This window comes from Camellia sinensis, chromosome 10 (genome assembly GCF_055761805.1).
Source record: "Camellia sinensis isolate YWXY chromosome 10, ASM5576180v1, whole genome shotgun sequence".
Classification (NCBI taxonomy): domain Eukaryota; kingdom Viridiplantae; phylum Streptophyta; class Magnoliopsida; order Ericales; family Theaceae; genus Camellia; species Camellia sinensis.
In genome coordinates, this window is record NC_138970.1 from 40,353,783 (window position 1) to 40,425,871 (window position 72,089).

Sequence of the window (72,089 nt, forward strand, 5' to 3'; positions counted from 1 at the left end):
TTATTAAAACTCAACCCTTGGCCTCAATAAATTTATAGATTTTCTTTTTATACATATATCATGATGAAATGTATCATTCACTTCCTTTAATTCAAAAATTATTTTCGAACTTTGTAATAAAGATAGAGGTAAGGTAATTTCCATGGTAAGTATACTCACCTCCAAAAATAGCAAAAGTGTAGATTTGAAACTCTACAAATTAATTTCCAAGAGGTGGAGAGATGCCTTCCTCCAATCCTAACAATTAGTAAATAGGATCTCAAATTAGGAAAAGCTTTCAATGAAAATTACAACATCTACAAAAATGATCCTAAATAAAATTATGCTAAGGAATGGCAAGCTAAAGAACTCCTCCAACTTTAAATCACCCAAACAAATAACTTATCCAATCTCCATAACACCCATCCTTTGAACATCTTTGAGTTAGTAACTTTTTAAATATCCAATCAATTTATATGCACAATACCACCATCAATTTACTACAAAAGTCAAAAATCAACATTTTTGTATAAACTCAACAACTTAAGTAAAATCTCTTCAATCACTTATAAAATTCCTCCATAGAACATAGAGATACCCAATCCATCATTTATCAACTCAATTTCAACATATAAATTCCCTAACACCAAAATCCCCAATTTTTACATCACATTCAAACCCTAGATTAACCCAAAAATCTAAATCTCCAAATCAACCATCAAATTGACCATTTTTTTTTTTTTTTAAACATGTAAAACATTCATGGAAACTAATTGAGAGTATAAAATTCAACAAGCAAACCCCAAATCATAATAGATCTAAAACACAAAAATTTCATCATCTCTAACTCAAAATATGTAAAACCTTCAACTAAACTTTTAGAGAAAGATTCTTACCAAGTACAAGCCTCTAATCCATCAAGAAAATAAATCCCATGCTTTGATTCTTCAAAAGATTAAGAAAAATCTAGAGTTTGTGCTTCTATTGTGTTATTTTCGGATGGATTCAAGGAGTGCCGACCGGACCCATTTTCCGGCGAGATAAGGTGGCCGGAGGTGGTGGAGATGGTGGGTCAAGGTGGTGGTGTAAGGGTGGAGCAAAGGTGTGGTGTTTGGCCTCCAAGAAAGTAAAGGAAAATGAGAGAGAAAGTAGAGAGAAGTTAGAGAATGAAGAATGAAGAAAAAAAAATCTGCACTTCTAATTTTTTTTTTTGTGTTGAAATGGGGTGTTTGGTTACACCTACCATCAAGTTTGGAGTTGGGTTTAGATATCCTAAATGGAGTTTAACATAGGAGTGTGTTTGGCTCTAGATGAAAAGTTGGGAATATTATAATTCTACCCCCCTAAAGGAAAATTTCGTCCACGAAATTTATTCGTTTGTTTAGTCTAGTTCATACCTTGAAAAAGATGTGGATATCGAATTTTCATATTATCCTCCCGCTCCCAAGTAGCTTCCTCCAAAGCATGATTTTTCCACAATACCTTTACTAGTGGTATGGTCTTGGAACGTAGTACTTGATCCTTCATGTCCACAATCTCTATGGCTTCCTCTTCATAAGACAAATCATCCTTGAGTTGGATTGGTTGGAAATCTAACACGTGTGATGGGTCAGGCATGTACTTCTTCAATGTGGATACATGAAACACATTGTGAATGCGAGATAGACTAGGTGGTAAGGCCAAACGATAAGCAGTCTTGCCAATGCGCTCTAATATCTCAAATGGCCCAATATACCTTGGACTTAGTTTGCCTTTCTTACCAAATCGCATCACTCCCTTCCATGGCGAGATTCGTAAAAATACATGATCTCCCACTTGAAATTCCAAATCTCTCCTTCGATTATCTGCATAGCTCTTTTGTCTACTTTGAGCCGCCTTCAACCTTTCTCGAATAATATGCACTTTATTGGTAGTAATTTGAACAATCTCTGGCCCTAACAATTTTCTCTCTCCAACCTCATCCCAACATACTGGAGTTCTACATCTTCGCCCATATAAAGCTTCATAGGGAGCCATCCCAATACTTGATTGATAACTATTATTATATGCAAATTCTATTAAGGTCAAGTGTTCATCCCAACTACCTCGAAAATCTAGGACACAAGCTCTCAACACGTCTTCTAAAGTTTGAATTGTCCTCTCGGATTGCCCGTCGGTTTGGGGGTGAAAAGCTGTACTGAATCTCAGTTTAGTACCCAAGGCATTTTGAAGACTAGGCCAAAAGTGGGATGTGAAGCGCGAGTCTCTGTCTGAAACAATAGATACCGGCACACCATGCAATCTCACAATTTCATCCACATAAATTTTTGCTAATCGATCAAGTGAAAAGTTTTTCTTAGTAGCCAAAAAGTGTGCAGATTTGGTCAACCTATCCACAACAACCCAAATAGAGGCATGCCCCTTCTGTGTGCGAGGCAGGCCCGAAACAAAATCCATGGCAATATGCTCCCATTTCCATTCAGGTATAGGAAGAGGTTGAAGTAAACCAGCTGGGCGTTGATGCTCTGTTTTAATCTGCTGACATACCAAACACCTTGACACGAATTCTGCTATTTCTCTCTTCATATTTGGCCACCAATAACTTTCTCTTAAATTTCGATACATCTTTGTACTCCCCGGATGCATTGCATAAGGTGAATTATGGGCCTCATCTAATATCTCCCTTTTTATCTCGGGCTCATTTGGAACACATAACCGATTTTTAAACATCAACACACCATCTTCTTTAATAATAAAGTCTAACAGAGTACCATCTTTCACTCGAGCTCGGGTCTTCTCCAAAATTGAGTCTTTCCCTTGGGCTTCTCGAATGCGATCCACTAACAAAGGTCTCACTTTAATTGTAGCTAACAAGGATCCCGACTTCCCAACTGCTAGATCAACTCCAATAGATTTTATTTCATGTAAGAGACTAAATTGAATGCCTTGAATGTGAGTTAATTTCCCTGTAGATTTTCGGCTAAGAGCATCGGCCACCAAATTAGCTTTTCCTGGGTGATAATTAATGGTGCAGTCATAGTCCTTAATCAGTTCAACCCATCTCCTTTGCCTCAAATTTAAATCCCTCTGTGTGAATAAATATTTCAAACTCTTATGATCAGTATATATCTCACATTTTTCCCCGTATAAATAATGTCTCCACAACTTTAAAGCAAAAACAACCGCTGCGAGCTCTAAATCATGGGTGGGATAATTGCGTTCATGGTTCTTCAATTGTCTAGATGCATAGGCCACTACCTTTCCATGTTGCATCAACACACAACCGAGCCCTTGATGAGAGGCATCACTATAAACAATAAATCCTTCACCACTTAACGGAATAGTAAGCACTGGGGCAGAAGTTAATCGCTTCTTTAATTCTTGAAAACTCTTTTCACAATTCTCCGTCCACTCAAATTTGGTATTCTTACGGGTCAAATGTGTTAATGGTGCCGCAATCAATGAAAACCCCTCTACAAATCTACGGTAGTAGCCTGCCAACCCTAAAAAGCTCCTCACCTCGGTCACGTTAGTAGGACGATCCCAATTCACCACAGCCTCTATTTTCTTCGGATCCACAAAAATACCTTCACCCGAAATCACATGCCCCAAAAATACGACACGATCTAACCAAAACTCACATTTGCTAAACTTCGCATACAACTTCTTTTCTCGTAAGGTCTGCAATACCACCCGCAAGTGTTGTTGATGATCCTTTTGACTCCTGGAATAAACAAGTATGTCATCAATAAATACAATCACAAATTGGTCAAGGTATGGTTGGAACACTCTATTCATAAGGTCTATAAATGCGGCGGGGGCATTAGTTAGACCAAAAGACATAACAAGAAATTCATAATGGCCGTAGCGAGTTCGAAAAGCAGTTTTCGCTATGTCTTCTTCCTTAATCTTAAGTTGGTGATACCCTGATCTGAGATCGATTTTGGAGAACACACATGCTCCCTGAAGTTGATCAAACAAATCATCTATACGCGGCAAAGGATACTTATTACGCACCGTGACCTTATTCAACTGCCGATAGTCAATGCACAATCTCATGGTGCCATCTTTTTTCTTCACAAATAACACAGGTGATCCCCAAGGCGAGACACTTGGCCTAATGAAGCCTTTATCCAATAACTCTTGCAATTGTATCTTAAGCTCCTTAAGTTCCATTGTGGCCATACGGTAAGGTGCACTAGAAATTGGGGCAGTTCCAGGAATTAAGTCAATAGCAAACTCAATTTCTCGATCTGGGGGTAATCCAGGTAGTTCATCAGGAAAAACATCTATGAAGTCACACGCAATTGGTATATCCTCCAATCTTGGACCACTCAATTCGGAGTCAATCACATAGGCTAAGTATCCTTGGCACCCCTTCTTAAGCATTTTTCTAGCGGTAATAGCAGAAATAACATAAGATGGGGACGCACATCGATCTCCACAAAATCTAAATTCAGGTTCCCCAAAATTGGAAAATACTACCTCTTTCCTATAACAATCCACCGAAGCATGGTAAGAAGCCAACCAATCCATTCCCAAAATCAAATCAAAATCAAGCATCTCTAAAGGCAATAAATCCGCTACCATCTCCCTATCTCCCAACTGTAATACACAACCTCGATATACCTCCTCAATTATAACACAATCCCCAATAGGAGTAGTAATGGATAAGCAATAGCCTAGAGGTTCAATAGGTTTATCAGCATGCAAAGAAAATGATAGAGATACAAAAGAATGTGTAGAACCCGGATCAATAAGTACATGTGCCTCCCTACTGAACACATAAATAATACCTGTTACCACCTCCGGATTAGCCTGAGCATCCCGCTGAGTCAAAGCAAAAACTCTCCCCTGCGAGGTTTGTCTATCGGATTGAACACCTCCTTTATTCTGCTTGCCAAATCGAGTCCCAACCTGACCTCCTCCTCGGCTTCCCCCTCGGCCGGCACCTGAAATTTTATTACTACCAACTCCAGTACTAGCAGATAAAGCAGTTCGTGTGCAATCTCTAGCCAAATGTCCGGGTTGTCCGCAATTGAAGCAAGCTCGTGTATCTCCCAAATTAGTCATTTTAGGAACTGTGCAATCTTTCACCAAATGACCCTTCTGGCCACAACGAAAACACAAGTCGGTACCAGCATGACAAACACCTGTATGTGCCCGCCCACATTGCTTGCAAACACTTCGAGTAAACTGAGATGATGTCCCACTAGACTGTCCATGACGCTGATTAGAAATGCTTTGGGTTGGGGTGGGATGCTCTCTATTTTTTTGATATGCACTAGAGCTCTTGACTGAACCATAACCATGACCACCTCTTTTTGACGGTCTATTAAATGTGTTCTCATGATGGGATGAACTAAGGTGGCGCTTCTTCTGTTGTTCCGCTAACTTCATTTCTATGACATCTTCCTCAACTGTTAAGGCTTTATCAACCAAGGTTGAATAGTTAGTTATTCCCAATACTCGGATACGAGATTTGATGTCCAAATCCAACCCATCTGTAAAACGACGACATTTGACCTCCTCATCATCCACAAACGAAGGGGCAAAACGAGATAAAGAAATGAACTTAGCTTCATATTGAGCTACAGTCAAATCCCCTTGCTCTAGCCGAAAGAACTCTCTTTCTTTTTCATACCGATAGGTAGCTGGAAAGTACTTGTCATTGAAAACCTTAGTGAATTGGTTCCAGGTCAATCCTCCGGTGCCACTTGCCGTAAGTAGGCGTTGCGTGGCCTCCCACCAATATTCAGCCTCCTCCACCAGCATAAAACTAGCAAGTGCAACTCGCTGCTCGTCTGATACTTCCATCACAGAAAATATCTGCTCTACCCTCCTTAACCAGGCCTCTGCCTCCATAGGATTGGGCGATCCAGAAAATGATGGAGCCCCCAACTTCTTGAACCTCTCAATTGCGGTGAGGCGGTTCTCTGTAGGTTGCACAAATGGCCTTGACTGTGCTGCATTCTGTTGTTCAAGGATGTGAGTCTGCCTCTCCGCTAGGCTAGCCATTGACTCTAAAAGGCGCTGCACACTAGGGTCTAAAAATGCTGGAGCTGTGTCAACCCTTGGTGGTACGACTCTATCTGAATGTCCCACTTCTGGATTGGCACTTGACTCTTGAGTTTGCTCATTATGCGATTCATGTTCAATCTCTTCTTCCTGAACCCGAGGTGGAACTTCATTTCCAACACTAAGATGTGGCTCTCGCTCAGCCTCAAGTACTTCCATAAGGGGGCGACTCTTATGAACTCTTCGCCTTGCCATACGCGCCTGTATAACAAGACAATTAAAACTTAGAATACTAGATCGCTATTAAACATCATCACTAATCGAATTACTAACTACAATACCCTATCAACTTTAATTCTAAAATAACTAGTCTACAGATTCATAACCAAATGCTCTGATACCAAAAATGTAACGACCCAATCTTGGCAAGGCAAAACCCTGCCAAGAGGGTGCACCTCAAACGCTATAGCACCTTTCAATTGCCTAAAATATATGAGATGATCTATTGAAAGACAAAAAAATATTATCATGCTACAAGATAGTTCCCAAGCATTTCCTCCCAAAAAAAATATAATACATACTAATCACGAATCCATCAATACATCCAACTTCATAAGCAATTTTTACAATCAACCTCCTTCATAAAAAAAAAGGGTAAGCTTACATCCTAGAATGACCCTAAGCAAAACCTCAACCACAAGATGCCCACCTGTGATCCTTCAAAAAAAATTCTAGTCTTCCAAGTTGAGGCGAGCCACACAAAAGTCTATGAATCTGAAAAAAAATTATTTAAAAGAATGAGCTAAAGCCCAATGAGTATACCAATACCATGGAGTTATAAAACTTGCTCCTACCAATAGGGTTCAAAATAAAGATACTAAACATAAGAGCTTAATTGGACTTCAATTTATACAAAATAAAAATAAAAATGATGCAATACAATTTTCATAAAACGTTATCAAGATTTTTCCAAGGAATCTCATAAGGCAGAAAAAAAAACATACATTTGGATAATGAAAGTAAACAAAAATATAACTTTTCAATACATTAAGATTTCCTATCCATCATACAATCCACTACATAGCCTTAGGGTCGCGTTACCTCGCGACTTAGGTGGTGACGGTACCGTTACCCAGAACATAACCATAGGAGCATAGCTCATGTCATCGTAGCACTTCAATTCTTGTTTCAATGTTTCGGTCCCCAGGACCCCTTATACATACAACGACCCTTATGGTCCTTAAAACATTTCGGTCCCCAGGACCCCAAAGCATTTTGGCCCTTGTGGCCCCAAAGGCTATATTCGGTTATATGATCAATAAAATAAATACCCTCACATAACATTTCACTGTCATTCAATCATCATCATAAAATTTGAAAGACTCAACTTAAATAAATTCTCATAAAAAAATTAATGCTTCATTATACAAATGAAATCGTATCTTTATTAAAACTCAACCCTTGGCCTCAATAAATTTATAGATTTTCTTTTTATACATATATCATGATGAAATGTATCATTCACTTCCTTTAATTCAAAAATTATTTTCGAACTTTGTAATAAAGATAGAGGTAAGGTAATTTCCATGGTAAGTATACTCACCTCCAAAAATAGCAAAAGTGTAGATTTGAAACTCTACAAATTAATTTCCAAGAGGTGGAGAGATGCCTTCCTCCAATCCTAACAATTAGTAAATAGGATCTCAAATTAGGAAAAGCTTTCAATGAAAATTACAACATCTACAAAAATGATCCTAAATAAAATTATGCTAAGGAATGGCAAGCTAAAGAACTCCTCCAACTTTAAATCACCCAAACAAATAACTTATCCAATCTCCATAACACCCATCCTTTGAACATCTTTGAGTTAGTAACTTTTTAAATATCCAATCAATTTATATGCACAATACCACCATCAATTTACTACAAAAGTCAAAAATCAACATTTTTGTATAAACTCAACAACTTAAGTAAAATCTCTTCAATCACTTATAAAATTCCTCCATAGAACATAGAGATACCCAATCCATCATTTATCAACTCAATTTCAACATATAAATTCCCTAACACCAAAATCCCCAATTTTTACATCACATTCAAACCCTAGATTAACCCAAAAATCTAAATCTCCAAATCAACCATCAAATTGACCATTTTTTTTTTTTTTAAACATGTAAAACATTCATGGAAACTAATTGAGAGTATAAAATTCAACAAGCAAACCCCAAATCATAATAGATCTAAAACACAAAAATTTCATCATCTCTAACTCAAAATATATAAAACCTTCAACTAAACTTTTAGAGAAAGATTCTTACCAAGTACAAGCCTCTAATCCATCAAGAAAATAAATCCCATGCTTTGATTCTTCAAAAGATTAAGAAAAATCTAGAGTTTGTGCTTCTATTGTGTTATTTTCGGATGGATTCAAGGAGTGCCGACCGGACCCATTTTCCGGCGAGATAAGGTGGCCGGAGGTGGTGGAGATGGTGGGTCAAGGTGGTGGTGTAAGGGTGGAGCAAAGGTGTGGTGTTTGGCCTCCAAGAAAGTAAAGGAAAATGAGAGAGAAAGTAGAGAGAAGTTAGAGAATGAAGAATGAAGAAAAAAAAATCTGCACTTCTAATTTTTTTTTTTGTGTTGAAATGGGGTGTTTGGTTACACCTACCATCAAGTTTGGAGTTGGGTTTAGATATCCTAAATGGAGTTTAACATAGGAGTGTGTTTGGCTCTAGATGAAAAGTTGGGAATATTATAAATTCAGATTTGAGTTCAAAACAAAGTGATCAAAAGTGTAATAGGGCCCTTATATAAGCTCTCTCTCACATACACTATTTTAATATTAATTAATTGGGCACTAATTCATAATTTAATCCATTTAATTTGATCCAAATCAATTTTCAATTAAATTTCACCGTAGGCTCTAAAAATTATGCCAATCACAATGGATAGGGCCTTCAATTCAAATTCCAAAGCAGATAATCAAACAGATATTCCTACGGTGAACAGATAGAAATTCAAAACCACATATTTTCACATAAATGGCACACAAAATCATATCAAACACATAATCACATTCATAATAAGGACCAATTAACATAATACGGAACAGGGTTATCACAGTCTTCCCCCCTTTAGGAAGTTTGGTCCCTCAAACTTATTTTACCTTCGTCGGGAAACAAATGTGGGTAGCGTAGACGCATCTCCTTCTCTTTTTCCCATGTGACATTCATCCCATAATGTTCTTTCCATTCCACTTTCACCATTGGGATGGACTTGCTTCTCAATTGTTTCACTTGCCGGTCGATGATTCGTTTCGGCCATTCGGCGTACTCTATATTTTCATCACGAGCTACCCTGTGATAATCAATCACATGAAACGGGTCTCGAAGATAACCCCTCAACATCGACACATGAAACACATTATGGATTTGCTTGAATCCCGGTGGCAAAGCGACTCGATAAGCGACGGGGCCAAGCCTTTCCAGAATTTGAAACGGCCCAATGTAACGAGGCAACAACTTACCTTTCTTTCCAAACCTGACTTGGCCTTTCATCGGAGTCACACGGATAAACACATGGTCACCAACTTCATACTCAAGAGGTCTTCTTCGAACATCTGCATAATTCTTTTGTCGGTCCTAAGCTGTTTTGAGCCTCTGTTGGATCATTTTGATCTTCTCAGAAGTGTCTTGCACAATCTCAAGCCTAAGTAAAGCTCTATCCCGACTTCTGTCCAACAAATTGGTGATCTACACCTTCTACCATACAAAGCCTCGTATGGTGCCATACCGATGCTGGAGTGGAAGCTGTTATTGTATGCAAATTCTGCAAGTGGCAAATAGTCTTCCCAACTCCCCTAAAAATCCAAGGCACACATCCTTAGCATATCTTCTAACGTCTGTATGGTCCGTTCTGATTGCCCATCTATCTGCGGATGGAATGCAGTGCTAAATCTCAATTCTGTTCCCATAGCTTCCTGCAAACTCTTCCACAATCTAGATACAAATTTTGGATCTCTATCCGACACAATAGATACCGAAACTCCGTGTAAACGGACAATCTCATCAACATATATGGTAGCCAGTCTATAAGCATTAAATGTAGTTCTAACTGGTAGGAAATGTGCAGACTTAGTCAGTCTATCAACTACAACCCAAATAGAATCCATACCTCGAAGAGTCCAAGGTAGACCAACAATGAAATCCATAGTCACATGCTCCCACTTCCATTCAGGAATAGGGAGAGGTTGAAGCAGACCGCCTGGTTTCTGATGTTCAGCTTTAACTTGCTAGCATTGAAGACATTTGGACACATATTCTGCAATCTCTTTCTTCATTTTAGGCCACGAATAGCTTTGTTTCAGATCCCGATACATTTTATTGTTACCCGGATGCATAGCAAACACTGTTTATGGGCTTCATCTAAATCCCTTTTCTTTAGTTCCGGAATATCTGGGACACACATTCGGTTTCGAAATCTCAACACTTCGCCTTCAATGCTGAACTCTGCTTTCGGACTTGTCTCAAATTCATCAATCACTTTCTTGGGGAATTCATCCACTTTTTGTTTTTGCTTAATTTCATCAATGATTACTGGTTCGGCTGAAATAGTGGCTATTAATCCGCCCTGTTCACACAATACCACCTTAATTTCAGACTTCTCAAAATCTTGCAAGATCTCTTTCTGTTCGGTAAGCAACCAAGCCACACTCCCTTTTGATTTTCTGCTCAAGACATCAGCAACTGTATTAGCTTTCCCGAGGTGATACTAAATCTCAAGATCATAGTCTTTTATCAGTTCGAGCCATCTCCTCTATCGCATGTTCAACTCCTTCTGCGTAAAGAAGTATTTCAGACTTTTGCGATCCGTGTAGACTTTACACTTTGCCCCATACAAATAATGCCACCAGATTTTCAAAGCAAAAACAACTGCGGCCAATTCTAAATCATGTGTTGGGTAGTTCTTCTCATGTGGTCTCAACTGTCGAGAGGCGTAGGCAATTACCCTTCCGTTCTACATTAGCACACAACCCAAACCTTTATAAGATGCATCATTGAAAATTACAAAGCTTTTCGTACCTGTGGGCAATGCCAATACTGGTTCAGTGGTCAGTCTCATTTTCAGTACATGAAAGGCAGATTCTCTTTCGCCATTCTATTCAAACGATTGCCCCTTGCGTGTTAACTGGGTAAGAGGTACAGCTATTTTTGAGAAATCTTTCACAAACCTCCTATAGTACCCGGCTAAGCCCATGAAACTGTGGACTTCCATTACATTTGTCGGTGTAGGCCAATTCACAATTGCCTCTATTTTCTGTGGCTCCACTGAAATCCCCTCTTTGTTGATAACATGCCCTAAGAAAACAACTTCATCCAACCAAAACTCACATTTCTTTAGTTTAGCAAATAATTTCCTTTCCCTAAGTATTTCTAGGACAGTTCCCAAATGATGTTCATGTTCAAGTCTATTCTTGAAGTATATCAAAATGTCATCAATGAAAACCACAACAAATTCGTTAAGGTAGGTTTTAAAAATTTGGTTCATTAAGTCCATAAATGCTGCTGGAGCATTAGTCACTCCAAATGGCATAACAATAAATTTAAAATGACCATATCTCGTTTTGAATGCGGTTTTCTCAACATCTTCTGCATTTACTTTCAACTGGTGATACCCGGATCTCAAATCAATCTTGGAAAACACTTGTGATCCCTGCAACTGGTCAAAGGTCATCAATACAGGGTAGGGGATATTTATTCTTTATCGTTACCTTGTTCAGTTCTCGATAGTCGATGCACAAACGCAAAGTTCCATCTTTTTTCTTCACAAACAACACTGGTGCACCCCATGGTGAAGTGCTAGGCCGGATAAACCCTTTGTCTAGTAGGTCTTGCAACTGTTCTTTCAGTTCTTTCATTTCAGCAGTAGCCATTCTATAGGGAGTTTTGGAAATAGGCTGGGTGCCTGGCATAATCTCAATTGTAAACTCTATCTCCCTGTCCACTAATTCCCCTGGTAGTTCATTTGGAAACACATCTGGAAATTCTCTAACAATTGGGATACTATTCAATTCAACATTTACAGATTGTTCAGACAACACATAACACAAATAACCCTGGCACCCTTTCCTGATCAGTTTACATGCCTTCATTACAGATATTAAATAAGGTGGAGGCACTACCCCGTTACCCACAAACACAATTTCTTCCTATTCAGGTGGTCTAAACACAACCCGTTTTGTCACACAATCAATGGTGGCACAATATTTAGTTAACCAATCCATGCCCAAAATTACATAAAGTTCAAGGGCAACAAATCCACATATAGAATGGCATTCCCAACACACATGTCACAAAAACGATATACGGATTCACACAATACGAATTCTCCAGATGGAGCAGATACACATAGCAGATATGGCAATAATTCTAGAGGTCTACTTAGTCTAGATGCAAATGCACATGTCACAAAAGAGTGTGTTGATCCGGAGTCAATTAACACAAAAGCATCCTGATTACATATAGAAATAGTACCTGAGACAACTGCGTTAACATTCCGTGTATCGCCCGGAACAAGCGCAAAAACTCTCATTTGCCTCACAGTATCTCCGATGGCAGTAGATTTCATAGTATTTCCCGGTTTTGGGATCGATGCAGTGGAACTAGCAGCTATCTTTCCACTGTTATGGTTAAAATCTCTGGCCATATGCCCTTGTTTACCACATTTAAAACAAGCTCCCGACACACGGTAACAAACCCCATGATGCCTTTTACTACAAATATTGCACATGGGAGATGTATCTCGAGAAGAATTCGAAGTACTTGAGGAGCCCGTGTTTTGCTTTTTCAAAAATTTCTTCTTTGAGAAGAAACCTTGCCTTTTGTTGCCTTTCCAGTCAGTTATTGACTTAGTTTGTCTAGTTATATTAGCTTCTGATATTATGGCCCTGTCTAGCACCCCAATATAGGTTTTCAGCTTTAAGACATTCACCCTTTCTAAAATGTCGCTTCGAAGCCCACCTTCAAAAAGCCTTGCTTTCTTGTAATCAATGTCAATCACATGTGGTGCAAACCTGGCCAATTTAGTGAATTTGGCCTCATACTCAGCTACAGTCATACTATCTTGCCTAAGTTCCATGAACTATGATACTTTCCTGTCCCGAACACATTGCGGGAAGTACTTATCATAGAAAATTTCCAAAAATTTGGCCCAGTCAACATCCTTATGATTCTCACGCATTAACATCCACCATCTTCTCGCCTCATCATCTAGCATAAAGGTGGCTAGAAGTACTTTCTGTGTCTCCGAACAAGGGAACACTTCAAATAGCTTTTCGATGCCGAGGACCCATGCTTCGGCTTTCAACGGATCTAATCCCCCATGGAATTGAGGTGGTTTCATTTTCTTAAACTCTTTGGTGAGAGCTATTATTCGGTCATCATTTTGATTATCTGGCACGGGTGATGCCAGAGGTGGAGGTGGAGGATGTGGTTGCTGCCACTCTTGTTGTTGCCTCAATGTTTCTGCCATTTCCTGAATCAATATTTTCGTTCTATCCATTATGGCAGTAGAAGACTCCTCTATCTCATCACCTCTTATTCTCACCATCTGATTAAACTTGCATTATACTTTATAAAAAAGATTCACAAATATGTATATACTAAAGAGCATACATATTCAAATAATTTGCAATGCAAGCAAATCACAAACTTATAGCACATAATCGTTCATATTGAACATTTAAGTGTATTCTCGATGCTTTCAAATTCATACTTATCACATGAATGCATCCTAGATCTTTTCTAGATGCTTATTGCTCATTTGGATAAGTGCGTGAGTTATTAACTCGTGCTCTAATACCACTCTGTCATGACCCGAACCCGCCCCCATGGGTGCAGGACATAACCGGCCAGTAATCGCGAGATTGCCTATGGCCTCAAACCAAATAGGACATAACTTATCAGAGTAAAAGGGGCCAAACGGAAGCAGATTTAAAACTTTGTCCTTAGAGCTGTGCTTATATGGCACGTCATAACAAACCATACATATGCATGTTAATAACTCACAGCAAAATATGTACTGACACAAAGTTCTATAAATACAAGATCATTCAAGTCTAGGTCAGCCAATCAAAACTATATACAAACGTATCCAAAGTCCTCGCCAACATGACAAAATAAAACAAGATAGCAAAAGGGCGAAGACGAGTCTCGTGCATGAGACGTAAGGGCTGACTCTTCAAAACCTTGGTTGTTCCACACAAACTTCACTGAGGTTGGGTTTGGACCTCCCTTGGCTCACCTACAGACACATAAATGAGCGTGAGCGAAAGCCCAGTGAATAATATCAAATAAAGAAGATACACGAACGATACTTAGAATAACATGTGTCAAACCGCCTTGGGCCCAATTCATATTTCTATCTAGTATATATACATATATATCAGTCAAGTGACTGCGGTTCTAAACACATCGAACGGCCTCGGGCCCAATCCATTCATGTCAAATTGGCCTTTGACCCATTTATCTTTCATTCATGTCAAACTGGCCTTTGCCCATTTATCTTTCATTCATGTCAAACCGGCCTTCGGTCCAACCATTCTTCAAGTTATATGGCCTCTGGCCCATTCATTCATGTCATACGGCCTCTGACCCGTTCATTCTTGTCATACGGCCTCTGACCTATTCATTCATATCAGACTATCATTCAAGTAAGACGGCCTTCAGTCCATTTATTTATATCAGACGGCCTTAGGCCCAAACCATATGGCATAGCAAACATTGTCCACAATTCAAATTAACAAACTTATAAGACTTATAGAGAAATAAGTAGTTGGACAAATAACATATTTCAAAATATCTTTATTAAGATATTACTCACAGTGATCGGCTGGATGATTTGACCTGGAGCTCGACCCTACACATTCCATGAACACAATGGGTCACAAAAAATTCAATCCGTTCTTAATTCACATATTCCTCTTTAGGCTTTTTTCTTATTCTTTAATTTATTTGTAGTGCTTAATGCATGCCTAAGAGTACTTAGAAGTGAAAGAGAACAGAAAACGAAACACAGAACACATTTACAAAATTTTAGAAACAGGGGTCCCCGCTCGAGCGTGGACTTGCCCGCTCGAGTGGACCCATTAAGTCTGCAAAAGTACTGGTTGCCTCGTTTTTACGCTTGAACGTGAATTCAGGCGCTCGAGCTGAAAGCCATCCCACATAGCTCCCCGCTCGAGCATGAACTTCTCCGCTTGAGCGGACATCCATGTCTGCAAAAGTTCTGGGAGCTCGTATTTCACGCTCGAGCGGCGCTTTCCCCGCTCGAGCAGACATGCCAAATTCTGAAAAATCTAGAACTGTTCTTGAACTTCAAACTTACATTCAAACCAACATATCTTGCATATTATGGCTCAAACTTCACATATACATGTATCAACATGATCCATCACCAAATTTATTACATTATGAAGCTCAATTTTACAAATTAATCACATTCATGTCCCAATTTACACCAAACTCATTTCCAACATAACAAATTCATGCATTCAAAGCTCCTACTCTTATGAATTGTACATGCATGTGATATATAACCCTCATTCTCAACTTAGATGATGAAGAGATGGTCAAAAATATGAGCTTTAACTAAAATCCCACATGGATTATATATTTTGTGCTCAAACATTCAAATTCAAAGCAATTTCTCCCATGCATGTGCATATTGATTTCCAATTCAACAAAACCAACTCAATTTCATCATAATCAATTTAATTCATGTTCTTGATCATTATTCAACCTTGAATTCACAAAATTACAATTTAAAATCCATGAATTTACTTACCTAGAGGCTTTAATCTTCACAAATTCTAGTTGAATCTTGAGTCCAACCTGCCAATTTCTCAAACTTGAGCCAAACACACATTTCTCCTTCTTTCTCCCTCTCTAGAGCCGGCCCCTCCCTCTCACAAATGTGTAATTCAGATTTGAGTTCAAAACAAAGTGATCAAAAGCGTAATAGGGCCCTTATATAAGCTCTCTCTCACATACACTATTTTAATATTAATTAATTGGGCACTAATTCATAATTTAATCCATTTAATTTGATCCGAAACAATTTTCAATTAAATTTCACCGTAAACTCTAAAAATTACACCAATCACAATGACGTAGCCAATTTCGAGTTTTGCGGCCGATAGGGCCTCCAATTCAAATTTCAAAGCAGATAATCAAATAGATATTCCTACGATAAACAAATAGAAATTCAAAATCACATATTTTTACATAAATGGCGCACAAAATCATATCAAACACATAATTACATTCACAGTCACTCTGTCTCTGTCTCTCTCACTCTCACTCTCAGTGGTCTATCTCGCAGCCCCAACAGCACCCTTTCACTCTCGCTGTCACCAATTTTCTATTCCTCCCTCTCTCTCTCTCTCTCTCTCTCTCTCTAAAATGTCGACCGCGAACCCAAAATTTCAGTTTGGTTTGTTGGTGCTCTTTGCGTTTGCTGTTCTTACTGACCAATTAGAAATGAAAAGAAAACCCTAACTTTCATTCCCTTCAATTTGATCTCACTCTAACATTACATGTGCACATACATATACATGTCCCAGTCTTCTTTGTGAATTCCAGATCTGTACGTATTGAAGTTTGCTTTTTTGAAAGGTGGTTCGTGCTCTTACCTTTGGATCTCGAAGAACTGTTCTTGTTATTCAGATTTTTCACCGTCAATTTGGAATCAGGGGTACATAATAGGTATGTTGAATCAAATTTCGATTCTTTTCTCCACTAATTCGAGTTCGAAAAGGTTTGGGTGGTAGTTGATTGGTTTGAATTGGTTGTTTCCTTGTGTGATACGTTGGTTGGTGGCTGGGCTAGGGTTTTGTTGCTTGAATGATATAGAGGGTGCCACTTAATTGTAAATTTGTTCAAAGTCACCTTCAGGCTAGTTCAAATCCTAATTCAATCAGTGTGTATGTGTGTGTGTGTGTGTGTGTGTGTGTGTGCAATTTCAATCATATTTGGATTAGGGTTTTGTTACTTAGTTCGATTTGGCAATTTGAATGCTGTTGTGGAGGAGTCTGAAGTCTGGAACTGTTAATATCTTGTAGATTTGAAAAAAAATAAAGGTGGTGTGTTTGGATGGGGGAAGGGGAAGGTGAAATGGAAGTCTTTGTGGCAGTGTTAAACGGTGGAGGAATGGAAAATGAGAATTCATCGAGAATTGAATCGAAGCGCGGTCATGAATGGTTAGGGGACGTTACTGAAGTTGAGCCTTGTACAAAGAAGTAGGCAAAGGATGTTTTGAGTGATACTGAATTGGAGTCCTGTGCTAACAAGCATCAATTGGAGTCTAGTTGCACAAAGAAGCAGACAAAGGATGCTTTAAGTGATACTGAATTGGAGTCTTGTGCTATCAAGCAGGTTAAGGAAGCTTCAAATTATGAAATATTCTCAGAAGTTTCAAACCCAAATTTGTCTCCAAGAGATAATGCTTGCAGCATTCAAACTATTAGTAGTCAACTGGCCGAGTTGGTGAGCAATAATCAAGTTGTTTCTGGTGATAATTTGTCCACTTGTTCTGGGAATTCAAGTACCGAGGAGAGCCTGAATGAAGAGGAGAGTACAAATGATACGTCTGGAGCAGTGTCTACGTCCCTTTTTGTACGTGAGATTCCAAAAGATTTCAGCTCCACTGGTATTAGGAAAATTACCTTCAAATTCAGCAAGCATAAGGAGGACTGATAATCAGTTATCTGCAACAGCAGTGGAATCTGGGTCTGATGGATTTTCCCAGTGGAATCATTCAACATCAGATGATATGAATACAGAAATAAGTTCATATGGGAAGGTTGTTGATGAGAGCAGCAATACTTTTTTATGTCAGCCTAATATGGAACTGAAAATGTTTGAGAGGGTTCTGCCAAACATTATCCCACAACTGTTGAAAAGCTTTTATCTACTGGGATTTTAGAAGGAGCTCGGGTGCAGTATGTTACTACTTCACAGGAGGTATGTTGTAGTTCCATTTTTATTTTGGTAAAATTTCACTCAATCTTTAAAATATATGGAACTCCTATTCTGTTTCAAATGATTGTAGAGAGAGCTTCCTGGAATTGTAAAAGGTTGTGGATATTTGTGTGGCTGCTCATTATGCAATTTCTCCAAAGTAAGGTGTTTTATCTCAATGTTTTTATTTTTATTTATTTATTTATTTATTTATTTATTGTGGTCATTTGGCTGTTTTTTGCATTTTGTTTGTTTTACCATACAATTGAATGGTATAAGCAGATACTCAATGCCTATGAGTTTGAGTTGCATGCTGGTGGCAAAACTAGACACCCAAATAACCACATATACTTGGAGAGTGGGAAGCCAATATATAGTGTAATCCAAGAACTCAAGACTACACCACATACTGTACTAGATGAAGTGGTAAAGAATGTTGCTAGTTCATCTGTCAATGAAGAGTCTTTCCAGGCTTGGAAAGGTGATGCATATTCCAAGCTTTTAATTTACTTTTTAGTGCTTTAGGCATAAGCTGTTCATTTTGCAAAAGCTCTTCTTTTTAGTTATTGAATTGATTTTGACGTTCACTTTTACCAGCAGAAAGTCTCCGAGAAAACAGTCGTATGGTTAAAACTGAGAAGAGACGTCACATCAGTGTTCCTGGGATGCACTTTTCTGTTGTTTATCTAACACTATTTATTTATTGGCAGTATGTGTATCAGATTTTTACAACTTGTGATGATTAAAGAAGCAATTTTGTTACATTCTTGGTCAACCTGTAAGTCTTTTTTTTCTAACTTGTGCTATCCTCTCTCTCTCTCTCTTTGGAATCTTGTTATCCATTTTAATCTTTCTTTTGTTGTTTCATTTCCCAATATTATAATAGTGGTGGGTTCAAGATTTGTGGAACTCATATATTTCCTTAATGAATCATGTATCCATTTTGATTTCTTCTTGGCCGTCACTCTCAAGACTGCCTCTCCCATGAAAATACTATAAGCTACTAGTTTATTCATGGAAATGGTATCTTTCCTTGTTCTTAAATTTCAGCTTGATTGTTGTAGTATGAGGTGTTGTATAGACTCTAGTCATGTAATTTTTAATGTGCTTCATCTGTTAGACATGATATCTCAATATGGAGTCTTGTCCCTTGCTTTGAAATAATCTGTCATGCCATATTTTTTATGTTCTTTTTGGGTGGGATGTTGATGGTAAAGTTATTGTATAGATAGGGTGTGTTATACATGCCTATAAAAAAAATAAAAAAGGATAAGTTGTATGATACACACAAAATCTGTAAAGTTAGGTGCTTGGTTTGGAGCTAACATCTCACCTAAATCACAGTTAAAGTCATTACGGCAAGTAGAAAGGCAAATGTAAAGATAACAGATGCCTTATTAGAAGTTGGGCTTGCACTATTTACCCTTTTTGCATGACGTCTAGTTAATTTCGTTTTTGATTGAATGTAAATTGTTGTTTGCTCATTGAATTTCTTCAATACAGCGTATAACTTTTGTTCTCGATGAAGAGATGTTTGGAGATGATGAATGCAAGGAGACATTGCAAGGAATTACCAACAATGGCAAGTTAAGTGAAGGTTATCTTATGCTTGCTCGTGATATAGAGGTCATGGAGCCCAAATTTCCTGAGGATATTTATAAGGTTGAGATTTCTAAGATATCCATACTAGCTCTTGATATCACCTTTGATATTGATAGTTGAAGTAATTGTTGCATCTTTAAAAGGAATTGCGAAGCACATGTTATTCCCAAGTTGTTTTCTTCATTAAGCCTGGTATTATTTAACCAGGCACATTTGCTCCATGGCCGGGCTAGTGCTGGTTTAAGTGTTAATTCAGCCAACCAGAACTTGGCAGCTACATTTGTTAATGCATTCGTGAATGCTGGCTTTGGTCAGGTAAAAGTGTGGTTCATTTACATAGGAAATTTTAGAGCCAAATATTTAGGGGCAGGTTCATGTATCGTTTACTGGTTTTATTGTCATAGGACAAGTTAATGACAGTTCCATCTGAAACTTCAAGTGGTGGGTCTTTAAGAATAAAGCACATGGAAACGCCAGTGCTACAGCAAGTTTGGTATTGTGGTCTCTACTACCAGTCTATTTGTTGTTGCAAATTCTTTTATTGCAGGATTATCATTTTCACGCATTGAAGGGTATGATTCTGCTCTGGGATGTTGATTCTGGACTTGCCCAAATTGATAAGTATTTGCATAGTGATGACAAGAATGTCATTGCTGGTGCATTGTTGGGAGTTGGTATCTTGACTTGCGGTGTCGAGCATGAATGTGATCATGTGAGTTCTATGTCATGTTTTCTGCAAAAAAGACCTATGATTGTTATATGTAATTTGAAATCTAAGTTTTCTTTTTTCAGGCATTGCCACTTCTTGCTGATTATGTAGATAAAGAAGATTCTTCTATCAAAATTGGTGCAATAATGGGTCTGGGCCTTGCTTATGCTGGTGCCAATGTCCACAAGTGAGATTCCTTGCTTATTTTTCTTCTTTATTTCTTTCTCTCTTTTTTTTTCCGTTCTTTTTGGCGCTATTTGGAAGCCTATGAAAATAATACTATGTGCGATAGACATGAGTCACCTTTTTTCACCATTTATGATTCACGAGGCACATAACCAAACCAAACCAAGCCAAGCCTTAAGTCCCATCAAATGGATTCACGAGGCACATCAACGGAATTATTATATTTATTTTTCCATAAAATGATGATCTTAGGTTATGTAACTTTGAAACTATATATACATATATGACTCTGTGTGTGTGTGTGTGTGTGTGTGTGTGTGTGTGTGTGTGTGTGTGTGTGTGTGTGTGTGAGAGAGAGAGAGAGAGAGAGAGAGAGAGAGAGAGAGAAATTTGATGAGCATCTATTCATTTCCTTTTCTTTGTATGTTAAATTTGGTTAAAGTTATTTAATCTACTATTTCTCAGATCCATAGTAAGTGGTCTCCTATCCGTGGAATACAAAAACACCTCTTTACTTGTTTGTCCACTTTTTTTGTATGATATGTTTATTTTCAATTGAAGCTGACTAATTATACATTATTTGTCAGATCCATAGTTAATTGTCTCGTGTCCTTGAAGATAAGAAAATGCCTCTGGATGTGATTGTATTTACTGCAATTTCATTGGGTTTGGTGTATGTTGGTTCCTGTAATGAAGATGTTTCTCAGACAATTATATCTGCATTAAAACACCGAAGTGTGTCTGAATTGGGGCAGCCCTCACTCATCTTTTGCCTCTTGGACTCGGCCTTCTATATCTTGGGAAGCAGGTAACTTAAAATCACAAGCTATGAATGTTTTTAATTAATTTACTATAATTTTATTTGCAGTGTATCATAGTTTGTTCATTTTTAAATCAATGGAGTGCAAGTTAGAAACATGCACACACAACTGTCATTTGCACTCCATTGATTTGCAATTAGTTTCACCATTTCCCATTTATATGATATTTTTCCTTTTTATTTTGGTGTTGCCTACGAAATGTTATTATTTAGTAACAACAGATTGCACCTCATAGACTTGGGACTTAATTGTTATTTCTATCGTTCTTTTTTCTCTCTCTCTCTCTTTTTTTTTTTTTTTTCTTTTTTGAAATCCCATCCTGCTTTTTAACAGGAAAGTGTAGAGGCAACTGCAAAGATTTCAAAGACATTAAATACAAAAATTAGGAAACATTGTGACATGATCCTATTTTCCTGTGCTTATGCTAGGACTGGGGATGTGCTCAAGGTGTTTACTCTAAGCCTTTCAATTCAAATTGGAGTTCGCTCTGTTATGTTGGTGAAAGTAGCTGACCGTCCTTTTTTCACTAAAGTCCAATACCTTCTGGGTCAGTGTGCCCAACATCTTAAGAGGGGAGAAACTCACCAGGGACCGGCTGTACTTGGAATTGCTATGGTAGCAATGGCTGAAGAATTGGGTCTTGAAATGGCTATTTTCTCTTTAGAGCATCTTTTACAATATGGAGAGCAGAATATCCGAAAGGCAGTTCCTTTGGCTCTTGGTCTCCTCTGTATATCAAACCCTAAGGTAATCAATCCTTGGATATGTTTACGATAACAAAAAATTCCTTAGATATCTTTTTCCAAGCTGAGCACCTTGACAATGTTTCAATTGTGGTTGAGCAAGATTATATACTTACTTTCCATGGGTAATATTGCCAAATAATTTATGATTGGATGTTCTAACCCAGGTAAACATTATGGACACATTAAGCAGACTTAGTCACGATACAGATATAGAAGTAGCAATGGTATTTTCACTTTTATATAATATGATGATTATTCTTATTGTTATCATATTCAAGTTAGTTACAACCTAAATTTTGTCATGTTATTCTAGTTAGTTACAGCCGAAAGTTTGTCATGTTTGTCTGGTTTTTACAGGCCACCATCATCTACAAAGAAAAAAGGGGCGGCTAAGAAGTTCGCTCTCTCTCAATTTATTTTTTCTTATCTATATTAGTTAATTCATATTTCTGAAGCAGTCAAGATTCTTTTTCATTGAATTGATTACTAAAATGAAATTCATCATTCTCTCTGTCACTAATTTTGCAATCTTTTGTGCAGGCCAAGCTTCTACCATTCTAGTTTAGTTGTGAAATAGACAAAAACTGCGGAAGGTTGTACCAAGAAAATGTGAAACTTATTCTCTCTATTCTCTCTCTCCCTGGTCTAGTGTCTTCGTTTTCTTGGTACTTTTATAGAAGTCTGCTTCTAATTCTGGGATGTTTTGGGCTTGGCTTGAAGTCTTATGCTTATTGAAATTTTGCACATTGATTACAGGGAAAATGATCTGCATCGATTACTTTTCATGCCTAATGGACTTTTAGATGGCGCTGAATTGGCTTACTATTCCAAAGGACAGGTGGTTTTTTTGATGCACTGTCTTCTTTTGCTGATGTGTTTATATTCTTCTCAATTTCTTCATTTTATATATTTTATTTTTTATTGCAGAGAATACTTGGGGCCTACAAACAAGGAGATGAAATAGTTTGTAGTTGTTGTCACACTGAGGTAAATTGTTGGCACAACACTTATTGAATAAAGTGCTAGGATCCCTTTCTCTTTGCCCCCTTTCCCCCAAACATTTATAGGTCTTAGTTATGAGATTATTTTCTTTTGGGAGCATATTAGTCCTTCGCAGTTTGAGGCTCATGCTGGATGGTCTGCTAGACGCCAATCGTGAGTAGCCTTAAAAAACTTATCATTGGTTCGGTGATTGTGAGTACGCTATGTTGAATTAATATTTTCCATTGTTTACTCCAGTTACCAGAACATCTATACTTCTAGTGGACTGACGCTTTACCATATAGCTGTCATTGGCTAATGGACAAAAGCTGGCTATTGGAAGCAGTGATGATATGTGTGCAGCATGTGGAGCTGGGGGGGATCTGATTATTTGTGATGGATGCCCTTGGGCTTTTCATGCAGGTGGGTATTTCCCTTGAATATATTCTCTCTGTTCTTGTTATGATTGATGTTCATATTGAGTGGTTCTCATCTCTACGTCATACAGCAGACATTATTTATTTCTTATTTGGTGTTCTAAGAATTATATTCCACCATTGAAGTGACTACTACGCACTAAAGGTAGAATAATATAACCTATGTAGATACAAGAATAGTTGATAAAAAAAAAAAAAAAAAAATGGTAGTGCAGATATGTCATGGTTTGGTTGTGTGTTCTTTTGAGTACAGGATATCTATTGCAGCTTACAATCTTATTTATTTATGTATTTTTTGAAATAAATATTAAATGTTTTATATTTTCTGTAAGCATGAAAGCAATTATATTGTAAATGATGATATTTTTTTTTTTTTTGGTTTCTTTTTGCAGATGCAACCCCTTTCGAATATGTGATGATATCTTTGCATATTGATATTAGAGCTTACTGTTGATATTAATATATATGTTTTTTATTTGTATTGTCGATATTTTTGTTTTGTTTTAGATACAAAAATTTAAGTTCTTGAATATAAAAAATTATTAGTATTGTTGGAGGATGTTTTATATATTTTTGTAAATAATATTTGATTGACAATTGTTACAAGGTATATATATATACGTATGATTTTGTGGATGTGGATGTGGATGTGGATTTATTTTATTTTAGAAAATATTAATAATTTGTACAAGGAATGAATTAATAAAATATTTTTTGATTTTATGAAAATAATTTTATTGCGACAATAATAAACCGTCACTAATGGAATAATCATTTCCTTACATTTTGTTAGCGACAAGCCAACCTGTCGCATATACATCGTAGTTCAAATCTTTAGCAATGGTTTAAACTGTCGCAAATATGGTATTAATTTAATTATATTTTTTTGTGAGATTTTAGACCGTCGCTAATAATATTTTTTGCGACGGTTTGAACTGTTGCAAATATGATATTAATTTAATTTTATTTTTTTGTGACATTTTAAATTGTCGCTAATAATACTTTTCGCGACATCAAATACCGTCGCTAAAAAAGTTTTGGCGACGACAACCAACATCGTCACTAGAAGTGAAGTATTTTTTCCTTTTTTTGTGTCAGATTAAATCGTTGCAAAAATCGTTGATTAGTCGTCGCTACAAGAAAGCGACGGTTTGTAATCATTGCAAAATTTTTTTGTCATGCCCCTTATGTCACCCCTCATTTCCCGTCGCTTTTTTTGGACGATATGTGGATCTTTTGCGACGTTTAAAACCATCGCAAAAACTCCAATTTTTAGTAGTAGCCTAAAAAAGACTAATATTTTTCTTCCCAATACCTGACTATGCGACTGCCCTCTCTCTCAATATCTCACCACATCTCTCATTTCCCCTAGCATGCAGGTAACGAGTTCTTCGTGACTGTCTCTATCTCAAAGAGAGGTGATTATTTAGTACTCTCAGAATATGGACTTGTGATACTCCATAAGGTTTTAATTAGTGGAGAGGGATAGGGGCCCGTAATTTATGTTGGGGGATAAGGGAACAACATTGGGGCTAAATAATTGATGATTGGCTTAGAATATAGTCATGTGATGTTCTGGGAGTATTATATAAAAGAGTAGGTTTTTAATAAATATGGATTCTTGTATGGTATGATTCTTTAATTTTTTTAATAAGACCAAATCATATTTAATAAAATATTTATGATATAAATAAAAAAAAATTTAAAAGATATTTTATAGCTTGATGAGGGGATGGGATGGTGACCGGGGGGTCACGTGCCCATCCTAGATATAAATATATATATATATATATATATATTTTTACGTATATATGTATATAAATAAAATTTTAAACAAAAATTGTGTAGGTTTTTAATAAATATGGATTCTTATATGGTATGATTCTTTAATTTTTTAATAAGACCAAATTATATTTAATAAAATATTTATAATATAAATAAAAAAATTTAAAAGATATTTTATAGCTTGATGGGGGATGGGACCAGTGGCGGTGCCACATGGTGACCAAGGGGGTCACATGCCCCTCTTCGATGTTTTTTTTTTTTTAACATATATATATAAATAAAATTTTAAACAAAAATAATATTTAGAGTAAAAATGTCGATGGCATTTTTAAATTTATGAAAACAATAGTAATTGTTTTATTGAAAATGAAGTGACAACAAATTATATTTTTATGTATGAAAATTTTGTGAAAAAATCTCAATATAAAGGTAATATTTATCATTATTGATGTGCAAATATAATAATCTCACTATATCTATATAAAAATTATTAGAGTGTTAGTTATATTTCCATATTGAGTTCACCTTTCATATGTTGTTTTACTATTAGGTGGTGATATCATATGTCAATAATGACGTGATATCACTATTATACGAAATTTTTACTCAAATTTTGTAAAAATCTAATTTATCCTACCGTTATATAATTTATTTTAAAACTTAAATATATGACTGTTTTATATTATCCATAATGTACTAGTTACACGCAATACTTTCTTTTCGATTTTACTCTAAATTAATTGTAAAGTTTTATGTGAAATACTTTTGTAATAATTTATTTAAAATTTTGTATTTAATATTAATTTAAAAATTATTATTATCTTTGTATTGTTGGTTATAGAAAAAAATTAAAGTTGTAATCAATAAATGCCACTTTTAATTTAGTTTCTTAATTTCGCCACTGACTAGTGTCACGACCTGCCAACGTGACCAGGCCAAATTGTCCAACAAGAGGAAATCCCAAGAAAATGAGACTAGTGAAATGGCTTGGAAGCTCCTGGAAAACTTGAGAAAGTATGAAGACCATGAAGGATGCTAGAAGGTTCTGGAACTCTCTAGAATGGCTACAAGAATAAAGGTTGTGGGAGCATTGCCTAGAAAACTCTAGAACAATATATAGTATTATAAAGCATTGTATATAACTCTAGAACCTTGTACATAAGTCTAGTATGTTCTAGAGTAGGCTCTTTGATAGGATGTGGGAAGGATCTAGAATCCCCTCCATCCATGTGGTTCTAGAATAATCTATTAGAGGTAGTTGGGGGAAGTGTCTAGAACACTCTCCAACATAGTAGTTCTAGAATAATCTATGTAAGGCTATATAAAGGAGAGGCCCTCATATGGCCAAACCATCCAAGTGTTGTAAGCTTTCTCTTAAGTGCAATACAAAGCTAACATTCTCCAAGTCTCTCTTGTGTGTGCATTCCCCTAGCTCCCTTCCACAAAAGGCTTACTTAGGTGCAAGCAACGCGTGCTACAAGCATCTAAGGCCGCACGGTTGGCTTGGAAAGACTGAGGGTTGGTTCAGCAAATCCAAGGCCGTGACAGTTGGTATCAGAGCGGGTTGCGAAGGCGTCGTGACTTGAGGAAGGAAGGGCACTATGTCAGGAGTAACTCACAAGGAGGAGCACCGCGGAAGGGAAATTGCTGCTGATTTGGGCAAATGGGCAAAGCGGGCTAAGGATATGAAGCCCAGGCATAACTGCTTCCTTTGCGATGAGCTACATTGGGCAAGGGATTGTCCTAAGAGGAGGAGTCTCATTGCAATGCTGGAGGAGCAAGAAAGGGAAGAGCAGTCTTGTATGGGATCTCTGCCGCTGCTTGAAGCGAAGCCTACTGCATCAACCCAAGGGGATAAGGGTTTGATGTACGTAGAGGGCAAGGTCAATGGGGAGGCAACCCAAGTCATGGTCGACACCGGGGCATCGCACCACTTCATCAATACGGAAGAGGCCAAGAGGGTTGGTCTGAACCTTGACGGGGGTCAAGGATTGATGAAGGAGGAAAACACTAAGGTAAAGCCCGTGGAGGGCCTGGCTCAAGGGGTTGAGCTGCACCTTGGTGAGTGGCGCGAAGAAATCAATGACTATGGCATGGTGCTGGAAATGGAGTTACCGCGAGAGTCTAACGTGGCACAGTTACCTCGCAAGAACACTATGTGCTTTATGGACAGGGGTCCTTACATGGTGCAAATGGCGGACAAGGAAAATCTAAGAAGGTGTGAGACAAGGGGAAAACCTGCGACTTCAAGGAAGAAGGAGCCGCGACGAGGGCGTCGCGAGCATAGGTGGGGGAGAATGTCACGACCTGCCAACGTGACCAGGCCAAATTGTCCAACAAGAGGAAATCTCAAGAAAATGAAACTAGTGAAATGGCTTGGAAGCTCCTGGAAGACTTGAGAAAGTATGAAGACCATGAAGGATGCTAGAGGGTTCTGGAACTCTCTAGAATGGCTACAAGAATAAAGGCTGTGGGAGCATTGCGTAGAAAACTCTAGAACAATATATAGTATTATAAAGCATTGTATATAACTCTAGAACCTTGTACATAAGTCTAGTATGTTCTAGAGTAGGCTCTTTGATAGGATGTGGGAAGGATCTAGAATCCCCTCCATCCATGTGGTTCTAGAATAATCTATTAGAGGTAGTTGAGGGAAGTGTCTAGAACACTCTCCAACATAGTAGTTCTAGAATAATCTATGTAAGGCTATATAAAGGGGAGGCCCTCATTTGGCCAAACCATCCAAGTGTTGTAAGCTTTCTCTTAAGTGCAATACAAAGCTAACATTCTCCAAGTCTCTCTTGTGTGTGCATTCCCCTAGCTCCCTTCCACAAAAAGCTTACTTAGGTGCAAGCAACGCGTGCTACAAGCATCTAAGGCCGCACGGTTGGCTTGGAAAGACTGAGGGTTGGTTCCGCAAATCCAAGGCCGTGACACTAGGACCCAACTTCCATTTGGCGTCGCCCTGCTAGTGTTGGTGTGTCTACAACACCCAAATTTTGACACTTTGGATGAGCTTGCATGAGGCATAGTGGGTTTTGTTGGACATACAATGATGGAAACCGTTTGGTTTGGTGTATATCATAAGTATTGCTGTAAATTTTTACAAATATATATAAGTTATTTTATAAAATTGTATTAATTCTCACAAATATATGTAAATTGTAATTTTTTAAATTTTTATGGGCTAACTTATGTATATTTATAAAAATTTACTCAATTTTGTGAGGTAATTTAAATATATTTGTGAGGACTTAAATAAGTACATATGGTATGCACTTGTACACTTAAGAATTTCCCTAATGTATGATGGAACCAAGTTTTGACACTACGTTAGGGTTTGAGAAGGGAATTACTTTGAGCAATGCTAGGTATCATGAAAAATTTTTCATGAAAATGATCATGAAAGATTTATGACCTTTGAATTACACTTTAAAATAAAACACCACACACTAATCAAGATAATCTAAGGATCATAAATCTTTCATGATCATTTTCATGAAAAAAATTTCATAATCCCTAACTTTTCTCAATTACTTTAGGTATTCGAAAGTTTTTGCCATACTTAACCACGGCCAACGGAACAGTGGTGCGGAAGAGGAAGCAACAAATAACCACCGATCTGGTAGACATGCAATGAACTGTGTAAAGCTTGGAACAAATAAAGGATTGCAGGGCTGTTGAAAAGCCTCTGGCACCTAACCTCATGTTTTTCCCATGCTCTGTTTTTTCTTTTTCGTTTTTACTAGATCTTAGCAATCTATTTCTATAGAAAAAAATCTACAACTGTAAGGTTATGTCTCTATTTAACGAAATCACCATTAATACAAATAGATTATTTAAAGGAAGTGAAATTAATTATATTGAATCTTCAAAGTGGCGATAGGTCAAAAGATTTTTTGTGCAACAATTGGAGATGAGTAATCTACAGGTATATAATGGGAACTAAGAAGAGGAGAAAAGCCCAGAAAAGGGATTTAATATAATAGAATAATAATGAAGAAATCTTTTTGAAGAGTTTAGATTTGAAATCTTTTCCTTTCTCTTTCCTGAACTTTTGCAAGGGTTTCGGCTGCTGCGGAGACTCCGATGATGGCGATGCAGTCGAAACCGTGCCAAGTGTGATAGAAGTCCGTTAACCAGCTACGCAAATCAGAAATAAAAATCCTGTGGTGCAAGTCTAAAGTTTTAATTTACACAAGATTATGTGGCAACATCTAAATAACGGGACAAAAGATTGGTACATCAAATTGGGACAGGTGATCCCAAGCCCTAAGGTAGCTAAGACAGTTGTTGCCGGTTTAAAGTTTTTAGAGTAAGTATTTTTTTATTTGAATAATTTGAACCTTATATTTTCCATGTTGTTATAATTATTGTACGGAAATTGATAAAATTCGCACATGAAACGATTGTGTCCATCCAAAATGCTACTAATAATAATTGACCAGGATCACATTGGATAAGGGGTCACTACTGTGCGTGAGGCACAACAGTGACTGTGTTACATTCATTTGAGATGTATTATGGCCTTATTTTTATGATCCAAACCGTCCATTTTGTAGGGTTTGTTGAGTACTTCATGCCTATCAAAAATCATATTAATCGGATATCAACAACTATATGATCGATAACCAAAAAAATAAATAATAAAAAATGGACGGTTTGGATCATAAAAATAAAACCATAATACACCTCAAATAGATGCACCACAGTCACTGCTGTGCCTCACGCACAGCAGTGACCCCCTTATCCGATCACATTACAATACAATTGAAAGTGTGACTTAAATTGGTGAAACTAAAAACTAGGAAGACAAAATGAAATTTTGCTCAAAGTAAAAAATAAACATTACTGAATAAGAAAAGATGCTACAAAAAGCACAATTAAACAACGGGCCCCAAAGACAAGATAAAAGAAAACACACATGAAAACTCAGTTGGCAAGGCACCAACCGAAAGTATACCCCCAAAAGCCAGACCAATTTCCAATTGAAGGTCTCAATTTCACCTGATCCGCTTTTGAATTTCACTAATAGTAGAGAGCAAAATGTGCTTCTCTTCATTCACCATCTTCTGTCCTCCAACAACGGTGCTCCTAAGCGAGCCCTTTCGCTGCTTTCTTCCAGACCATGAACTAAGACATTGACAAGGTTCAACAGATCAATTGAAGCAGTTATTTCGAGTCCAAACTAAACAGTCAGTTCGTCTTTTCTAATTCTTGTCACCTTCTGCAAAAGAATCGGTTACAGAGTCTCCCTGACCAAATCAAATGCTACTTTGACAGCAGGATGCTCGGCAGATTGACGGAGGATGGCAAGGCTATCTTCACAATTATTTGGATTGCCCACGGAAAGTTGGCGACGAAACTTTTCATCTACATATAAGGATGCAAAGTTTATGCCCTGTCTATATGTGTTACATGAAAAGAAACCAAGCATATATAAACAGTATTCAAGAAGGTTGTTTATTAGTGAGAAAAAACAAGAAGAAATTAATTAAATGGGGCTTCTCAAATTTTTTCTTTAAATTATTTTTGGGCTCACAAAGGGTGTCTAGGGTTTTGCTCCGATTAATCTCTAGGTTGTTAAAAATGGAATCGTACATGGGATCATGAATCAAATCATTAAATTAGACCGAGAATTATAAAATTCTACTCTCAACGTAAAATGAAATGGAAAATAATCAATAATGATAATGTATATTAGATAAATTTAAAATTATTAAAATAAAAATGATAAATTTGACATAGTAAATCTTCTAATTATGATAAACTTGTAATAAGTATATTTTATTTATTTATTTTTCAAACATGAGGAGTGATCTTTGTAATTTATCCTAAATAATGGCACTGCTGAAGAAACACAAACACAAACAGAGACAGAGAGTAGGTACCTGAAGATCTAGTTATCCTAGCTCTATTGGCCACGGATGCGGCAGAAACGACAGAATCTGGTGAATAACCGGTGGAACCTTCAGACTTGGTCGGAGGAGGTGTGCAGTGTGAGGAGTGTGGAATAGACTCACCATTCGAGTCGAGTGTGATTCTCTGAATGGATTCCCGGGAATGCTATTTCAAATGGAATAGACTCACCATTCGAGTAGAAGGATAAACATTCACTATTTCAAATGGATTCCCGGGAATGCTATTGTTCGAATCTGGCAGGGCCGGCTCCGAACATTCAGGTCTAAAACATTTAACATGGGGCCTACGTTTATTCATGTCATTCAAAAAAAAGAAAATCAACTTAAAAAATTTTAAAGGATAGAATTTAATATTATTGTTTATATCTAACCAGTTACATTTAAAAAAAATAAAAAAATAAAATAAAATAAAAAAATTTACCATACAAAAATCTAGAATTATAATATAAAATAAAATAAAAAAATGAATGAATTATATCACTATATCACTTAAACGTTGCACTTCTTGCATTTTTAGTTACAAAATTTAACCAAGAGCTTGTACTTGTGATTCAATTAATTCTTCTATACTTTCTTGGAAGTGCAATTAAATAAATAATAAGTTTCATTATTCAACAAACAACAATCAATTTAATTCTAGATATTTTAGTTTTTAAGTAAAGCCAACAAACAATTGAATTAAAACTTGAAATGATACAAAATCTAAAGGCGGAGAGAGAATATTTACTAGTATTTTAGAAGTGTGAGCACCCTTTTTTGTTTTCTACTTTTTTCTTCTCAAAATATCCTTATGAACATGTTACTCTAAAAATTTTCTATCTACTATTATTGTAAAAGTGTGAGTATCCTCGCTAGGGATGGGACGGGTTTACCCAACCTGCAACTATTATGTTCAAATCTCATAGATTAACTGAAATCTTCAGACTTTGACCAGTCAACGGGCTGGTACAGATCAAGCCTATTTAAAAACTAAAATCACATCTCACTCATTAGCCCAAATCTTATGGGCCAAAATCAATCTATTTAAAAAACTAAAATCACATCTCACCCATAAAGCCAAACCTTACGGGCCAAAATCAAACTAAATCGGGTTCAACATTATACTTATATTATTAAGTTCTACACATTTTTCATTCACATATTTTTAATATTTTTATAAGTTATTTTTCTGTTTTACTTTCCAACATAATTCAAATATTTGCATTTATTTTTTTTTACCATTTTACATCTCATATAATAAAAAAATAATCAAGTAACATAATGTAATTTTATTTATAATACTAATGAGCGGGATAAAAAAGTCAAAGGACTAGCATCACACAAGGTAAAAAGAGCCAACTAGGTTGGTCTTTCCTACCTCAAATTCGATCATGTGCTACCTCCCTCAGACTCTGGAAAATGAACCCTTTAAATTAACCAAAACTTGACACTTTGCAAAGAGAGAAAGAGGAATATGATTAGTTGTTTCTATTTTTTTTTATTGCATTCAATTCCTAAACCCCATATAATACACACACACATATATATATATATATATATATATAATTATTAATGTATTTTAATGAAATAAATTTGAATTAAACAGTGTTGATTTTTTTTTTTTTGTTTTTGTTTTTACATACCAATATATATATATATATATATTTGGATGGGATGGTTTGAGTCGGGTTAATGGGATGGTCAGGTTGGGCTTACCCATGCAAGCTCTTACATGCCAAGTTTATGTGCAGGCTTGGGTTACAAACCTTTGTTGAAGCCCTAAATCATCTTTTATGGGTTGGAATAGGTTGGGTACTCAAGCGAGTTAGGACGTGCCATGGGACGGGTTGGGTACTCAAGCGAGTTGGGACGTGCCATGGGACGGGTTGGGTAATATCAGGTTTTTTTGTTCGCGGGCCATTTGATGACCCCTAACCCTCACTTGTTTTCTACTTTTCCATATTCCCAAAATACATTTCTCAACACACTGCCCCTGAAAAACCACCATATAACAATTGTAGCACCTGTATCCTTCGAAGCTTTTGGGAAATGTATTTGAATCCTTTATTTTATTTTCGAAATCTTTGGTGTTGTTGTATGTTGGTTTTGGAGGAGTATAATCCGATTTAAACTTATTGGGTTTGGTTGTTCGCACTTGTTCTTGTTAAAAAGTTGTTTGGGAACTTAGAAATTCTATTCTAGGGTCGACACCAGCCTTCCTAAGGGTCGATCCTTACCTGTTGGTGAAATTTCTGGAGGTGTTGTTGGAAAATAGGGTTGACACCAGCCTTGGTGGTGTCGACACCTCCCTCTTGTTGTTATCCACAAGGGTCGACACCAGTCTGGAAAGGGTCGACCCTTGCATATTGCAGAATCTGTATTGGTTGCTGGAAATTAGTGTCGACCCTTCCTGTCTAAGGGTCGACCCCCCTTGCCCGAAGGGTCGACCCCTGCGTGTTTTTGTTCAGATTTTTGGGGTTTGATTGGGCCCTACCTTTGGGGAAGTTTTTGAGCCTATTATTTTATTTGACCTTAGGGCTATTTGCTACAAATATAAATAGGCCTAAACCACTTTTTCTCATTATTTTTCCTCCCTTTTTTCCTTTCAAACCGCGAGTTCTCCTCTCTCTCTCTAAAACTCAAACTTTTTCACTTAAATCTCTAAATCTACTCACCTAGAGTGATCTTTTCACCTTGCTCCTTTGAGATTAAGTGTTGAGCTTGTCAAGGGCTTCGTTTTGAGCGGGCAAATCGTTGTTTCGTTGCCGTCGACTTTTGAGCTTTTCTCTCTTCTCTCCCATCTAAGCTTGAGGTAGGGATCTTCTCTACACTTCCATATGATATTTAACTTAGTTATTTGTATCTTGTGTAACAATGATGCGATTTGGGGGTGTTTAAGGAAAATCTAGAGTTTGGGCATAAAATGAAAAGAGGAATTTTTGGGTGAAGGTGAAATAAATGCTTGAGGGGTTTGAAAATGATGTTGTATTGTGCATGATTTGATGATTTTGGCACTTGGCTAATATTTGGGGAAAAAGCAGAATTTTTCCTAATTGAATCAAATTATTATTTTGTATAAATAATGGAAATTCACATTAAAAATGTGAAATTGAAAGGGTATTGATACGAATTGTGGGATTGGTTATGTGTTATTCCATTCTTTGGTAGTTTCGAATAAACTATCTGTTACAAGATTTTATATCTGTTTAGAAATAACTGTATTGGGCTATCGGTGGAGGATAGCTATGATTGTTGTAGAAATTGCATACGGATTAGGTGAATTGAAACTTATCACTTGTGCTTGTCATTGAATATGACTATATTTATATACATTGTATATGTATGGTTATTTGGGAGTGGAAAGATGATGTACTCCATTATTTGAGTTTGTGATTAAATATATTGCATATGTATGAATGATTGTTTGGGAGGAGAAAGGGGATAGACTCCATTATAATTAAGTTGGCCGGAGTGTCCTGGGTGAAAGTCCCGAAATTATACATGGGTGCCTAGTCCGCTGACGAAATATCTGTAAAATGGCAATTATAGTGGTTGTATAGCCTACGTTTACATGGGTCTCGTTTGACGGTTGCCGGCGGACGAAATATCCGTGAAAGAAAAGTTTGAAGTGCTTACGTGTTGATAATGTGGTTCTAGAACTAATGAGTTGTAATCTCATTTGGGTTGTTGAGAAATAATGAAATTGGCTTATGTAATTAAATGAAATGAAGGGAAACGGCTTAATGATTGAGTTTGGTAATTTAAGACTATACATAATGTGGATGCCTCTATCTTTGATGTTGTATATGCATAGTGTACTTATACCTTTGCTAAATTTCATATACTGTATTAGATAGTTTCTACTGGGCTGTGGCTCACCCTACTTGGGAATAACATTTTCAGGTAATGATGGCATGCCTCCACCATGGCAATAGCGTTAGAGAAACTTTTGGAAGCAAGGCCTTCTCATTTTGATTGTATATTTTTGTAAAGCCAATAGCTTAAGATGTAATGTGTGAAGCTCACTTTTGATTGTAACCAAGATATGTCTTGGAAAGATGTAAGCCCGTAGGGCATTTAATTTGTTGTTATTAATTTGCATTACATGTTGTAGATTCAGAATGAACGTTTATGAATGTATAATACATGTAATCCCTTTTGTAATACAAATTCTGTTATGAGAAAGTGTACCAATTGTGTTATATTCATTTCTCTTATGAGTTGGGTTATTTGGATTATTTTGAGGGCATTACAACTTGGTAACAGAGCGTACCGGGTTTGAATACTTTGGGTACGTGGAAAGTGGTTAGTACCACAATGGGTTTGTCTCGCTTGCTAGAGACTCAAGTGTAATATGTACTTATATGACAACATGCTTATGTGATTATTTGGGTATGGGATTAAATTTCTTGGATGTTGATTGGGTCTACGGGTTTCTAAGAGTCCTATTAGAAAGGCACTTGATCACTGCTATTTCTAATTGGAACTCTAGTAACACTGCGGGACGGTCATTATCCGGAGATGAAATTCGTATGTGTTTATGTGATTACATGCTTATGTGGAGTGAATTACTATTGTCCAATGTATTAGGACACAAGTGAATTAGCTTCGACACATTTGTGAATGTGCTAATTTCTTGTGTTACCTTTATTAGGATGTTAGGATGTGGTCGTAGAGGTAGGCGTGGTAGGCCTAGGAGGCACGAGGTGCCTATACCGAATGAGATTCTGACGCAGGAGGAAGGTTTTGGTCAGGCTAATGTTGCCGAACCAGTAGGTCAGCAGGCCATAGGCGCCTTAGCTTATGAAATGACCGGAGCATTGAGGGAATCAATGGACATTCTCAGAGTTGAAAATCAAGTCTAGGCCCAAGTAACTGAGGCAGGGCCTTCTTTTCTGAAAAGGGAGTTCTTCTGGTCAAATCCGGATGAGTTTTTGGGCGACCCAAAGGAACCGCTGAAGGCAGACGAATGGCTAGAACAGATGGTGAAAACATTTGAGATGCTTGGCATCGAAGACGAGGGATTGAGAGTGACCTTGGCGTCCTTCTAGTTGAAGGGAGACATGGGTCAATGGTGAAAGTATGTGAGTGGACGCACTGGAGGGACTTTGGAGGCTTTCGTTGACGCCTTCCAGGACAAGTAGTTACCTCCCACTGTTAGGAAGACGTTGAGGGATTAGTTTTCTCGCCTCAAGCAGTTGAACACACCTGTAGCCGAGTTTGAGGCCAAGCCTCTCTAGATTTGCACCTGAGTTGATGGCGACCGAGGAGCACCGTTGTTTGAAGTTCCAAAAGAGGCTGAGGACCAGACTCATGTTTCAAGTGGCCGGATCCATGATTAGAGATTATGGGCGCCTTGTGGAGGTAGCAGCCCATCTTGAGACTATCATGTAGGCTGAGAAGGAGAGGATGAGGGGCTCTAGGAGGAGTCAGGATAGTCAGGGGGACGGTAAGAGACAGAGAGGTTCTAACTCTCAACAGTCCCGAGGAGTTTAGTCGAGGTCTACCTCTCTAGTGCCTAGCTCGGGTTCTGGAAAAGGTGGTTAGGGAGATGTGACCTGTTTCAAGTGTGGTTAGTTGGGCCACAAGTTTCCAGCTTGCCCACAGAGAGGAGGAGGGCAGAGAGCAGCTTCGTCTTTGGCTCGTTCTCAAGGCCAGAGTCAAGGTAGAGGACAACCACCCACTTGTTATCAGTGTGGCCAAGCAAGACACTTGAAGAGGTCTTGCCCACAGTTGGGTGGCACATCTGGTGCATCTGGTTCGAGGCAGACACAGAGTCACCAGCCAGCACAGTCAACATAGGCCTCGAGGGCTAATCAGAGAGCTTCTTCCGCTTAGTCAGTACAGTAGGCCTATGCTCTGAGGGGTGAACAGGTAGATCAAAGGCCAACAAGGCGTGTGTATGTTATTACCGCGCCAGATCTTGTACATACTCCTTCAGTAGTGAGAGGTACTTTCCTGTTTTGTAATTCAGTTGCTAATGTGTTGATTGATACAAGTGCATCCCATTCTTTTATCTAGTCTACATTTGCATCAAATTTGGGATTGGAGTTGGCACAATTAGCATCTCCTATTTGTGTAGAGTCACCTATTAGTAGTGAGGTTATATTGAAACAGGGGTGTTGGGGTTGTGATATAAAGGTTACCGGTCGTCAACTTCCATTTGCATTTGTTCTGCTTGATATGACTAATTTTGATGTTATTTTGGGTATGGACTGGTTATTGCCATACTGAGCTACTATAGATTGCTACCATAAGAGGATTACTGTATGTACCTTGAGCGGAGATTGCTTTTATTTCTTGGGGGGACCGGATGGATAGAGTCTTATCACCGGTGTATGATCCGCGTGGACGGAGTGAACTTAGTTGTCTTCTTGCTAGCTCAAAATAGTGGGTGCAATGAAATTCGAGTTGAGCTGCCAAGGGTGGTGTGTGAATACCCTGATGTTTTTCTCGAGGATCTTACTAGTTTGCCACCTCACCGAGAGATCGAGTTTTCTATTGATTTAGTACCTGGCATGGCACCGATTTCTATGGCACTGTTAGGTAAAGGTTTTATCTGTCCTAGTACTTCGCCTTGAGGAGCGTCGTCCCTCTTCGCTAAAAAAAAAGATGGAGCCTTACGGCTTTGTATCGATTATCGAAAATTGAACCAGGTTACTGTTAAGAATAAGTACCCAATGCCTCATATAGATGACCTATTTGATCAGTTGAAGGGGTCTTGTTGTTTTTCTAAGATAGACCCGAGGTCAGGTTACCATCAATTGGGGGTAAGGGAGGTGGATATCCCGAAACTGGCATTCCGTACGCGATATGGCTATTATGAGTTTCTAGTGATGCCTTTTGGGCTAACCAATGCACCGGCTGTGTTTATGGATTTGATGAACTAGATTTTTTGTGAGTTCCTAGATTGTTTCGTGGTTGTCTTTGTGGATGACATTTTGATTTATTCACCTTCAAAGGAGGAACACAAGGAACACTTGCAGGTAGTACTTGAATTGCGTAGAGCCTATAAGTTGTATGCTAAACTTAGGAAGTGTGAATTTTTGCTGAGAGAAGTTAAGTTCTTAGGCCATGTGATATCCGAGGGAGGGGTGACGACATATTCATCCAAGATTGAGGTAGTTCAAGATTGGGCGCAACCTAAGAATACCTTTGAGATTCGTAGTTTTCTGGGGTTAGCCGGATATTGCCGGAGGTTTGTGAAAGATTTCTCTAAACTAGTTTCACCTTTAACTAGGCTGACAAGGAAGGGGGTCACATATGTGTGGGATGAGACTTGTGAGAAATCGTTCCAAGAACTTAACGTTAGACTCACTACTACTCCAGTTTTGATTATCCTGGAGAGGGGTTTGGGTTACTCAGTTTATTGTGATGCCTCACGGGAAGGTTTGGGTTGTGTTTTGATGCAAGAGGGGAAAGTAGTAGCCTATGACACGAGAGGAACTACCCTACTCACGAGTTAGAGTTAGTGGTAGTGATCTTTGCTTTAAAGACCTGGAGGCACTATTTGTATGGTGAGAAGTTCAAAGTATTTTCTTATCACAAGAGTCTGAAATATCTGTTTACACAGAAAGGCTTGAACCTGAGGCAGAGGAGGTGCATGGAGTTTATAGAGGATTATGACTTCAAGTTGCATTATCATCTCGGAAAGGCCAATGTAGTGGCCAATGCTTTGAGTAGGAAGCCTATCAGTAGTATGGCCTGTGTGGCCATCCGGGAGTGGGAAATGTTGGGTACCCTTGAGGAGTTTGACTTGTATCTTGGCGAGTCCGTTGAATCTGCAACCTTGTTTTTAGTGGTTGCACAACCTACACTCGTGAATCGAGTGTTAGAAGCACAGAAGGGTGACCTTGAGGTAGAAACCCTTAGGGAGAAGATTAAAGTGGGAAAGTAGAGAAGGGCTTGAATGTGTATCCTGACCAGAGTATGAGATACCGTGACCGTTTGTTTGTGCTGGAGTCTTACCGAGAGGAAGTACTCCGAGAGTTTCACCATTTACACCTTGCGGTGCACCCGGGAGGCACAAAGATATGTCAGGATTTAAGTCGCCAGTTTTGGTGGAGGGGTATAAAGAGGGATGTAGCCGTATTTGTATCTAAGTGCCTCACTTGTCAACAAATGAAGGCCGAGCATCAGAGGACAGCAGGTTTGTTGCAACTCTTGCCTATAGCCGAATGGAAGTGGGAACATGTCACGATGGATTTCGTTGTGGGTCTTCCGAGGACTCAACGAGGTAGTGATGCCATTTGGGTGGTAGTTGATCGGTTAACCAAGTCTGCGCACTTTATCCCTATGCGCGTGAGTGATTCAGTAGACTATCTTGCCGACCTGTATATCAGGGACATAGTGAGGTTGCACGGGGTCCCTATGACGATCATATTAGATAGAGATCCACGTTTCATAGCCTAATTGTGGCAGAGTTTGCAGAGTGCCTTGGGCACTAGATTGACCTTTAGTACCGCGTATCATCCTCAGACTGATGGGCAGTCCGAGCGTACTATTCAGATCCTTCAGGATATGCTTCGAGGCTGTGTCCTTGACTTTAAGGGGTCGTGGGAGAGGCACTTATCCATAGCGGAGTTTGCTTATAACAACGGTTTCCAATCGAGTATTGGCATGGCACCGTTTGAGGCCTTGTATGGTCGACCTTGTAGATCTCCAGTGTGTTGGGCCGAGGTGGGTGGCACGCCTTTGTTAGGCCCAGAATTAGTTCGGGAAACGACTGAGAAAGTGGCCCTTATTCGTAAGAGATTGATTACGGTTCAGAGTCGCCAGAAAAGCTATGCCGACCGTAGGAGGAGACCCTTGTCTTTTGAGGTGGGCGATCGTGTCTTTTTGAAAATTTCACCAAGACAGAGTTTGATGAGATTTGGGAAGAGCGGGAAGTTGTCCCCTCAGTTTATTGGACCTTTTGAGATCCTTGAGCGGATTGGGGAAGTCGCTTATCGTTTGGCATTACCGCCATAATTTTTCGGGGTTCATGACGTGTTTCACATTAGTATGCTTCGGAAGTACAAGCCGGATCCATCGCATGTGTTGGATAAGACCGACTTAGAGGTAGATGATGATGCCTCATATAAGGAGAGACCGGTGAGGCTCTTGGATAGACGGGACCAAGTCTTGCGAGGCAAGACAATTCTCTTAGTAAAGGTATTGTGGAAACATCACGAGGTCGAGGAAGCGACTTGGGAGCGTGAATTGAAAGTCCGAGAGAAATATCCGGACTTGTTTGTTGTTATCTAAACATGTATTGAAATTTTAATTACGATGATGAAATGTATAAACATTGTATGCGTTTTGAATTATAAGAACATTGTATATGTTATGGGCATCTTGGAAACATGAGTTTATTGTAAACATTGCGTATGTTTGAGAATGTGGAATATCACATGTATTATATTGCTTTGGGAGCATTGTTTATGCGATGTTAATTTCTTGAAAACTTGGATTCTGGTTAAACATTGTAAATGTTTTGGGAAATTGCAAATTTCATTTTAATATGGGACTTGTGTATCGAGTTGATAAGAATGGATGACTGGAAAATGGGTCATGGTGATGAAATTGATTGATTATCATTGTTGAGATTGGTTTAATCATGCCTTTAAAACTTAAAATTTCGGGGATGAAATTTCTCAAGGTGGGGAGGTTGTAGCACCTGTATCCTTCGAAGCTTTTGGGAAATGTATTTGAATCCTTTATTTTATTTTGGAAATCTTTGGTGTTGTTGTATGTTAGTTTCGGAGGAGTATAATCCGATTTAAACTCGTTGGGTTTGGTTATTCGTACTTGTTCTTGTCAAAAGGTTGTTTGGGAACTTAGAAATTCTATTCTAGGGTCGACACCAGCCTTCCTAAGGATCGAACCTTACTTGTTGGTGAAATTTCTAGAGGTGTTGCTAGAAAATAGGGTCAACACCAGCTTTGGTGATGTCGACACCTGCCTCTTGTTGCTATCCACAAGGGTCGACACCAGTCTGGGAAGGGTCGACCCTTGTATATTGTAGAATCTGTGTTGGTTGCTGGAAATTAGTGTTGACCCTTTTTGTCTAAAGGTCAACCTCCCTTGCTTGTTGCCAGATTGTCTTTTCTACGTAAAGGGTCGACTGCCCTGCCTGAAGGGTCGACCCTGCGTGTTTTTTTTCTTCATATTTTTGAGGTTCGATTGGGCCATACCTTTGTTGGGGGGGGGGGGGGGGGGGGTTTGGGCCTATTATTTTATTTGACCTTAAGGCTATTTGCTCCTAATATAAATAGGCCCAAACCACTTTTTCTCATTATTTTTCCTCCCCTTTTTCCTTTCAAATCGTGAGTTCTCCTCTCTCTCTCTAAAACTCAAACGTTTTCACTTAAATCTCCAGATCTACTCACCTAGAGTAATCCTTTCACCTTGCTCCTTTGAGATTAAGTGTTGAGCTTGTCAAGGGCTTCATTTTGAGCGGGGCAAATCGTTGTTTCATCGCCGTCAACTTTTGAGCTTTTCTCTCTTCTCTCCCATCTAAGCTTGAGGTAGGGATCTTCTCTACACTTCCATATGATATTTAGCTTAGTTATTTGTATCTTGTGTAACAATGATGCGATTTTGGGGTGTTTAAGGCAAACCTAGAGTTTGGGCATAAAATGGAAAGAGTGGTTTTTGGGTGAAGGTGAAATAAATGCTTGACGGGTTTGAAAATGATGTTGCATTGTGCATGATTTGATGATTTTGGCACTTGGCTAATATTTGCGGAAAAAGAGGAAATTGTCCTAATTGAATCAAATTATTATTTTGTATAAATAATGGAAATTCACATTAAAATGTGAAATTGAAAGGGTATTGATATGAATGGTGGGATTGGTTATGTGTTATTCCATTCTCTGGTAGTTTCGAATAAACTATCTGTTACAAGATTTTATATCTGTTTAGAAATAATTGTATTAAGCTATCGGTGGAGGATAGCTATGATTATTGTAGAAATTGCATGCGGATTAGGTGAATTGAAACTAATCACTTGTGCTTGTCATTGAATACGACTATATTTATATACATTGTATATGTATGGTTATTTGGGAGTGGAAAGATGATGTACTCCATTATTTGAGTTTGTGATTAAGTATATTGCATATGTATGAATGATTGTTTGGGAGGAGAAAGGGGATAGACTCCATTATAATTAAGTTGGCCGGAGTGTCCTGGGTGAAAGTCCCGAAATTATACATGGGTGCCTAGCCCGCGGACGAAATATCTGTAAAATGGCAATTGTAGTGCTTGTATAGCCTACGTTTACATGGGTCTCGTTTGACAGCTGTCCACGGACGAAATATCCGTGAAAGAATACATGGGTCTCGTTTGACGGTTGCCCACAGACAAAATATCCGTGAAAGAAAAGTTTGAAGTGCTTACGTGTTGATAATGTGGTTCTAGAACTAATGAGTTGTAATCTCATTTGGGTTGTTGAGAAATAATGAAATTGGCTTATGTAATTAAATGAAATGAAGGGAAACGGCTTAATGATTGAGTTTGGTAATTTAAGACTACACATAATGTGGATGCCTTTATCTTTGACGTTGTATATGCATAGTGTACTTATACCTTTGCTAAATTTCATATACTATGTTAGATGGTTTCTACTGGGCTGTGGCTCACCCTACTTGGGGATAACATTTTCAAGTAGTGATGGCATGCCTCCACCAAGGCAATAGCATTGGAGAAACTTTTGGAAGCAAGGACTTCTCATTTTGATTGTATATTTTTGTAAAGCCAATGGCTTAAGTTGTAATGTGTGAAGCTCACTTTTGATTGTAACCAAGATATGTCTTGGAAAGATGTCACGACCAGAACCCGCCCCCATGGGTTAAGGCCATAACCGGCCAGTAATCATGAGATTACCTATGGCCTCAAATCAAACCGGACAAAACTCATCAGAGTAAAGGGGCTAAACGGAAGCAAATTTTAAACTTTGTCCATAGAGCTGTGCTTACATGGCACATCATAACAATCTATACGAAAACATGTTGATAACTCACGTCAAAAGGATACAGCAACATAAAATTCTGTACAGACAGGATCATTCAAATGTAAGTCAACCCATCGAAACTATATACCACAGATGCAAAATCTTCGCCGACATGACAAAATATAAATACACAGCAAAGGGGCGAAGACGGGTCTCGTACGTGAGACGCAAGGGCTGACTCTCCAAAACTCGGTTGTCCCATACTGACTTCACTGAGGCTGGGTCTGGATCTCTCTTGGCTCACCTACAAGCACATGAATGAGCGTGAGCAATAGCCCAGTGAATAATATCAAATAAAGAATATACATTGGAACAATATACATCAAACAGCTTCAGGCCCAATTTGTGTTTCTAACTAATACATACATACATAGACATATGTAAGTTAAGTAACTACGGTTCCAAACACATCATACGGCCTCAGGCCCAATTCATTCGTTTCATTGTCAAACCACTACTCGTGTCAAACTGGTCCTCAGCCTTTTCAAACTTTCATATCAAACTGGCCTTTAGGCCCATTCAGACTTTCGTATCAAACTGGCTTTCGTGTCAAACTGGCCTTTAGCCTTTTCATTCATGTCTTGTCAAAACGACCTTCGGTCCATTCATTTATGTCAAAACGACCTTCGGTCCGTTCATTTATGCCAAAACGACCTTCGGTCCATTCATTTATGCCAAAACGACCTTCGGTCCATTCATTTATGTCGAAACGGCCTTCGGCCCAATCATTTATGTCCAAACGACCTTCGGTCCATTCATTTATGCCAAAACGGCCTCTGGTCCATTTACTTTATTATTCAGATCAAACTGTTGTTCATATCAGATTATCATTCGTGTCAGACTATCATTTGTATCAGAACGGCCTTTGGCCCATTCACTCTTTAGGCATAGTAAGCGTTAGTCCAAAATCCAAATTAACAACTTATAGGAAGCTAAGCAATTGGACAATTAGCCTATCTCAAATATCTTTATTAAGATACTACTCACAGTGATCGACTTGTGGATTTGCCCTGGAGCTTGACCCTACATATCACATAACACATATGGGTCACAAATAATTCAATCCGTTCTTTAATTCACATATTCCGCTTTAGGCTTCATTCTTATCTCTTTAATTCAATTACAATGCTCAATGTATGCCTAAGAGTGCTTGGAAGTGAAAGGGAACGGAAAACAGAGCACAGAATGCATAAACAAAATTTCAGCAAAACAGGGTCCCCACTCGAGCGTGGACTTCCCTGCTCGAGCGTACCCTTAAGGCCTGCAAAAGTGCTGGTTGCATCAAAAATACGCTCGAGCATGAAATATGGAGCTCGAGCAGAAGGCCTGTTTAAAAAGTTCTCCGCTCGAGCATGAAATTACCCGCTCGAGCGGACATAAAATTTCTGGGCTTTCTAGATTGTGTTCTAGAGTTTGAATTCGACCTTTAAGCCAACATATCTTGCATCTCGTGGCTCAAATCTCACATATACTTGTTCTAACATGGTATAAGCACCAAAACACATCATCATGGAGCTCAATTTCAAGGATTTAACACATGCATGGCTCAAATTGACACCAAACTCAATTCTAACATAGACCTTCACGCATTCAAAGCTCTTATCTTCATAGATTGTACATGCATGTGATGTCTAGCTCTCATTCTTAACTTAGATGATACCAATGGTGACTATACATGAGCTTCAACTACAAATTTACATGGACCATACCCCTTTGAGCTCAAACATGCAACATTCAAAGCAATTACATATACATTGTGTTCAAATATGGAAATTCATAACAATTTCCTACATGCACGTGTTCTAAGACTTCAAATTTAACAAAACCAACCCAATTCATGTTCTTTAACATATTTCAACTTTGAACTTACAAATTACAAATAAGAGTCCATGAATTCACTTACCTAAGAGCTTCAACACTCAAGCTCTAGCCAAATCTAGAGCTAGATCTTCAAGAGATTCAAGTCTTGAACCAAAATTGTACAACTCTCCCCTTTTTCGTTCTATAGCCGACCCTCTCCTCTCTTATCTTAGAGTTGAAATCAGCCCAAATGAATATAAAAAGGGAATTGAGTGTAGAATGCCCATTTAAAATAAGTCCCACTAGCCAAAAATATAAATATCAAATAATTGAGCACTAAACCATTAATTAAATCAATTTAATCTGACTCGAATCAATTTTCAATTAAATTCCACCGTAGGCTCTAAAAATTATGCTAATCACAATGGCGCAGTCAATTTCGGGTTCTGTGGCCGATAAGGCCTTCAATTTAATTTCCAAAGCAGATAATCAAACCGATATTCCTACGGTGAACAGATAGAAATTCAAAATCATATATTTTCGCAGAATGGCACACAAATCATATCAAAACACATAATCACATTCGTATTAAGGACCAATTAACATATTACGGAATAGGGATATTAAGGACCAATTAACATATCACGGTCTATTCCCTTGTCACAAAAGTTCAATTCATTCTCCAACAATTCCACAATTCATAATCCGATTTGGTATTTAATTCAATTTCTCATCACAGTTATTCAAGATTAATCAAAAGTCTTCAGGAATTTAAAGTGAATCCAGGCACAAATCCCCGAGTCAACAAGGATAACAACGAAACAATCCACCACACGACAAACGTAGCTCATGTATCCCCATAGTACCAATTGTAAGGTACAATAACACTGAAGCAGTCCATTTCTAACATAATACATGTTTCCTCAACCATCCGACAGTTTACAATTCAGTTTAACATTCAATTCCTGGTTCCATCGAGTCTCTCCACATCATCTGATAGTTGTCCAAAGCATAAGACAATTCATGCATTAATCCCCATGACGTCAAGGGTAATATCAAAACAATCAATTAAATGTCAAACACAATCTACACATCTTCGAAAAATCAGGGTTTCTCAAAGCCGCTTGGATGTTAAAACATCTACATAATACCAAAGGATGACATTCCAGACAAAACAAAAGAATAATCGTCTCGGAATCAAGGCACACCCGTTCACGGCCGTCTGTGGCCGACTCGAGATCGATTAGTCAAACCCACCTGTACGAAACCGTCGGTGGTAAAAGATATCTCAATCAAAGGTGCTACTTAGGCTTAACGTCCCCTAGCACGAAAGGACACTCCAAGAATGTCATCAAAATAATACAATACCACTCATCATAACCTGATTTCCCGAAATCTGATGACACTGAAGCAGCTATTTTCCCTTACAAAACATATTCTGATCAGTCAAAGACAAATGTTTAGCACCGCTTATAATCAAATCAATCTGCCGTCATCGATTCCCACAGCGTCAAACGAACAAGGATGGGACAATATTTCTTACGACACCCAATCATTGGATTTGTACAATTCAGTTCATTCATAACACATATGTCCTCAATAGTTGAGGGTTGGTTCCCAATGGTGGTCATGGTCGGATCAATCTGTTGATAGCCCACAAAAGGTCTTTCAAATAGGTCAAGTACTCTAAATAGATTCAAGTTTTGGGTCTATCAGTTTTTCTGCCAAGAATAATCTGGCTATTTATTTACAGGCAATCCTCAATCCCTTTTTACAAAATTAAATCAGATAGAGGGTCTTACCAAGCCAATCCCGACACAGGTCTTGCCAAATTGAATCAAACAAAGGTTCCATCAAATTATATCAAATGAGGGTTCCATCAAGACAATATCAGGCAAAGGTTTTATCGGATCGAATCAGATAAAAGTTTTCTCACCTAGAGTACATTTGGTTCTATGAGGCATACTTCGTTTGCTTAGGTACATGGTTAATAGTTCCACTATTGTCCTAAGTTCATTAACTCTCAAAGTCACATCAGGGTCATTCATCACAACTGTTTATATCAAAATAGCTCAGGTCATGTACAATACGGCATTGTTCACATAAGTCCAGGTGTAGATGCATTTGCATGCAGTTGTTCATATAAAGAGGTATATATCATAATCAAGTCAGCAGTCCCCAAATAAGTCTTATATACAAGCACACAGTGCACAGTAACACGATAAACAAGGTTCCTCAGTTACACATAGCATAGGATTGTCACGCAAAAGTTCTAAATCAGTCACAAAAGTATAGGTTTATGAGTCGAGCCCAGTATAGTCACATAATCTAGTCAACTTTCTACCAATCAAAATTACATGGTCTCACAATTATAGAGTCAATCATTTAGGGTGCTCAACTCGGTCATACGATCACAGGGTCATGATTCCAGTGGTTTAATCATTGAAGACAGTAATATAACAACTCACCCAAAGCATAGGTTCAGATGTACATGTGCATGTGCAGAGTTAATCGATATCCACATACATATTTCACAAATTTCCCAAATAGAGCATATACATTCAATGAATACGGTCTCGATCTTGTGGGTCTAACCAATCTAGATACACATGCAGCAGATACCAAAGGATATGTCGACTCGAATCAAATAATATCCCAAGCAAAGATATACACATGTACTAATTCAGAATCAATCAACACATAAGTATTCGTTCGTAAACAGTATAGATACCTGGGATAACAATCGCAGTATTCTGAGTGCTTTCTGGGATGAGTGTAATTACTCTATCCTAAGTAGCAATTCCTACCACTGGTATGAATCTAGCTGAGGCAGAACATTTATTCACATTTGCTCAGTTCGGGAACCATTCCTTACCATATGGTCCATTTTACCACACCTATAACCAGCCCCCGAAATCCGACAACAACTCCTCGACGTTTCTTACAGTGGTGGTGACAAAGGTTCTTGTCGTAGCGGCACCTGACGTTGTTATCTTAAGATCTCTGCCATTTCTTGTACCATCCTTTCCAGTCTATCAAGTCGGGCTGTGAAAGAGCCTTCCAGCTTGTATGCCCTTAATTTAACCATCCTCTCCACAAACTCTTATTAAATCATGCCAAATACCAGGATGTCCAATACAAAAATAAACACATAGTCACATTCGTACATAGACACGTCTTTATATTCTCATTTCACATACCGTACGCAATTAATCACATACGTAACAGATAATTGCATACTTATCAGATATCGCATGCTGAACATTTACTAAGTAATTATATACTCAAATCATGTTCATATTTCACATAGACACCCGTAGGCAGAATTGAATGCACATAGACAACTTTTCATGATTCATATATTCATGTATGTGCATTATATCAAAACAAACTTGTTGTACACATTAGTGTAACAATTCATATCTCATATTCGAATCATGTGTGGTTCTTCCTTTAGCGTAACATATCATGTTGGTCAAGCATATCAAGTTCCATAATGGAACCTTCTGTACCGGTAACATGTCTCATACATAGGCCACGGTATTGTTTCCCCCGGGTGAGGGCCTGTGCCACGGTATTATTTTCCTCGGGCTAGGGCCTCATGATCATAAGTCATAGTATTATGTCCCCTAGGCGAGGGCCTCCGCCAAGGATACCACAATTACGTTCAAGGAGAATTTAGAGAATCATTCATTTGTACCAAACATAGCATTTCAGGGAACTTGTCATTTCATACCATCAGAAAATAATTAAGGCTAAACATAACCTCATAGAGTTCTTATTCCCCATATGATTAAACTTGCATTATACCTTGTACAAAAGATTCACAAGTATGCATGTATCAGAAAGCATACATATTCCAATGGTTTACAATGCAAGCAATTCACGAATTTATAGCACATAACATTCATATCGAAATACTTAAGCATATTCTTGATGCTTCCAAATTCATATTTATCACATGAATGCATCCTAGATCTTATCTAGACGCTTATTGCTCTTTTGGACAAGTGTGTGAGTTATTAACTCGTGCTCTGATACCACCCTGTCACGACCCGAACCCGCTCCATTGGGTTAAGGCCATAACCGGCCAGTAATCATGAGATTACCTACGGCCTCAAATCAAACCGGACAAAACTCATCAGAGTAAAAGGGCCAAACGGAAGCAAATTTTAAACTTTGTCCACAGAGTTGTGCTTACATGGCACATCATAACAATCCATACGAAAACATGTTAATAACTCAAGTCAAAAGGATACAGCAACATAAAATTCTGTACAGACAGGATCATTCAAATGTAAATCAACCCATCGAAACTATATACCACAGATGCAAAATCTTCGCCGACATGACAAAATATAAATACACAGCAAAGGGGCGAAGACGGGTCTCGTACGTGAGACACAAGGGCTGACTCTCCAAAATTCGGTTGTCCCATACTGACTTCACTGAGGCTGGGTCTGGATCTCTCTTGGCTCACCTACAAGCACATGAATGAGCGTGAGCAATAGCCCAGTGAATAATATCAAATAAAGAATATACATTGGAACAATATACATCAAACGGCCTCGGGCCCAATTTGCGTTTCTAACTAATACATACATACATAGACATATGTAAGTTAAGTAACTACGGTTCCAAACACATCATACGGCCTCAGGCCCAATTCATTCGTTTCATTGTCAAACCATTACTCGTGTCAAACTGACCTTCAGCCTTTTCAAACTTTCATATCAAACTGGCCTTTAGGCCCATTCAGACTTTCGTATCAAACTAGCCTTCGGCCCATTCACACTTTCGTGCCAAACTGGCCTTTGGCCCATTTACACTTTCGTGTCAAACTGGCCTTTAGCCTTTTCATTCATGTCTTGTCAAAACGACTTTCGGTCCATTCATTTATGTCAAAACGACCTTCGGTCCGTTCATTTATGTCAAAACGACCTTCGGTCCATTCATTTATGCCAAAACGACCTTCGGTCCATTCATTTATGTTGAAACGGCCTTCGGCCCAATCATTTATGTCAAAACGACCTTCGGTCCATTCATTTATGCCAAAACGGCCTTTGGCCCACTTACTCTATTATTCAGATCAAACTGTTGTTCATATCAGATTATCATTCGTGTCAGACTATCATTCGTATCGGAACGGCCTTTGGCCCATTCGCTCTTTAGGCATAGTAAGCGTTAGTCCAAAATCCAAATTAACAACTTATAGGAAGCTAAGCAATTGGACAATTAGCCTATCTCAAATATCTTTATTAAGATACTACTCACAGTGATCGGCTTGTGGATTTGCCCTGGAGCTTGGCCCTACATATCACATAACACATATGGGTCACAAATAATTCAATCCGTTCTTTAATTCACATATTCCTCTTTAGGCTTCATTCTTATCTCTTTAATTCAATTACAATGCTCAATGTATGCCTAAGAGTGCTTAGAAGTGAAAGGGAACGGAAAACAGAGCACAGAATGCATAAACAAAATTTCAGCAAAACAAGGTCCCCGCTCGAGCGTGGACTTCCCTGCTCGAGCGTACCCTTAAGGCCTGCAAAAGTGCTGGTTGCATCAAAAATACGCTCGAGTGTGAAATAGGGAGCTCGAACGGAAGGCCTGTTTGAAAAGTTCCCCGCTCGAGCGTGAAATTACCTGCTCGAGCGGACATCCAAGTCTGCAAAAATACTAGGAGCACGAAAATAACGCTCGAGCGGAAGGTTCCCCGCTCGAGCGGACATAAAATTTCTGGGTTTTCCAGATTGTGTTCTAGAGTTCGAATTCGACCTTTAAGCCAACATATCTTGCATCTCATGGCTCAAATCTCACATATACTTGTTCTAACACGGTGTAAGCACCAAAACACATCATCATGGAGCTCAATTTCAAGGATTTAACACATGCATGGCTCAAATTGACACCAAACTCAATTCTAACATAGACCTTCATGCATTCAAAGCTCTTATCTTCATAGATTGTACATGCATGTGATGTCTAGCTCCCATTCTCAACTTAGATGATACCAATGGTGACTATACATGAGCTTCAACTACAAATTTACATGGACCATACCCCTTTGAGCTCAAACATGCAACATTCAAAGCAATTACACACACATTGTGTTCAAATATGGAAATTCATAACAATTTCCTACATGCATGTGTTCTAAGACTTCAAATTTAACAAAACCAACCCAATTCATGTTCTTTAACATTTTTCAACCTTGAACTTACAAATTACAAACAAGAGTCCATGAATTCACTTACCTAAGAGCTTCAACACTCAAGCTCTAGCCAAATCTAGAGCTAGATCTTCAAGAGATTCAAGTCTTGAACCAAAATTGTACAACTCTCCCCTTTTTCGTTCTATAGCCGACCCTCCCCTCTCTTATCTTAGAGTTGAAATCAGCCCAAATGAATATAAAAAGGGAATTGAGTGTAGAATGCCCATTTAAAATAAGTCCCACTAGCCAAAAATATAAATATCAAATAATTGGGCACTAAACCATTAATTAAATCAATTTAATCTGACTCGAATCAATTTTTAATTAAATTCCACCGTAGGCTCTAAAAATTATGCCAATCACAATGGCGCAGTCAATTTCGGGTTCTGTGGCCGATAAGGCCTTCAATTTAATTTCTGAAGCAGACAATCAAACAGATATTCCTACGGTGAACAGATAGAAATTCAAAATCATAAATTTTTGCATAATGGCACACAAATCATATCAAAGCACATAATCACATTCGTATTAAGGACCAATTAACATATTACAGAACAGGGATATTACAAAAGATGTAAGCCCGTAGGGCATTTAATTTGTTGTTATTAATTTGTATTACATGTTGTAGATTCAGAATGAACATTTATGAATGTGTAATGCATGTAATCCCTTTTGTAATACGAATTCTGTTATGAGAAAGTGTACCAATTGTGTTATATTCATTTCTCTTATGAGTTAGGTTATTTGTATTATTTTGAGGGCATTACAACAATAGCAAAAGAACAGGTCTGGAAAGTCAAGGCTTAACTGGAACATGAAAGGTAATTGAAATACCAAATTTTTTCATATGATGGCCAGGAGTAGACAAAGTAGAAATGAAAATCTTCCATTACAGTTGATGATTTATTGTTTGAAGAGCCTAATCAAATTACGATAGAACTTTATGAGCATTTCAGGAAGCATTTCTCTGTGGTTTGGGCTTTTGGACCTACCCTGGAAGGGTCATTTAAGTCAGTGCAGTGTAGCTCTTATTGTGGAGTTCTAGAGGCAAAGGTTTCAGAGGTAGAAATTAAAGCTGCAATTAGAGATTGTGATGTCAACAAGGCTCCAGACCCTGATGGATTTAATTTGATTTGCTTTAAAAAATTCTGGAAATTGATGAAGGGAGATGTGTAACTTTTGCAAGGAATTTCACATGAATAGCAAATTGGTGAAGGGATTAAATAGCTCCTTTATTTCACTCATTCCTAAAATGGAAAATCCAGTGGATCTAGGGGATTATAAACCCATTAGCCATATTAGAGTTTACAAAATTTTGGCTAAGGTGTTGGCTAGTAGGTTGGAAGATGTTTTGCCCCATATAATTAGTGAATCTCAAACAATATTTATAGGGGGAAGGAATATTATAGATGGTGTGCTAATTTCAAATGAGGTGGTGGATGGCTGGAAGAAAACAAAAAGGAAGGATGTGCTAATTAAGCTTTATTTCGAGAAGGCCTTTCATTATGTGAATTGGCTCAATCTCAAATCTATGCTTTTGAATTTTGGTTTTGGGGAAAAATGGATTAGCTAGATTAAAGAATGTGTATCTTCTGCCAAACTATCAATCCTTATCATAAAAACATAAAAATGATTATGTCCTCAATGATATTTCACCAAATTTGACTGAACTGGTCAAGATTAGAATTGCACTTTGGCTGATACCAGCTCTAAAAATGTATCGTCTAAATGTTCAAGATTTCCTATCCAATTTAAGGGAAATCAGGTTCTCTATAGGAAGCAGCAGGCTATAGAGTCTTGGTGGTTGACAAAAGGGAGAGGTGGATGAACTAATATGCTTGTGTTGAACTGATATAATGTGCTAATGTTGTAGAGGAGTGCTATGTTGTTCTCTGTTTGTTGATTGTGTTTTGTTCTATTACTTTGGTTGGTTGCTCACCAACTTGGGGGGGTGCTAGCAAATGATATGATGGGCTTTTTGGTGCCAATATAGTTGGGATGATCTTACTCATCGTAATGCTTTTGCACTCACCTCTCTTTATTGATGTAAATTGTTTTGTACCTTCTACTTTGCTCTTTCATCAATAAAGTTTCTTTTTTGCCAATCAAAAAAAAAAAAAAAAAAAATGCACAAAGTCGCAACATGCACTAACACTTTTGAATTTTTGTGAATAATCTTTACGGTTTTCATCCATCAAAGAACTTTTATATATAATAATATTATTATTATTATTTGAAACTCTTACAAAATTCTAATCTAATTCACAAAGATGTGGCATAATAAATACTAATTTGTCGCACACTTAATTATGTATAGTGTCCAATTGTGTAGCTACATTAATGTAATTGAATTTGTATATGTAAAATTGTGGATTTCCAACATTTTTCATATAATAATATATAATTTTATGGTTGAGTTTTTAAAAAATTCAAATATAAACTTAATAGAATTTCACGGGCTCGTGCAGCTCACCACACGTTCTGTTTTAATTATCTAAATTGTTCATTTTATATGACCCCCCATGTAATATTATTGTGTTTATCTAAAAAAAAAAAAAAGTTTTGATAAATCACACTTTGCAACTCTGCACTTTGCACAAAATCTCACTTTAACCCCTACACATGAAATCATGATGACAATCAACTCCATGTACTTCTGCTCAAATCTCACTTTGGTCCCTGTACATGAAATTGTGACAATCAACCTCCTGTATTTTTGGTCAAATCTCACTTTGGTCCCTGTACAAGTGTCAATGCTCCTTTTCTATTACTTAATTGTTTAAATCGTTAACAAAATCTAGTCATGTGATAAGAATATGATTACAACATGAAGGTAAGAACGGAAAATCTTCTATATTTTCCACGAATACACACTTTATCTGAAAATTTACATCAAAATATGATTGTATTAGGCTAAAACAAAATGCAGATTGTGAACAATTACAAAAATGATTTGGGGTTTTGCATGAATTGAAATCATTAAACTCTATTTTTCACAGTAATATAGTCTTCTGTCCATCATCTTTCTTTTTCTTTGATTTTTTTGTCGCAATTTTTTTTTTTATTTCAAAAGTTCTACTTTCTTGTCCTTTCGTTCTAATTTCTACCATATGAACATATATATATATATATATATATTGTATTACATAACTTTTATGTGTTTATCACACAGGACAAAGTGTATTGGTGGGAAACATGGATGATTTTCCTCTCTTATCCTTATTTCGTAGTCACATTTTTGTCACATAATTATATTTTGATAAAGATTTAATAGTAAATTACACTTTTCACCCCTACACTTTACACCAAATCTCAATTTGGCCCTTACACATGAAATCTTAAAAGTCAACCGCCTGCACTTCTGGTCATGTCACGCCCCGTATTTTATTACTCGGATAACATTACCAATATCCATTAATTAAGTCCATTTACAAATGATCATTCATCCTTTGATGAAATGATGCATAATTAAATATACATATTCCCTCTCATTATACAACAATGACATTTACATATAATTAAAAGAAATGCCATGAGGCTTACAATAAAAGAGTGAACACTATTCTTTACAAAAAAAAAAAATACTCAGCCAAACAAACAAATGAAGTAGTACAATCCATCACTATATTACACTTATGAAATGGCAAAACCCATTGTTTGATCTTCAAATCCGAAAAGCATTCCCTGTACACATGTACAGGCAAGGGGTGAGCAACCACTAGCTCACCAAAACAATTTCATATTAAAACATTAAGAGATATGCGGGTACAAAGATAATCATACATATACTTAAAATCATACCATCAAAAACTATACGATTCAATTACATCATCTCTTAAATCCCATTTATTTAATTAACCACAACTAGTTAACTTAAATAAATAAACATGTTTTAACGACAACAGGACATCCTTTTAATTCATTCAATTACCTCATTGTCAATTGAATCAAATAATTAAACAATTCATACTGACATCTAACAAAGCATCAAATACATTTTATATAGTCTTATAAGATGAATGCATATGCCATGTCATGCTCAAAATATTTTTCTCATCTTTTGAAAATCTTATACACAATGCCAATTTGAAAACACATTTGAAAAATCTAGAAATCCCCTAGATGTTGATTTGTGATTATGTATCAATTTTAAGCAGTAAACAACAATCCCAATTAAACAATCAAGACAAATCGACACAACGATTTTACGTGGAAAAACCACAATTGGACACCTCCAATTGTGATAAAAAAACCACGGGCAACAGCCACAAAACAATCCACTAAGAAGATATAAATGAATTACACAGGTATACTCTCAATTACCTAGCGAATCCACCCCCGAATTGAACCAACCTCTATGTGTCTCTTCCAACCCCGTCTTCACCTCGGAATTGTCTTGACAATGAGCCACTCCAGAATCCACCAAAGCTTCAGGCTCGTATTCTTCAGAATCCACCAAAGAACAACTCTCTCTTTTGCATAGAATTAAACAAACAATCCTTTGATGTAAACTTCTAAAACCATGAGCTGAACACTCAATCAAAACATCAAAGAAAACTAGCAAAATATCTCCAGAGATAAACCTTAATATCGAAAAAGAAGATCTAGAGAAGTAATCCTAAAATTTGACTGAATCACGTACTTATAGAAATCTGAATCGCGATGCTCGCTCGAGCGAAGACTCTCTCGCTCAAGTGAGGAACCAAAAACGCGTGTTTTCCATAAGTGGCTTCGCTCGAGCCACGCACCCTTCGCTCGAGCGTACATTTATCTCTTTCAGGTTTTTACTCAGACGCAGCCTTCGCTCAAGCGAAAACTCCTTTGCTCGAGCGAGCAACGGCAGACAGGCAACTTTGAATGCAATTTTGCATTTTGCTTCGGGGGCGCTGCCCCTCGACCCCGCCGTGGCGCTGCCCCAGACCCGCCAAGGGGAGTTGCCCCCTTGATCCCCGCGAGCTGACCAGGTAGCTCGATCCCCGTCATAATTAGTGAAGTGGCAATCTTGAAAGAACATCACAAACTGCTCTACAAAGCACGATTCGGGTTGGATTCGCATCTAACAACTCATATCCTCACTGAAATAAAAACGCGAATAAAATTACAACACAAAGGAGTTTTGTCAAACGGGATTGGCAAGAATAAAACCCAACAACATTAATCCAACAATTTCAATAAAATTCCAAGGTGGTAAATACGACTGAGGTAATCCCTAGGCTGGTGTCTGCAAGTAGACTATACAAGTACTACCAAATTGCCATTTTTACCGGTATTAACCGAAAGGCTCGACATCTATCCGCGTAGGTTTCTGGTCTTTCATCGTGGACACTCAGGCCAACTTAACCAATACCAACTACACCCTCCATCCAGACTTACCAATGTATTTACCCAAAAACAAAACAATAGATCTTGTTTCATAAAACAATTTCTCTTTTAAAACCATAACCTTCCAATGCAAGATTAAAAATCAATTTTAATAGTGGTTTGATAAAATGATAATGCAAAATGTACAATCCTTCATATGATTCCATTTCCAATTTCCTCCACACAATTCTCCATTGTGATCAATTTCCATATCCCTATCAATGTAATATCACGATACAATCCCAAGAGAAAATATAACAATGCCAATATTCATGTATTTACCACATGTAAATCAACAACTTCTAACTTAGTCTTTTCAAGACAATTCAACAATATTTCTTATATAAAACAAACTTCCAAAGTCAAACATTTTCTTACCTTTCTAAAAATCTCCTCATTTAAATACCAACATGGCAATCCCCTACCAGTTATGAAAACTAAAATTTTTAAGCAATGGGTTCATCAATAGCAATAACATATGGCACCAATGTGGGTTAAAGTTTTCATCGATTTCTAACTCACATACTCTATCAATGAAATGTAATTACAATATTTTCAAAACTCATCTCCATTCCAAACATTAAATAGAATCAAATTGTCATTTCTCTCATGCAATGTTAGTAATGGGCGCCCATGTGGCATGACCATTTGAACATAATTTGGATCTTATCCAAATAGGTTTTGAATTAAATTCAAACCTATTTAGGATAACCACTCAGGATATAGATATTATCAGTTTTAACTGATATGGATAAATAATAATAATATAATATATATCTGATATATGGTTATGGGTAACCAAGAGAGAAACAACGTATAGTCTGTTTCTACCCATATACTGACTCTTTCCCAAAAACACAACAATCAAGTCATTTGCACTGTGGTTTGTGTGGGTGATATTCACCATTGTAATATCACCCCACTGCTGGGATTGATTGATTAGATTCTAGAAGCACGTGATTTATCCACGAGGTTTTAGATCAAATCAGGTATGATCTAAACATTTTATTCCGCTGCATGTTTTGTATTTTGATTTACATTGGTATCAGAGCCATTGATGGATATTTTCGTGTTTCCATTAATCATGTGTATGTTTACATTATATACATGAATGTCTGTAAAGAAAAAAAATCTACTTTGATTAGATTAAGAGCATAAATATTTTTTTATGTTCATTAATGTCTTTTTTTAAGACCATAAACGGTTTTATTTTGAAAAAAGGAGTCCGGCAGTACAAAAATCGGACCAGAAAACACCCGGGAAGGCGGCGTGTGTGATTCACGCGCGGTATGACGCTCCCAGCAGCGCCACGCGCCACCACGCGCAGCCACGCGCTCCCACGCGCCGGAAGCCCTGCTGACGGGGCTGCACGCGCCATCACGCGCACGTCAGCGGCGCTGTCCACGCGCACGCCGTCCGCGCCCGCACGCGCGCCGCGTGCTGGAGCCGAGCGCCGAGCCGCGTTTGAGCCGTGCGTCGAGCCGCTCCGAGCCGGTGCTGCGCCGCGCCGCGTTGAGCCGACTCGCGCCGAGTTGCGCTAAGCGGCGCCGAGCCGAGCCGACCCGTTTTTCCCGCCTGGCTTGGCTCTAAGGCTCTGTTTGTTTGTTTTTAATTCTAAATTGCGTTAATTGGCCATAATTTATTCGTTATAGCTTTGTTTTAAGCATGGTTGGTACCGTTATACTCAGAATTAAATTTTATATCTTCTGTAAAATTTTGAAAATTTTATGAAAATAAAAAATATTTTTCCTGAAATAATAATGCATTTTTTTTGCTTTAAAATGCATCTGGTGTTGCATGATTAAATTTCTGGGGATGAATTTTTTATTGTAGACTATTGATATAGTTTACTATTTACTGGTATAGTTATAGCATTTTATCAGATTCTGGAATATTTATTTCTGATTTTATGTGTGTTTATTAGTTATTTAAAATTTCAGAAAATTCCAGAAAATACCAGAAAATTCCAGAAAATTTCAGGATGATGTACTTTCTGTTATGGCATAATTTAAATATTTAATACAGCATATTTTTTTTAGAGTTTGTAATATGTTGTAATTAAAGGAGCATGATTATTTATTTATTTATTTATTAGAATTCCATTATTAAATAAATATAGCATGAGTTATTTGTAGATTTGCATTAAAATGCTATTGTATGGAATTTATCATGCTTTGTATATGCCATAGTCAGTGGGAGGTTATTCGGTTGAGAGAAATCTTTGTAGATTAACTCCCGAAAACCAATATTTTGCGCATAAATTAAATTAAATTTTGGATAATTGTCACTTTTGGCGCAAGAGATGATTACGAGCATAGCGGATTTTCGATCTTGCGACTTGTGTAATATTGTCACTATTTAATTTAGATTTTTGCGGCAAAATTATATTATGCTAATCAAATTAATCCCAATGCGAATTTCTCTCTAAATTGATTTAGCTTATGGAAGTTAATTTGGTTGACCTAAACTTAGTAGAGATGTTCAAATGTGAACAAACTAATCCCATTCTTTAGATGAGCAAAAGTCTTGGAGACTTTAGGTCAAACCTTAATTGAGCCAAAGTAAGGAAACATGACTCAAAGTCGCCGTGTTTTTGTTGCCTTGTTTGGCACAATAAAAACTAATGTGTGCACTATAGTTAGCGGCACGCTACATAGTTTTGGTTGGCGAGTTTTGGAGTTATGAAATTAGTAAGCCCTCAATAGATCTGTATATGATCTTGACTAATGAGCTGCGCGGATTGACTTTGTAATTTGACTTGTAAATAATGTTACATCATTGGATGAAGTAACATTCAAGAGTCACGTCATCTAAGAAATGCGAGCTTAAATAAATTAGTCATTAAGTGTAAGATGAGTAACCAGTATGGGCAGTGTTTTGCTCTCTACCCAATTATTGGGAGTTGGATGGAGCAAAATTTCATGCACTATAATAGTGTGCGTTGAAATATCATGTGAAGTTAAAAGATTAGCGCTTAGAAGTTGCAAAATCTATTATCACTAAGTGAAAAGATTAGCGCTTAGTAGCTGCAAAATCTATTAACACTAAGTGAAAAGATTAGCGCTTAGAGGCTGCAAAATCTATTAGCATTGCCAACTTGTCTAAGTCTGGACACTTACTGTTTCCACACTTGAGTGTGAGACAGGAGGAAGGGCTTCTTTGTATAATTCCTTAGCTAGGCTAACGTTTTGAATAACATTTACCACTAAGCGCAAACGTTGCAGCATAGTAATGAAAAGGTCAAGGCCGACAAGGTTGTAATGACTCTAAGAATTTAACGCATCGCTTGTAAGAGCATTGTGTTGAATTAGACTCTTTAGCCTAATTCGCGCTTAAGTTACTTCAGGAGCTATCATAGTTGATAGCTTATTCTCTCCTTCTTGTGGATAGTAGAATTAATTGCAAGTAACTATGAAGCGAGAAATAGAGATGGCAACAGGAGTATCGTCATCTTTCAACTAGATGTATTAAAGTGTATGGAGAATAAAATTGACTTGAAGGTGCAGGGGATTAGCACTTACTAGTTAAATTTGCGACTTAGGCGCAGTTGATATCTCCATGACATCCTTTTTATGATCTAGTGAATATGACTTAGTCGTGAGTCATTACCTAGTTGGGCCTAAACCTTTAAAACTTGTCTTCGAGAACTCACACATTAAGATGATTGGAATTAGTTTATGACATTAGTCATGAACCAGTGGCTTATGATACTTAATCACATTAATGAGATGATGACACGATGGTTTGAGTAGGCCTTCTCGGGCCCACTCGCTTATGACATCCTGCTCTCATGTGAATATGTAACTTTGTTCGCAATGGGTGCGCACAAGTAAGTAGGAAAGCCGTAGAAGGTCATTTGTTTTGGCGCATTTAGTCCACTATGATATTTGTGACTAGATATGTGTAAGGGTATGATAGCTAAGTCTCAATCTCGACATATTTATAGATCACGATACGCATCTGAGTCAAGACTATTTGATCTCCCATAAGTCAAAAGTTTTGAGATGATTTTTGACATTGCACATATGAGGTTGAGATCAATTAGATAAGAGCTTTTGTGCTTTTAGTTTTGACCAAGGTGGCGAGTATCTATTTGAGTTATTTTTAGAAAACTCTGTGAAGAGAGATGGATGCTTAGAAAATTGATTATTCCTAGTACTCAACAACACAATGGTGTAGTAGAGAATAAGGAATTAAATATTGTTAATGTTAGGTGGATAATGGCGCAAAATGTTTCCCAATTGGAAATTGCACTAGCTTGTTGCCTATATCCCTAACTAAGAGCCCTCCATATCAGATTTTACACTCTAATTTTGAGTAATAGGTTAGTGGAGAGCCATCTATGGGCGATCTATAACCGGTAAGCAGCTTATCTTTATGTTACTTCTCATAAGATTGTGAAGTTAAGACCTAGGGTTCTATAGCGCATTATTGTATGCTGTCTTGTAAACACAAAGGGTCGTGTGGCGCATTATTGTATGCGGTCATGCAAACCCTCTGGGTCATGTGCATATAGGTAAGCAGCTTTGTGGTAGTGTAACTAAGTCACATAAAGTTTTATTAGTAAAGGTGACGTGAATAGAGTTTTTGGAACTCTATGAGATGGAGAATTCCAAGCATAGCGCTCTATGTAGCCTAGTTGAGAATGGAAAGAAATTTCCAATATCCTAGGGACAGTGGGAGCGATGTGCCTACTAATGGATTACTCCATTAGAGAAGAATACTCTACATTCTTAGTTGCGTGGTAGCAAATGTGAAAATTTTCCACGTCATCACTGGGTGATTGAGAGGGAAACATTCATGATTGCTCCGCAAGATGATAAAGAGCCTAGGATAATGCCTAAGGCTCTAGTCCCCTATTTTTTGAAAGTGGATCAATGTTGCGCAGTTTAAGACAAAGTCTTTGAGGATTAACCATTTTTTATAATTGGTTGACTTTCCATTGTGACGCAAAACTGTTATAAAGTTATGCGTAATTTGGATAGTCATTGTTGAGGCATAAGGCTCGCTAGATACCGAAAAGTCGCACCATTGAGGAAAGTGTAGACCATGAGAAGACTTCCTCCTGGGGAGTGAGGTTATTTTAACTTAGGCTATGATTGACATAAGTTCGGAACATTGATTTGTGGACATTGTGACCCGATTTCTCATTAGAGAATTGGATAAGTAGATCTGTTGGGATTTACCTTCTGCTTTTATGGTGAAAAGTTAGGAGCGCAAAAAGGTTGCTAGCTCTAATAAATCTTTTACAGCCTAAAACAGTTATCCAAATAGTGGTTCTTAGATTTCGTCAAGCCATGACAGGCCAACGATGATCGATGAAGACCACTGAGGCATGATCAATGGTCCAAAAGAAGTTTTTCCTTACTTAGTCATTATGAGCCAGGAATTTATAAGGTTGTCACCACCTAGGGTGGGCAGTCCTCTATTTTAGATATGATGGACATGGGTGATGTAATTTATATGCTCGGATGTACGATCCTTAGGGATTTCTTTGGGAGAATTCATGTTTTGTCATCGATGACTTACATAAGGAATATCCTAGAACGATTCTAGATGCAAAATTGCAAACCCATTGACTTACCTATCGGTAAAAGCCAGAGCCTTAGCTATTGAGTGAATCCTCAGATTGTCTTTGGGAGAAACAGATGACCTATATTCCTTGATCTTTTCTTTGTTGTGGGAGCCTAAAGTACGCTATGTGGGCGTATTCGGCATGATAAGTGTTATCTTTGATGAATGGTTGTTAGGTCCCTATGTTGTCAAATCCGGAGACAAAACAGTGTGTTGGTTCAAATGTAATTGTTTGTATTTTTGTTCTGTCCGCTCGAGCGTATACTTGTGAGCTCGAGCGTAGATTCGTAGGTCTCAGTAGTTCTTCAGGGCAAGCAACATATACTGGTGGATCTGATTTTACGCTCGAGCGGATTATCCTACGCTCGAGCGCATCTCAGTTTGTTTCGCACGCAGTTTTGGTCAGTCCGCTCGAGCGGGCTGTGGTGAGCTCGAGCGGAGATCGCGGTTCCAGATTCCTATTTAAAGCTGATAAGGGTGTTTTTGTGAGTGCGTTTTTTGGTGATCTAATCTAAACGAACTAGGGTTGTGTTTGGAGTTTTCTTTGGAGGTTGTTCATAGTTTTCCTTGATGTTCTTGAGAGAGTTCTGAACTTATATATTTAGATTCATACATCAAGGAGGTTGCTTCTTAAGTTTCAAGTGAGTTCCCTTCGGTGGATTCCGAAGATTGAAGCGTAGGATCCAAAAGGCGTTTGAGTCTACGCAGTCATTAATTCGACAAGTGGAGTTGTGGTGTGGAATCAACTTCAGGATCAATTCCGTGACGAAGGTGTGGTGAAAAGAGTTACAGAAGATTCAGAGACAAATTGACTAGGTTGGGTAATTTGTATTGTATCTTTGTAATCTTTTTTGTTCTTCAGCAGTGGATTGATTGTGGCGTTTCGCCCGTGGTTTTTGATTACAATTGAAGGTTCTTCAATTGTGGTTTTTTCCACGTAAAAAATCGTTTGTGTCGATTTATTGTTTATTCTCAAAAACAAACAAACTAAAATCACTCTCGTAAGTGTTTGATGATTTTAGGTTGAGGGTTTTGAATTAATTGGGTTTTGGAATATGTTTATCTTGATCTAATCACAAATCACGTAGATTTTCAATTGGTATCAGAGCAGGTCACTCTTTGTTTTTTTTTAAAACTATAGGAGTGTGATTTTGTGTGATTAGTATCATGGATTCTATTCGTGAAGGTAACTCCACTCATAGACCCCCTTTACTTGACGGTACAAACTATTCTTATTGGAAAGCTCGTATGAGAGCATTTTTAAAATCCATCGATGAGAAAGTTTGGCACTCCGTAATCTTTGGGTGGAGTGAACCTACTATCACCGTTGATGGGATTGATATTCCTAAACCCCTAGATAAATGGGACACAATCGATTACCAGAATTCGAGTTGGAACAGCAAAGCTCTAAACTCCCTCTTCTGCTCTGTCACACCTGAAGAATTCCGTCGAATTTGCACGTGTGAAATAGCAAAAGAGGCGTGGGATATTCTTGAAACGATTCACGAAGGTACCACCTCTGTTAAAAGGGCAAAACTTCAACATCTCACGTCCGCCTTTGAAACCCTTTTTATGCGCGACGATGAGACGTTCGATGAATTTTATGCAAAACTCAGTGATATCGTGAATTCCTGTTTCACTCTCGGTGAAAAAATCCCTGAAGCAAAAGTTGTTGGAAAAATTTTGAGGTCCCTTCCCGAGAGGTTCCAACCAAAGGTGACAGCCATTGAGGAGGCTCAGAATGTTGATACCCTCAAGCTCGATCAATTGGTTGGAAATTTGCAGACTTATGAAGCCCACCAAATTTCTAAGAAAAAGCAAAAAGAAAATATGGCTTTCACGAGTGCCCATGAGACTGCAAAACCTCCGGAGACTGAATTTGATTTAGAGTCTGAGATGACGGCTATGCTTACAAAACAGTTTAAAAAATTTTTGAAAAAGAAGCCGAATTTCAGAGCCCCTATTTCAAAAGATAAGAGTAATGACAAACCCAAAACTGTTCCACCAAAATTTGCTCAAACTACTGAAAAAAAGATTGTAAGGGGACCAGGGGTTAAGTGTTATGAGTGTCAAGGGTTTGGCCACATTGCCCTTGAATGCCCTTCGAAAAAGAATCGAAAGAAAGTCTACACTGTAACTTGGGATGATGAAAGCGGGTCGGAGCAAGAACCCGAAGAGCCTGAATCCGGTGAAGATGGGGATAGTGCTTTCATGGCGTTTTGGTCCACTTTCTCTCAAACTCTTCCAAAGCCTGCAGAGTTAGCTCTTGGTCAGAACCTGTATCATGCTCCTACCTTTGATGGGAGTAACTACCTGTTTTGGAAAATCAGAATGAGAGCTTTTCTGAGAGCTGTTGATCCAGAAGGCTGGCAGGCCATTGAAGAAGATACAGACAGGGCTGACAATCCGAGCAATCAGAGAGCCCTGATGACTATTCGTGGGGCAATTTCTCCTGAAGAACAGCAACGGGTTGTTCATTGCACAAAGGCTAAAGAGGCATGGGAAATTTTGAGCCAATTCCATGAAAGAGAAAATTCGCCTTCACTACCATCCAGCAACCTTCCTGTCTTAGTTGCTAGACTGGATGAGGTCAAGGAGAATGAAGAGCAAAAAGAGGATGATGAAACATCTGAGGATAATGATGAGATCAATGGCGATGAACTACAACAAGCCTACGAAAAGCTGTACGAGGAATCTTTGAATTTGTCCAAACTCAACGACAAACTCTCTCTCAAGCTCAAGACATGTGAGAGTGAGAATGTCAGGCTGAAAGGAGAACTTGTAGCAGCAAAGCAGAATATCGTCAAGATCTCGAGTGACAGGCAAGACTTATGTGGAAAATTACTATCCTGTGAAACTGAAAGGAATGAACTTCTGAAGGTGTATTCCACATATGAAGAAAAGCTTGAAAGTCTTGAGCTGTCACAAGCCAGATTGGAAGAGATAGTCTGTCAAAAGGATGAAGAGCTTCGGGTTGCTAGAGCCACTATTGCCATGTGGAACAAAGGTTCCAAATCTTTAGAAGACATCCTCGGGTCTCAACAAATGGGTTGCGACAAAAGCGGGTTAGGCTATGGTGCAACAGCTCACAAGGGTCAGGCCTCTACTTCACATGACAAGAAGACTCAAGCAAAGGGAAAATTGAAGGTAGACCAGGCTGATCTCTCTCTCCGTCTGCCTAAAGCTGGTAAAATCAACAAAAAGGAGGTAAAACCGGTTTTTATTTGTCATCACTGTGGTAGGTATGGCCACATTCGTCCTTACTGTTTTGAACTGTTTGGTAAGGTGTCTCAAAAGGGTAGAAATTCTAATACTTTTTGGGTTAGGAGACAACCTTACATGTCTAGGCTGAACACCAAGACTAAAAAGATTTGGATTAGAAAAGAGGATTTGACTTGTTTTGTTGCTCACACTGCTCTAAAAGCACGTGATTCACACATGTGGTATCTTGATAGTGGGTGTTCTCGACATATGTCCGGTAACAAATCCTACTTCACCTCCCTTGAAAAATATGAAGGAGGAATTGTTACCTTTGGAGATGGCGGCACTTCGAGAGTCATTGGTAAGGGCTCTATAAGTGTTGCTGGTCTTCCCAAGCTAGATAATGTTCTACTAGTTGATGGTCTTAAAGCAAATCTTTTAAGCATTAGTCAAATGTGTGATTCCCATCATGAAGTATTGTTTTCAAAAAATAAATGTCAAATTTTGGATAAAACGGGAAATACTGTCTTACATGGGGTTCGCACATCTGATAACTGCTATGGGATTGTTACTACTAATGATCTCACTTGTCACTCTGCCATCATTAGTAACATTGACCTGTGGCATCAAAGATTAGGTCACATGAATTTCAATGACTTAACTAAGATAGCCAACAAAGAGCTTGTGAGGGGAATACCTAAACTAGGTAAGAATTTGAGCCATGTGTGTGGACCATGTCAGCCTGGCAAACAAACCCGTGCTCCTCATAAAAAGGTGAACAGCTTTACAACCAAACGTCCTCTTGAATTGATTCACATGGATTTAATGGGTCCTACTCGCACTGAAAGCATCGGAGGTAAAAGATACATTTTTTTAACTGTTGATGATTTTACTCGATTTTCATGGGTAAATTTTTTAAGGGAAAAATCTGATACGTTTGATGCTTTCCAGTCCTTAGTCCCTAAAATCCAAAATGAACAGGGTGTTTCCATTGGGCGTATCATAAGAATCCGAACTGATCATGGTCGTGAATTTGAAAATAGTTCGTTTTCGGATTTTTGTGATATGCATGGAATCAAGCATGAATTTTCTGCTCCTATTACTCCACAACAAAATGGAGTTGTTGAGAGGAAGAACAGGGTTGTTCAAGAAATGGCTAGGGTCATGCTCCTTAGTAAGAAACTTCCTCCTAAGTTTTGGGCTGAAGCCTTAAATACTGCTGTGTATGTCATAAATCGCGTGTATTTAAGGCCCGACACTTTACAAACTCCATATGAATTGTGGAAGGGTGTGAAACCTAATGTAAAATACTTCAAAACTTTTGGGAGTAAGTGTTACATCTTCAAAGATAGAGAGCCTTTGGGCAAATTTGACTCCCGAAGTGATGAAGGTATTTTTCTAGGGTATTCAACCACTAGTAGGGCTTTTAGAGTCTATAACCTGCGAACTTCATCTTTAATGGAATCTATCAATGTGGTTATAGATGACACAGGTGCACCTACTCCAGCAACAAATGAGGATGATAATGATGAGTCTCCAATCTTGGATACGGAATCACAAAATTGAGGAGAAGGTGCGGACCAATCACAAGAAATGGTTACAGAACCATCTTCACAGGTAAGGTCAAGTCCAAAGAGTGCTCCAAGGGACATCACTCCTGTTGCCCCTGTCACCGCAAGTCCTGAGCTTAAACCATCAGCTAGGGTGAAACTAAATCATCCAGCTCAACAGGTGATTGGAAGTGTCTCGGATCGAATGAAAACCCGAAGACAGATTCGGGATGAGGTATCACATATGTGTTATGTTTCATTAATTGAACCTAAAAATTTTAAAGAGGCCTTGCTAGATGATAGTTGGGTCAATGCTATGCATGAAGAATTAGGTCAATTTGAACGTAACAAAGTTTGGACTCTAGTTCCCAGACCTAGAGACATGAATGTGATAGGTACCAAGTGGATCTTTAAAAATAAATCTGATGAGAATGGTACAGTTGTTAGAAACAAAGCTAGGTTGGTTGCTCAAGGCTACACACAAGTAGAGGGTGTTGACTATGATGAGACGTTTGCCCCAGTTGCACGTCTCGAATCTATTCGTATTTTACTTGGTGTTGCTTGTTTTCTTGGCTTTAAATTGTTTCAAATGGATGTGAAAAGTGCCTTTTTGAATGGGTACTTGAGAGAAGAGGCGTATGTTGAGCAACCAAAAGGGTTTGAGGACCCTAAATGTCCTAATCATGTCTACAAGTTAGACAAGGCTTTGTATGGATTCAAACAAGCCCCTCGAGCTTGGTATGATAGACTTACTACATTTCTTCTTGACAATGATTTTCAAAGGGGTAGTGTGGATAAGACCTTATTTGTGAAACATACTAAGTCTCATATTCTTGTTGCTCAGATTTATGTTGATGATATTGTGTTTGGATCCACTGCTGAACATCTTGTGAAATACTTTTCGGATTGCATGACACATGAGTTTGAGATGAGCATGATGGGAGAGTTGTCTTATTTTTTGGGTCTTCAAATTAAACAGTCTCCTTCAGGTATATTTGTGTCTCAGTCTAAGTATGCGAAAAATCTTGTGTCTAAGTTTGGTCTTGAGTCTTCCAAGCATGCACGCACTCCAATGAGCACCAGTCTTCACCTCTCCAAAGATTCCTCTGGTATTGATGTTGATCCTACCCTTTATAGGAGTATGATAGGGAGTCTTTTGTATCTTACTGCCAGTCGTCCTGATATCTCTTTCAGTGTCGGTGTTTGTGCTCGTTACCAAGCCAGTCCTAAAGAGTCTCACCTTCTTGCGGTAAAACGCATCATCAAGTATGTTAATGGGACCTTGGGGTATGGGGTTCGGTTTTTCAATGATACTACAGCCGAAATTACTGGTTTTTCTGATGCCGACTGGGCAGCGTGTGCTGATGATAGGAAAAGTACCTCCGGGGGGTGTTTTTACCTTGGGAATAATTTGGTTTCTTGGCATAGTAAAAAGCAGAATGCCATCTCTCTTTCCACTGCTGAGGCTGAGTACATTGCTGCAGGGAGTTGTTGTGCACAAATGTTGTGGATGAAACAAATGCTTCATGATTATGGAATAGAACAGTATACCCTCACTCTTTTTTGTGATAACACAAGTGCCATAAACATTTCAAAAAATCCAGTCCAACATTCTCGCACCAAACATATTGACATCCGTCATCATTTTATTCGAGAGTTAGTGGATGAAGGCCTTGTTGTTTTGGAACATATCCCAACTGAGCATCAAAAAGCTGATATTTTTACAAAACCCCTTGATCTTCTTCGGTTTGAGTTCCTTAGAAAGACCTTGGGTGTCATGCTCGATCACTAGAGTGTTACGTGTTACTTGAGTAGGTGTAAGTGTTTTGCCTTATGTATGCTTGGATGTCATAATCTCATTGTCATTGATATCTGCTGTACTTGCATCCAACTTTTTATGTACACTACTCATGCTGCTTACAAGATTTCATTGTTCATTGGTCATAGCTCATTTTGAATGCCCATGCTCATTAACCTCATGATCTCATTCTGTACACATCCTTGAGATTAATTGTTGCAGGGGTTTCCGCACATGTGATCAAAGTTCTCTATGGACCACTAACAGTGTTTCTTGTACTTTTACAGCGGAATTGACCAATACTAGCATATCATGGGTGATGTTGAGTCTCTTAACCATCTACCATCTGTTTTCACTTCCATGGTTTCTCCCTCAATTCCTTGAAGTCCGGGCATTAGGAAAAGGCTACCTCAGAGGCACCAACCAGGCCATCCTTTATAATTTCATTCTTCTCTGGTTTGGTTTCCATACTCTTGAGAGTGAAAGCCACCAGTGAGTGCTCATAAGAAAGAAAATGTTAAAAATAATAATAAAAAAAAGGACTCATTGATTGAGGGGGAGCCTCCGCTTTTACTCAACAAATACCCCGTGATTCCTAGTGGTTTGACTTTTCTCTGTATTGTTGAGTTACTCTTGATGGAGGTCCAGCCATCCGATCACTACTAGGATTAACTCTAGCTCAGTGACCTCTCATGGATTGCACACACACACTTTCTTTTGTGAGCTCTCATGTTGGATTTTGGGTTGTACATTCTCATGTTGCTTATGATCATTGAATATCTTTTATCTGCTTTGCTCATGATGTTCAGTGTCATTTTGTTTTAACACCTGCAAGTTTCCAGACTTCATGAATTGCGGATTATCTTATCTTAGTATTCCATTTTGGCTGAATGTGCTCATCTACTTTTGTTCCGAGTCTCACCTCTTGTAATTGAGTATTTTTTTTTTTTTTTTTTAAAAAAAAAAAAAAAAAAACCCCGCTCGAGCGGAATATTTTTAAGCTCGAGCGCGTTTTTCACTCTTGCAGCAGTCTGTTCGTGTTTTGGCAGTTCTGAGAGATGGTTTTTTGAGCTCGAGCGGACCTTTGCACGCTCGCGCGGGAGTCCACTTGCTTTTGTGTACGCTCGAGCGGTAATATGTACGCTCGAGCGGACCTGTTTCATACTTAACTCCCTCTCTGGACTCTTCGCGTCATTTTTTTTCCCCCTGTTTCATTCTCTTGATCTAGGGTTTCTTTTGTGGCTGCATTGTGGTCAATTTTCTCTCACATCCATCATCTTGCCCACCGATTTGCTCTTTGGTAAGTTTTACCCTCTTTTATTTTTTTACTGCTTTTTGTTCTATTTGATTATAGTGTTGTTGGGTTTGTGCTTTTATGGGGTTTTGTGTGTCGTGTGTGTCATTCTCTCTCTCTCACACTTTTTCCTCGTCCGATTGTCTGTTTTTTATGTGTGTTTTTCTTTGTTGTGTCTGTGGTATACGGGTTTATCTGAGTTCCTGTTTTCATGGGCTGTTGAGGTCTCTGTGCGTGCGTATGGATCTGGGCTTGTATCCATTGCTTTGATTTTCTCATGATTCATACTTATCCTTTGCGATTTCTCTCATATTGGGTGTATTAGTTATGAGTTCTTCAATACCATGCTTTCATGCCCTGTTTTTTTCATTTGGTTATTGAACTAATGATTTGCTTTGATTTTGTTTTGGTGTGGTTTGGTTTTTGGGTTTGTTGGTTGGTTGGGTGTAATAGTTTCTTGTTCGGCATGTCTGCTCCTGCTCCTAAACGCCGAAAGGCCACCGTCTCTCGCCCTCTCTATAACCCTGATCGGTTTCAGTCGGCCACCCAATCCAAGTCCTTCCACAAATCTTTTGTGACTCGCACCGTTCATTTAGAATGGAATGTTTAACCTGATACTTTTGAGTACATCCACATTCGCCCTTTATTCGACCCTCTAGGTGGTGGCCGTGTTTTGTTGTTTTCTGGGCGTCAGAATCTCGATTGGGTTCGAGAATTCTATTGTAATATGGAGGGTATTCGTGATTATGAGCCATCCTTCACTACATGGGTTCGGTCAAAATCCATTTCCATCACCCCTGCTTTGATTCGCCAACTTCTTCAGATTGAGCAAGTCTTTCCCCAATACTATCCTTTCCCTGTTCCTGACCGTCCTACTTGTGACTTTGATGCTGTGGCTTTGGAACTGTGTGGTGCTGCCCGTCATTGGCCTAAAGGAGGTTTGATTAAACAGTTTGAACTTCTTCCGGAGTTCAGATTGCTTAATCTGATTGTCTGCGCCAACATCATTGTCACCACCCACTCATCCGAGGTCAAACAAGACCAAGGATTCATTTTGTCCTGTATTGCCAATCACCGGTCTATTGATCTCGCCTCTCTTATTATCAGAAAGATGATTGGTGCTCATGGGCATAAAAAGCTTGGCCTTCCCTACGGTTGCTTGATCAACCGAATTTTGACTGACCTTGGGACCCCTATCCTAGAAGATGATGAGTTTGCCTCTCCTTCTCGCCCTTTCACTAAGAAAACTGTCTCACAGAGTCGGGCTCATGTTAAGGGGGAGTCCTCTCGGGCTGATCCTTCTGCAGGTACCACTGCTGGCCTTGCTGAGGAGGCTGAATATGATGCTGCTGCCGCCGGGGGTGAGGAGGATCCTACTCCACCTGTTCCACCTAGCTCTTTTCCTGATCAGCTTCGGCATTTTGAGGAGGCTATGACTCGGCGGTTAGACTTTCTCGATGCGCGTTTTGATGCCTTTGATGGTCGTCTTGGTCAGCTGGAGCAGACTACCGCTCACACTACTTTGCAGCTGGACCACATCATTTCCTTACTGACGCTTCAGCCGCCCCCTCCTCCATCTGGTGCTTGATTTCTTGCTTTCCTCATTCCCGGTCAAAAAGGGGGAGAGTTTGGTTCCTGCTGTGAACTTGATGGTATATTGTATTGATGGTACTCTGGTGCTTATATTTTGTTATATTGTATTGATGGTATATTTTGTTCCTTTGGTTCTATTGGATGGATACATTTTGATATATTCTTATATAGTTCCACAAGTTTTGGTTTTTCTGGTATGTTGCTAGTCTTTTCACAGGTAACTGTTGGATGAAGAATTGGATTGATGGACCGATATATGGCAAGATTGGAAAGCTTGTTTGTTTATAGAGTTGTTTTGAGTGTTTTTAGTATTTGTTTTAATCTTGTCTAGTGCATGTGTTTAAGGACATTTATTTAGAAATGTTTTGTCCGGGAATTGACAAAGGGGGAGATTGTTAGGTCCCTATGTTGTCAAATCCGGAGACAAAACAGTGTGTTGGTTCAAATGTAATTTTTTGTATTTTTGTTCTGTCCGCTTGAGCGTATACTTGTGAGCTCGAGCGTAGATTCGTAGGTCTCAGTAGTTCTTCAGGGCAAGCAACATATACT

The 72,089-nt window shown here is 38.2% G+C and overlaps 1 long non-coding RNA gene and 1 pseudogene across 2 annotated transcripts; one reads left to right on the top strand and one right to left on the bottom strand.

Moving 5' to 3' along the window:
• Positions 1-6,515: 6,515 nt before the first annotated feature.
• Positions 6,516-8,732, bottom strand: LOC145801072 (uncharacterized). The gene is made up of 3 exons (XR_014341948.1): positions 8,295-8,732; positions 7,580-7,657; positions 6,516-6,750 (listed from the first exon to the last, which is right to left on the bottom strand). It is a non-coding gene; the product is annotated as an uncharacterized LOC145801072 (long non-coding RNA).
• Positions 8,733-16,386: 7,654 nt separating this feature from the next.
• LOC114272354 (uncharacterized) lies at positions 16,387-24,108 on the top strand (annotated as a pseudogene). The gene is made up of 14 exons (XR_014341949.1): positions 16,387-17,993; positions 18,082-18,150; positions 18,273-18,471; positions 18,591-18,768; positions 19,494-19,652; positions 19,800-19,907; positions 19,997-20,304; positions 20,385-20,488; positions 21,075-21,295; positions 21,737-22,647; positions 22,811-22,892; positions 22,982-23,209; positions 23,294-23,458; positions 23,865-24,108. The product of XR_014341949.1 is annotated as an uncharacterized LOC114272354 (transcript).
• Positions 24,109-72,089: the final 47,981 nt, after the last annotated feature.